Source organism: Lycium barbarum, chromosome 11 (assembly GCF_019175385.1).
Source record: "Lycium barbarum isolate Lr01 chromosome 11, ASM1917538v2, whole genome shotgun sequence".
In the NCBI taxonomy this organism is placed as follows: Eukaryota; Viridiplantae; Streptophyta; class Magnoliopsida; order Solanales; family Solanaceae; genus Lycium; species Lycium barbarum.
The window spans coordinates 81,051,616-81,123,704 of NC_083347.1; positions in this window are offsets into that span (position 1 = coordinate 81,051,616).

Consider the following 72,089-nt stretch of genomic DNA (forward strand, 5'->3'; position numbering starts at 1 on the left):
AGCTTTACATACCTATTTAACGACTATTCGCAAATTCGTTCGCTTTATCGCCCACTTTAGCCTATTTAACGTCAAAGTAACGTTATCGTTAGTAACTATACTTTCTAGTTCATAAATCCATAGCCCATCGCTTATAGAACTTATTCTTTAACTTATACTTTCTCGTTAAGGGTTTTTCATTAGTTAAGGGCTTAACGAAAATCGGGCAGCATTTCCCCTATATATTCGCCTAACCCGAATTTCCAATTATTCTCCTGTTAACACAGAAATACCAACAACAGAGATATACATAGAAAATTCCCACAGTTCGGCCCATAATAATTCTAACTCCATTTCAACCCACGATTTCACATAACAACAATTTCATGTATTTTCTTACTTCCAATTTCGTCCAATTCAATTTTAATAATTTCATTACAACTTTATTAACACAAATACACCATAGGCTAGGGGAATCTTACCACAATTTTCTCGGGAGAAATTTCTACTCTTAATTGTTCCAATTTCGCAATTTCTTCTTCTCCAACTTAAAATCCAATGTTGCTATCACCTCCTTGAACTTGTATTGCACTTGAAACTTGGTTAAAATAGGCAAGGATCAAATTTTGTTTCAACTCCATGGCTGGCCGAGAGCAGCCATGGATGAATTAAATCTTTTTTTTCTTTGATTTCTTTGGAAAATAAATGAAAGAAAGTGAAATCAATTCATCAAACTCTATATATATATATATATATATATATATATATATATATATATATATATATATGGTGGCCTATAGGAGGACACGTGTCCTCCTCCTTTGTGACTCACCAAATTATTTCTTGAGTCATTTTTGTACTTTTTTTATTTAATTCGGGTGGGGCTCACACATAGTAATTAAGCTTAATTAATTTAATTAATCACTAATTATTATTTAGTAATCTAATCACAATTAATTAATCCCCAATATCCAATAATATTTTTATACTAAATAAAATTTATAAACAATTTATGTTTTAATTAAAATTGAAAATTAAAGATTTCTATTTCGTGTCCGAAAATAATTCTGCCTTTAACTTGAATCGATTTGTTTGCGGATAATTCGACGTATAAATATACGGGGTATAACAACTTCAGTCTTTGATGTTCATGTACCCCATTTATGAGTAATCCTTTTGTTCATGGGTCCAGTCTTATGTAGCCAGTTCTGTTCAGACAGTTTATTCATGCATACATTCATTATATATATTTATGTTCATTGACCCGTGACTAGAAGGCGTTATATACGCAGTACTACTATGATGATGATATTGATTATGGCCACAGAGGAGCCAATATGATATGACGAGAGGCCATAGAGGCTTGCAGGCGTTATATACTCACATACATCAGGCGTTATATACACACATACATATCAGGCGTTATATACGCACACATATAGATGCACGACTATCATTGATATGTATGAGCATGCATATTATGTGCCCACAGAGGCGTTGTCAGTTACGCAGACTTATGCAGATTTAGGCAGATACTAGTTCATACAAGTTCATTTAGTCAGTCATTTCAGTTATGTGTTCAGATCTTATCCATGATTCTTATGTTTATATGTTGTTCTTATGCCTTACATACTCGGTACATTATCCGTACAAACTTACCGTTGCTTGGGGGGCTGCGTTCATGCCCGCAGGTATAAAGAGACAGACAGGTGGTACAGCTCAATAGGACCTCTAGATCTAGCAGTGGTTAGTATGCTCCATTTGATCCGGAGCTACAGTCAGTTTTGGTATGCCCTTTTTTGGATTGGTACATATGGGTACGACGGGGCCCTGTCCCGTCCCTTCTACAGCTTTTATTCCAGTAGAGGTCTGTACACAATTGTATGTAGTAGTCAGATAATGTAGCCTTGTCGGCTTCTATTCTTTTGGGTACAGTTTATGTAGCAGCCTAGCTGGCTTGCATTGTTCTTCCGCATGTTGTGTATGTATATGCTGATTGTACAAAGTTCTGATGTCTCCTTCTTATGAGATTAGTTTATGCCATTTATGGGCCTTTGATGTTCAGTATGTTTCAGATAAGTGTTTAGGGGTGTTTGGTCGCTAGAGGTCAGACTCCCGTCATGGCTCATCGGTTTGGGTCGTGACAAAAGGAATGAGTATTTTTTAAATAAGTATCACCCTCAATTCTTCAAAGAACAGTTTGACCCTATTCTCAGCCTTCTTCTACTTATTTTTAATGATCTATGTGAAGCTGGGGTTTCAAACACGCTATCTCCCTATATTAGTATAAAAGCATGAGTTATAAATCGCAGGTTTCATGGACACCACAAGTAAGTAGGACACAAGGAAATCTCAGCAATATAAACAATCAACTTATAGACCTATCTCCAGTTTTCTATTTCAAATTTTATGCAAGAGCCTAGGTTCTTTGTAAACTTCTTACCCTTATTCTTTTTCCAGTTCCCAGGAATGAAGCCAATAAATGCACACAAAATCCAGGCTACTTGAATTCTTCTATGATAAAAAATAGACTACAAATCTCACAGTTTTCATGTCTTAACCAATTCTTCCCCTAGGCAGTCTCAAATTCATTAAACATGTTTAGGACAGGTCATTTTTTACCTTCTTATGCCTAGCAAAGTTCAAAAACTGACTAGACAAGGCAAACAGGCAAACAAACAAGTGACTAGTCTAGTCTCAATCAAAGCATGTAATGTTAAATGGTGTCTATGAATTCATCTTTTAGATCATTCTTAAGTTAACTAATGGCAAAAATCATTTTTTAGCTTCATTTATGTCAAAATAAAGGGTCATAGAATCAAGTAGCAGGTCTAAATTGGTTTCTTCTAAACCAATGTTAACTGAAGCAGGTCTGGGTCATATCACAGATTTGTGCTATTTGTTTTAGGCTCCTAAGTTCTGGTTTTAATCCCTTCTTAAGTTGCAAAGGTCACAAATCACTTAGGACCACTTTATCATATATCCAGTCTTATAGGAAACTTTGCAGAGCTTTAACATGACAATTTTAACTTAGTTTCAATCCCAGAATTAAACATATAGGTCCAAACACCAATGTAGGATCAAGCAGGATCTTTATTGGACACACAGGGTAATCAACACAGGATCAACAACAAAGTTTTGAGCCATTTTAAACTAGTTGTAACTTTAAACAAATTCAAACATTAGGTAAACAGGTCTACAAGTTTAACAAGCATTCCAGGTTTTTTGTCAAGGTCTGTGATGATCAACTTCTAACCATTTCAAGCCCCTAAAATCACCCTAGCACATAGCAAGTATAACAAGCTATCAACAGAGTCTCTAGGACCCTATAAGCTTGTTCTATTTCCTGAGATTTCACAGAAAGAACCACATGTACAAGTGGGAGTCTTTGAGGATTCACCATAGGTGCATGAATGCTATCCTAGGCTGGAAGTGAGATACTAGATATAGCATGGTTCATCAGTTGGCAAAGAGGTACAAACATAGGTAAAGACAAGTGTGTGGACAGTATCCTATGAATAACACAACAAAGACAGGATCCACAAGGGTATTTAGAACTCTCAAAAATCATGTCAAAGGGGTATGAAACTATCCTATGTCTTTGACAGTATCAGACATGGCTCAAGCAAATAGGGGAGAAGAACACATATGAGGCAACCTTAGATTTCTCAAGAAAATAACAAGAGGAAGGTATGTTACAAAATCAAGTATCACACTCAGTCCTTTAAAATAGCTTTAGTCCTAGTTTAGAATCCCTATACTTAGTCTATTAGGTGATAATGTTAGGCAAAGAGAACCAAGCAAACTGTGAGCAATACAACTATAAAATGCAAGACACAAGCAAGTCAAGACTACCAACATGCTAGCCACCCCCAGACCCTATTATCCCAGTTGCAAGACAAGGAAATAACCTTCTCACACCTCCTATTCCTTATTCCTCTTAACAAGTTCCCAGAAAGAGCAGGATCAACAATCATACAATGTTCAGACCTCTAGATTCTCCAAAAAGAAAAACTAACAAAACAAGTTACAAGTCTTTTAAGTCCTTATTTGAAACATCCGGCTTATCAGTCTCATAATCCAACTAGGCAAGTACAGAAGAGTCACTTTTAGATTTCAAATAACTAACAGGGTTCAAAAGGGAAATTCACTGTACAAGCAAAACAAATAGTAGACACAAGACAATAAATTTCTCTTCTAAATCTCTTAAAGTCGCAGAGTCAAGTACAAGGAAGTCAAAACACATTTTAAAGATTCTCAGAACTAGCAAAGTTCTCATATCAACACCCAAAGTCCAAACAAACAGCTTTTAGGAAAAAATCTTCAACATACTAGTTTTAAAAGAGTTTGAAAGCCATTTTTTACAGGTTCATATGAAAAATATTGAAAGCAACAACCTCAGATTATTAAGATGGGCCAATAATGAACCTGACAAGCAGAGGTTTAGATTTCTTCAAGTTCAATATTGACAAGACAACAAAAAATCAAACAGACCTCGGCACATATTACTTATATTTTGAAATCCATTTTTCTATCTAGTTGCTTCCTAATTATTCTTAAACATTTTCAAAAAAAAAAAAAAAATCTCATGCCATTTCTTAAACCTAATTTCACTAAACCCTAAACCCCAACTCCTCTCCCTCCCTTAGGCGACGGCTCCCATGGAGCTTTGAGCTCAATTTGCCTTTCATGGCTTCTCAAGCCAATGGACAACCTCCTCCTGAGGTTATCCAGCCCTCCCAAACCATCACTCCACCATAAAACATCCTTTATTATTCTCAAATACTCAAACAACACACTAACAATCTAACATCGTCTAAACAACCTACTCAATTATTCCTTTTCTTCCTTTAAAGTATCATCATGGATAACCAATGTTGCAATTTGATATAAAGGAGATTGAGATGATGATTATACGTGAGAATCTTCAATATGCAATTGTTGGAAAATTTACCAATGGATGGAATGATCTTAACATTTTACGTACGACCATTCCGAAGCAATGTGAACTTAAGGGAGAACCTATTATTGGTTTTCTTTGTAATCGGCACGTTCTTATTAGGTCTAACGTGTTGGAAGATTACATTACGCCCATGTCCAAGCCTTCGTTTTATATTAAAGATAAGAATGTGTTTTATCCGATGCGAACTTTGAAGTGGGATATGTGGTTTACTCCAGAGCAAGAAACAAGCATTGCCATTGCATGGATATCTTTTCCTACCTTAGCGCCAAATTTTTTTGTTGAAGAAGTAATGTTTTCTTTGGCTGCAGCAGTAGGCAGGCCATTAACAGTCGACTTAGCAACAAAAAACAAGACTAGGCCGAGTTGTGGTCGTGTAAAGGTGGAAATAGATTTGTTAGAGGATCATCCTTCGTGAGTGAAAATTGATGTTGTAGTTGGTAAGGATGAAGATGGCAAAGATGAAATTAAATCGCGTTGGGGTAAAATTCAATAAGATTATATGCCGAAGTATTGTATTGAGTGTTGTATTCAAGGGCACGATGTTGATCAATGTTGGAAGATGCATCCTGAACTTTTTCCAGCCAAAGAAAATACGGGAGATGAGTGACAAGGCAAAGGAAAGGCAACTGCTAGCAAGAACAATGAAAAAAGCAAGGTAAAGTCGACAATAATGAAAAGAAGGAAAATTCTAACCCTAACAGTGGCCAAAAAGCTAATGACGAAGTTCTTAAGGTTCTATCTAGTGGTTTAACTGTTACTACCGTTAAGGATGATGGTCAATGGCATACACAACAGGGGAAGAAGAATACAAAAGGCAATGGAGATACTCAAAAGCAATTAACAGAGAAAGGGAATAATAAAACTACTGCTGCTACAGTGAAATCGAATGAAAATCCTATTGCTAATTCCGCTAATCCTTATGCAGCGTTGGTAGAGGATGGGGATGATGTGGTAGTGTTAAATGATGAGAATATAGGTGCAGTAGTATTTCATGAAGATTATATGGTGATTAAGGATGTTAGGATTGAGAATAAGGGTGGAAACTTACATGCAGTAACTGGTGAAGTACAGCACCAGTTGCCATGTACACAAGATAAAATTTCTGATGGAAATAATGTGAATAATGGGAAAAATTATATTGATGCAGTATAGTCTACAGGTTTTCCTGATGCAGAGGGAATTTTGCAAGTTAATGCAGGTGGGGAATCTGGAAATTTGCAGGTTGGAGAATTAGAGAATGTTGATGCTGCAGTGGTACCAGTGGTGGAGGACAGTCTTGGGAAGAAGTTGAATGATAATTTAGCTGGTTCTTTCTCTGGGAAAACTGTTAAGCAACTGGTTAGTGCACCAGCTGTTGAGAAGATTGAAAAACCACTGGAGAATGCTACGGCTCAAGTGCAGAAAAATCAAAAAGAGGCATCAGCAGTTGGGGAAGGAAATATGCAGCTAGTTGCTAATCTGCATGCTGATGGTAATCATATGGAGGTGGTAGAAAGTACTGCTTGTTTGCAGCTTGCTGGTGTTAGTGTACAACAACAGCTGCTGGCAACATTTGATGCTACGGGGATTCAAAAAGAAGTGACTAATGGTGCTGGGGTTACATTTTGAATCCTAATGCATCTGTGTTCACTCCTGCAAGGCAGAAGCGTTCTCCTGGTAAGACTAAGCAGTGGATTGAAGCCTCTTTTCCAATTCCAAATGTGCAGAAGGTCACTTTGATTAAGGCTTGCCATAAGGTTCCTTCCACCACTTTTAATTGTTTTAGTGGTGAGAGGAATTTGTGGAGTGATCAGTTTGAAGAAAATGTGGAAGAAGGCGAGATCTCGGGAGATAAAGCAGTTGGTGAGCAGTCTCTTCATTCAGTCGACTCCTTAGAAGAAAAAGTTGACTCATTAGAAGGAATGAAAGCCATGTTTACCGAGGCTGCAGATGATTCTGAACATGGTCACGAAACCAGTCAAGTAGAGGGATATTTGGCTATCACAGATCCATCAATAAGAATTTCAAGTCAAGAGGTGTGCAAACACATAAACACACCAGCTGAACTTAAACAAGCTGATAGTAGCAGTGTCAAGAAGCAGCAACCAAGCAAAGCAGTAGCAGCAGCAGGAGGTAATCCTACGGCAACTACACTACACCAACAACAAGGTATTCTTGCAAAGCCTCAAAGTAATTTACAAGTAGAAATACCAACTAGTGAAGGTCGTAGGGTTGACATGGATGAGGAGTCGATTGCACAAAACTTTCACAATGCCGCAAGGGATGGGGACTTGTCTCCTAGACAGGTGGAAAGTGTAAAAAGACACAAAACTCATGCAAGGAAGGGCAGCTGGGATGGGAAAATGACTAAAGAATTTGTCCCAAGGCAGATACCAATGAGACAAGCAAAGAAGACTGTGGCAGCTCCTGCCACTTCAACAAAATCCACAAGATCCAAGAAGAAATGATAAAGTTTCAAGATTTTTTGGAAAGGCATGAAGAACAAGACAAGGTGGAAATTTCAATGAATATAGAAGATCTTACAAGTTCAGAGATTAAGGATTCTGTCTTTATTCTTGTATTATTTTCTCATTATTTAGCATTATCATGTGTAATACCATCATAGAGTGTGTTATAAACTCTATGGTGATCATAGCTTATTTGATCACTTCGAGTTCATTTTTTCTACATTCCTGTTATTTTAGAGGTTCTTTGCCTCATAGGATTAGTAAGGTAACGCCTAGTCCCCCTTACTTGTACTCTCCCTTTGGGTATTTTTTTTGCTTTCTAGAAAATTAATAAAACTAGCCCTAGGCCCAAAAAGCCTAGTGGACTTTGCTTAAAAAAAAAAAAACTAATTTCAATTATCTACAACAAACAAAAACAGAAGGGTGGGGGTTTGAGGAAGATGAAGTGCGGGGTGGAATGTTTATTTTAATAAACTTCCACCCCTTTATTTTTTATATAAATCCCCCTCCTTAGTTTAAAACATTTAAATTAACAACCTCCACCCCCCTTTTATTTAATAAACTACATACTACAAATGTATATATAGCTAAATATATTAATTATTTAGGCTAAATAAAAGTTAAAACTAGTGAATTTAAAATATTATCTTTAAAACAAAAAAAGATCTCCAGAAATTAGATGCCCCCCTCGTTATCCACCAAGGAGAAAAAAGCTCTCTTCTCTCTCCTATTCCCATGCAAACCCTAACCCTATTCAAAACCTTCATGGCGGTGCTGGCCAAAGTTGGTTGGCCAGCCTTTGGCAATCTCCTATACACTACAATTCCCTCCTTTGACCATCCCTTCTTCATCCACGAACCCTCACATGGCTGCATCTTTCTCCATAAACACTATAAACCCTAAGAACCCTAACCCTAACATCCATGAAAACCATGAAGAAATGATGACAATAACTAAGAAATTTGCAACAACAGTGAATAAAGATGGTAATGACACTATGCAGATGATGGAAAATGTCATTGATCCTATTCCAATCAACTCAGTTGAGATAGTTGAAGGAGAACACGTGGTGGAGTGGACGGAAGCAGAAGTTGATCGTATGAACATAATTGAGAAGCTCCAATATGCTGCAGTTGGTAAGTTCTCATATGGCTGGCCGAAACTTAAAGAATTGAGAACTCAGATCCCATTATAGTGTGGGATTAAAGGAGATTGTCGTATTGGATTGTTTAGAAATAGACATATTCTTATGAGGTTTGAAAGGTTTGAAGATTACCTGCAGATAATGGCAAAGACGGATCATTACATTAAGTCGAGAGATGGAGGAATGTACCAGATGAGGCCCTTGTTATATGATACTAGATTCAAAATTGATGAGGAAACTACAATGGCGATGGCTTGGATATCCTTTCCAAATCTATTGCCAACTTTCTTTGTGCAGAACTTTTTATTCTCTCTAGCATCAGCAGTTGGTAAACCATTGCATCTGGATATGGCCACTATTAATAAAACTCGACCAAACTGTGTTAGAGTTAACATTATAATAGATCTTGTTGCTAATCTCCCAAATGTAGTTAACATGAAGATCACATAGGAGAAATCTGGAGTTTCTAGGATTGTCAAGGTACAAATTCAGTATGATGTATTGCCCAAATACTGCACAAGGTGTAAGTTGCAGGGTCATAATGAACAAAGTTGTAGGATCTTACATCCAGAACTGAGAGTGGTACATGTAGAAAAAGAAGACAAGGGCAAGACAGCAGAGACTCAAGATTCTCAGCCAAATAAGGGTCATTATAGATGGGAGACCTATAAATGGGAATCTAGAGAAGTTCAAACTCAAATTCTTTTGAAGCTCTGCAGTATGAAGGTGTTATGGAAAAAGGAGTAGATCCTGTGAAGGATGAACTAATACTACAAGTTGAGGAGGTGGAAGCTAACACTGTGGGGTCAAATGCTAATATAGTAGAAGATAGTTTTCCTGCAACTGAAGTCAAGGAGAAGGAGGACAAGGTTGAAAAGTTTGATATAGTGCAACAACTTATTATAGCAGATCAAGTTCAAGAAGTTGTGCCACCTTTAGGTACATCCAATGTAGAAGAAGAAGTAGACAAGGAGGGGGAGATCATAGTACATAAAGAGGAAGCTGAGAACAAAAGGGAAACTGGAAAAGTTCTCAGTAATCTAGAGGAGGTGGTAGTAGATCATGATGGTATATTAGAAGTTAGTAATCAGTCTCCTTTTAATAAATAGGGGGACAGGGTAGATGAGGAAAATACTATGGGAGGAGATGTGGTGAATGAAGATAGTGTTGTCATAGATGATCCAGGTTGAGGTGGATTCTATTCACCTCAACCAAATGCTAAAAATGCTATTGTTCTCAGCAGTCCATTGGCTCAGCCTTTACATCTATTGAAGACTGATTCCCCTATGCAGAGATTACATGATATTGTTTCCCATAATGTTGGAAAAGTTGAAAGTCAACTGGAGGATAAAGAGAATTGTCACATTAATGAGGATGATCTGGAGGAGTCTATAGGTATGCAAACAAGTAGATGTTTCTCTAACATTAAAGGTCAAAGGTGGAAGGAAAGGCAAGAAACAAATAGAAGGAAGGAACCCATTAGGTGTAGAGCCATAACAACCTACCAGGGTTGTACCAAAGAGATCTACCAGTATTAAATCAAAGTTGTAAATGATGATTAAAACATTCATTTGGAATACTAGATCAGTGCAGACACTACAAGCTTTTCACAGACTTCAAAAACTACATAGACATCATAGGTTTATGTTAGTTGCCTTAATGGAGCCTTTTCAACATTTTAGACAGATACAAACATTCAAAAGGGGGTTAGGCATACATCAGGTTGGTGCAAACTGTAGTAGAAAGACTTGGTTCTTTGTAGAGGAGAATGTAGATTTGGAAATTCTATCTGATACTGCACATCAGATCTCCTTAAAACTGTTTCTTCAGGAGCACTGATAACGTCCAAATCCACCCTATTAATTAGAATGGGAACGGTCGTATGCAAATATAATTTACCCAACTATGAGTCGGGGTCGAATCCCACAGAGAACAATATGTAGGCGATTAGGAAAAGTAGGAATTTTCACCAATGATAGCTAAAGCCAAACGATGGATAATATTTTGGTTTTGTTTGAGAGAAAATTATAACTAATGCAAAAATGTAAACTAACCTAGAAAGCAAGTAAAATGATCAATGACCACAAGCATGGATACAAGGGAAACTACGCTCAAGTAACGATCCAATGTATTTCATGATTTACAAATAATGGGGAGTTTATATTACTTAGCCTCGAATAATGACTCTAAATTAGCTTCTTCCGAAGACTAACTAGACTACCTAATTGAATATCCCTAAAGCAATTAGGAGCATTAAGAACACCCGAATATGGCTACAAGTGGTGTCGCCTATTCCTAGGTCGATTTCCATTAGATGAGGGTTAACGCCCCAAATTCTTGTTAATTAATCTTTCCCAATCCCGAGTTTGCCTCTTCCAAGTTTAAACCGAAATAAATGGGAAAGTCTTAGGGTTAGCTACTCCCTTAAGAATCATTCAACATGAGATTAATTAAAGAAACAATAACTCACTTCATTAGGAATAAAATCATTCAACACATAAGCAAAACAAGAGATTCAATCCAAACTTTAATCAAGAATACTTCCATAAACGAGATTCAAGTATTGAAATAAATACTACACACATAAATATTCAATACAAAACAAAAGTAGAAGAAAGGATTAAGAATATCTCATTAAAGTGCTTCCAATCTTCTCCTCCAATGTGTTGGTGTGAAACCCTAGCCTCCAAGGACTTTTGTTGAGCCAAATATGATCCTGTTTTGTTGCCCTAAGCCTCTCTTTATGCCCAGATTTTTCCAAGTCAAAACAATGACAAAATATGCCCCAACTTTCAGTTTTTGCAGTTCTGCCCGGTTTTTGCAGTTCTGTCCCGTTTTTGCAAAACTGTCCAGTTTGGACAGTTTTGCAAAACTGTCCCATTTGGCCTCTTTCTGACTAAATTTTCACCTGGTTTCTTCCGATCACTTCTAAATCAAATAAAACTTGTAAAATAGATGTAAAGGATACTAAATGCACAATTTTATCAAGCAAATATAGCAAAAATATAAGATTAAAGAAGAGATAAATTGGTAAAATACCAACTTATCAAACCCCCAAACTTAAACTATTGCTTGTCCTCAAGCAATTCCAAACATAAAATCTCTTTCTAAGGAATTTACTCACTAGTGCACCAACATCATACCAAGTTAAGAAGTCTACTTTAAGCACAAAAACATGACTTTGATTGGTACCAACAATTAATTCAAAACATATGAATCACCAACTTCTTCTTAAAAACTTCATTTTCTTTTCTAGTGCTCAAACACCAAGTTAATCAAAGTAGCAATCAAGTCATGACAATAAAGCTTCAAAATTTGCCTCCTTATCACAAAACAACTTTCTTTTGTTCATTCCTCTCAATTGGAAAATGGAACAATTTCACAACTTAAATTCTCATGTGCCCTCACACTCAAGAGAGAATCCCACACTTAGAAAACGTAATTCAAAACACAAATGGGATATTTAAATAGAAAGAATTAACTCCCTTCTCTCACAAAGATGTTCAATTGCACAAGTAGTACCATAAGCTTTCCCTTCATGTATTTCTCCACTAATATAGACACACTTGGTTCAAAATCAATTAGGACTTAAAGGGTTGTAATGTAGGCTTTTGGTTAAGGTAGGAACATAATTTGGAAATAGTGACTCAAAAACCTCCCTAAGCACTACAATTTTCAACAATCAAAGCACACTTCCTTTGAATTTCTTCCACCCCTTTCTTCATTTTTTCTTTCACCACTTAGTCTTCCCATTATTCACACACTAGTTTTTTTTTTTTCATTGCACCGTAACACCGTCGACGGACCGTCGATCGTGTTACGGGCCGTATCTCCAACCGTAACTCAAGTTATTCATTTATAGCACAGGAACCGTAACTCATTCGACGGACCGTCACACGTGTTACGGTCCGTAACACCTCACCGTAACACCACCCAAATTTCCAGAAAGTTTACATGGAAATCAATGGTGTTACGATGGGTGTTACGGTCCGTAACACACGTTACGGTCCGTAACACCTCACCGTAACGTCATCCAAATTTCCAGAAAGTTTACTTGGAAATTTAATGATGTTACGATGGGTGTTACGGTCCGTAACACACGTTACGGTCCGTAACACTGAACGACGGAACCATTTAACAGTTCAAATTATTTTTTTCTGCCTTTAAAGTAACTCCCACATAACAACTTTTTCCAACCATCACCCCCAAACTTAGGCTTTTCGCCTATGTTTGCACTTTCAACGCACTTAAGGAGGTAGGGTACCAAAAGATGGATCAATGAAGAACAAAAGGTTAAAGCTTGTAACATGGTTGCCAAAGAAAAGGTTAAAGGCTCAAAAGGGGTTGACTAGGGAAAATATGCAAAGGTAGGATATTTAAGGCACAAAAGCGGTTCAAGGAAAGCCTAACATCATTTTTCAAACCAAGTGTAGTCTAGGATTTCGCCTTGAAACTCATTCCTGGCAAGTTCTAGACCACAAATAATGCAAAAGAACTCACAAATAAACCTCATCACACATGGCACATGAAAACTCAAGTAGAATATGTATCCAAGAAACAATTGAAACAAATGAACTCAAAAAGTCACTTATAGCCTAAAGAGACTAATTAGTGAAAGTAAGAGCCAAAAATTAAATCTAAAAGTCACAACAAGAAACCTTACTTGAATCATTTTTCTTTTTCAACAATCAAGAGTTCATATGTTAAGGTTTAAATAAGTTGGTACCAAGCAAGCCAAAAATTAGCCAAGGGGTAAAAAATCACATCCCAACACCATTTTTACTCCTAAACTACCTAACTAAGAACAGAAATAAAATAACAAAAGTGACTAATTCAAAACATGCAAAACGAACGAAGTTTTCAAGAATTTGAGCAAGTTCCATATGTAACGTTTATCCACAGCCACACCAACAGTCACAAAATAAGCCCGACAAGGGCACACAATCAAGCATAACCAAAATATAGCGTGCTACCACATGCCACCCCCAACTAAAAACATTGCAGTGTCCTCACTGCCTAAGCAAAAACTGGACAGTTTTGCAAAAATTGGACAGTTTTGCAAAAACTGAACAGTTTCTGCAATTTTCAGCAGCTACTGGTTTGGGGCTGTCCGAAAATTCGACCTGCTCAAAACAACTCCAAAAATTCTGAAACTTTGCAGATTAGTCAAAAACCATAAACAAAACTATTCTAAAGAATCAAATTTCAAAAATAATTTAAATTTTTTAAAACGATGGGTTGCCTCCCACCAAGCGCTTAAGTTAACGTCGCGGCACGACGGTTACCTTTTACCACTTTTCCCTCCATTTGGAAGATATGAATTTGCGCCCCAACTTTGAATCAAGATTCCGGTGATGCTCATGAGGCGGTGGTAGGAAAGCAAAGAGGCCAACTCTCGGGTGTCGCATTTTGCACTCTTAAGTGAGGCATGCCATTTTGTCTTCTTGGCATAGAAAACTTCAAAATAAAAACGTTTTCTTCTTCATATCCAAAATTCTCCATTGGCTTGTTTGGTTCAACTTCAATATCATCAACCAAGCACAATGTTGAAAAATGTTTCGAATGTGGTCCAACGCGCTCAAATTTCAAATTTGCATGAATTTTGACATCCTTACCCATAAATGAACTAGAGTCTTCAAAAACGATTTCATGAACTTTTTTATGCAACTCTAGTATCATTTCTTCAATCTCGGCATCATTCACTATTTTTGGATTTGTTGGTTGGTAATTGATCATTAGCTCCTGAAAATCAATAGTGACCACTTCTTCATTGGAAATCAACTTAAAACTACTATCCATGACCTTTTGATGTTGAGCGTCACATGCCTCAATCTTTGCATTCAATTCGGCCTCCAATTTTTTGATAGCAATTTCAAGTAACTCTACTTCTTGACTTTGCTCAACATGCATTTTTAGATATTCTTTCATCATCCGTGAAAAGCCTTCACGGTGATCCCCATAGATTTCAAGTTTTTGAGCTTGATTCATTAGCCAATCTTGGCTCACAATATCCACTTTGTCAAGTTTGTCTTCATGGTGAGAATCGTCCAAAGCTTGTAAAAATCCTAACGTGGTGAAATCCATGTTTTGGATAGTTTCATCATCTCCATATTGAACTACTTCCCACCATTTGGCCACAATTTTTCCATATTTTTCATTTCTCCCCATAATGCCACTCAACATTTCCTCAATTTCCTCTTTTCGAGTATTGGAGATTTCTTCTTTATGACTTGGCTCATTTTCTTCAAGTTGAACCACTTCTTCAATTTCACAACTCTTGTTGGGGTCACAAGAATTTTCGGGCTCATCTTGTAAATTTGAAATCTCTTCTTTAACTACTTCATTTTGAGGAATAGGCACATTCATGGAAATTGAAAAATTTTCATCCTCAAGTGATTTGTTCATTTCTAAAATGGATTGCCCGACGAGTTCTCGCTCCTCCTCCCTTTCCCGGTCAAAGTATGCTTGGAGCAATTCCATGATACCTTCATATCCGGTACTTTGCCCTTCGTTTGCCATATCATTGTTCCTATCAAACTCAAAAGCACAACTAATATTTCCATTAGAACAACTTGGGGGAGGGGAAGGAAAATAATTAGGACAATCACTCCAATGTCCATTTTGACCACCACATATATTACAAATATTCCCATCATAGGATTGAGACGGTGCACACATCTCTCTCCCGGGAGCATTTACACAATCTTGCCAAAAGTGAGGTCCTCCACAATATGGACATGGGTCATCAAAGTATGAACAACTACCATCCAACCAATTTTCATTATATGATGCCATTTTGTTTTTAGCAAAAGCAAAAACTGGACAGTTTTGTAGAAACAAAAACTGGACAGTTTTTCAGAAACTGGACAGTTTTGCAGAAGCAAAAACTGGACAGTTTTTCAGAACTGGACAGTTTCTGCAAATGCAAAAACTGGACAGTTTCTGCAGATGCAAAAACTGAACAGTTTTTCAGAACTGGACAGTTTCTGTAGAAGCAAAAACTGGACAGTTTTTTTTTTTTTTTAAAGATAAAATAAAGCAAAGAACGTTTGGACCAAAGCAAGTTAGCGTAAATCCCAAACTAACCCAAATACGCCAAATTGTTCCCCGGCAGCGGCGCCATTTTTGATAACGTCCAAATCCACCCTATTAATTAGAATGGGCACGGTCGTATGCAAATATAATTTACCCAACTATGAGTCGGGGTCGAATCCCACAGAGAACAATATGTAGGCTATTAGGAAAAGTAGGTATTTTCACCAATGATAGCTAAAGCCAAACGATGGATAATATTTTGGTTTTGTTTGAGAGAAAATTATAACTAATGCAAAAATGTAAACTAACCTAGAAAGCAAGTAAAATGATCAATGGCCACAAGCATGGATACAAGGGAAACTACGCTCATGTAACGATCCAATGTATTTCATGATTTGCAAATAATGGGGAGTTTATATTACTTAGCCTCGGATAATGACTCTAAATTAGCTTCTTCCGAAGACTAACTAGACTACCTAATTGAATATCCCTAAAGCAATTAGGAGCATTAAGAACACCCGAATATGACTACAAGTGGTGTCGCCTATTCCTAGGTCGATTTCCATTAGATGAGGGTTAACGCCCCAAATTCTTGTTAATTAATCTTTCCCAATCCCGAGTTTGCCTCTTCCAAGTTTAAACCGAAATAAATGGGCAAGTCTTAGGGTTAGCTACTCCCTTAAGAATCATTCAACATGAGATTAATTAAAGAAACAATAACTCACTTCATTAGGAATAAAATCATTCAACACATAAGCAAAACAAGAGATTCAATCCAAAATTTAATCAAGAATACTTCCATAAACGAGATTCAAGTATTGAAATAAATACTACACACATAAATATTCAATACAAAACAAAAGTAGAAGAAAGGATTAAGAATATCTCATTAAAGTGCTTCCAATCTTCTCCTCCAATGTGTTGGTGTGAAACCCTAGCCTCCAAGGACTTGTGTTGAGCCAAAGATGATCCTGTTTTGTTGCCCTAAGCCTCTCTTTATGCCCAGATTTTTCCAAGTCAAAACAATGACAAAATATGCCCCAACTTTCAGTTTTTGCAGTTCTGCCCGTTTTTTGCAGTTCTGTCCCGTTTTTCCAAAACTGTCCCATTTGGCCTCTTTTTGACTAAATTTTCACTTGGTTTCTTCCGATCACTTCTAAATCAAATAAAACCTGTAAAATAGATGTAAAGGATACTAAATGCACAATTTTATCAAGCAAATATAGCAAAAATATAAGATTAAAGAAGAGATAAATTGGTAAAATACCAACTTATCAAGCACAATAGATTTCTTATAACTTTGGTCTATGCTAAATGTGATGAAGTAGAAAGAATGCCTCTTTGGGATAGTATTTATCAGTTAGCTAGCTCCTATGACATGCCTTGGCTTGTAGGGGGAGATTTTAATGTAGTGATGAATGAAAAGGAGAAAATAGGTGGAGTTATTTTAATCCCTTAGGATTATGAGGATTTTGCCTTTTGTATCAACTCATGTGATTTATTTGAAATAGGTTTTAAAGGCAGCCCTTTTACACAGTGGAATGGCAGGGCTGGAGATGATTGCATATTTGAAAGATTGGACAGAATCTTCTTGAACTCACAGTTTCAACAATGGTTTGTTCACATTGAAGTGGACCATTTATCCAGGACTGGATCTGATCATGCCCCACTTCTTATCACTTTGGGTGAGGAAGTTCAGACTTTCATAAAACCATTCAGGTTTTTGCAATTTTGGACTGAGCATAAAGATTTCTTGGACATAGTAAGGCTAAATTGGTCTGAGGAGAGTGTTGGCAATCCTTTTTTGGTTTTTAAACAGAAGATCAAGATAGTAAAATGGCCTCTATCTGCTTGGAGTAGACTGGATTTTGGAGATATCTTCAAACAACTTATCATCAGGGAAGATATAGTGAGAATTAAGGAACAACTGTTTGGAAATAATCCTTTTGCAAAAACTAGAATAGTCTTACAGCTTGCTCAGGCTAAAATGAAGAAGTATTTACATTTTGAGGAAGAGTTTTGGAGACAAAAAGTAGGATACACTTGGTTCTCTGAAGGGGATAGAAACACCAGGTTTTTTCACAATTTAGTAAATGGAAGGAAAAAAAGGTTACAGGTGAATAGAATTCAAAAATCTGATGGTGAGTGGATAGAAGATAAGAAGCAGCTTGCATCAGAAGTAGTTAATTTCTTCCAACAACAATTCTCTCAAGAGGAGAAGGCTCTAGATTTTGGCATGCTGAAGCATATTCCACAGATGGTCTCTTCTGAAAGCAATAATTTGCTTTGTGCACTTCCGTCCCCAGAAGAAGTAAAGAATGCTTTTTTTGAACTTAAAGGAGAGAGTGCTTGTGGTCCTGATGGATTATCAGGAGCTTTCTTCATTCATGTTGGGACATTGTAGGAATGGATGTATTCAAAATGGTTCAGGCTTTCTATGAAGGTAATACTCTCCCAAACTCAGTAACTCATACTAATTTGGTGCTGATCCCTAAGAAATCAGAAGTTCACACTTTTCGGGATCTCACCAATTAGTATAAGTAACTTCATAAACAAGGTCATTTCAAGAGTGGTTCATGGAAGCAAGGTTTTTCCACTCTATAAGAGGTATGAAGCAAGGTGATCCATTGTCACCTGCTTTATTTATACTTTCAGTAGAAGTGCTATCTAGAGCACTTAATTCTTTATTTGAGCATGATCAGTATAGGTGTTTTGGTATGCCTAAATGGAGTGCAAACCTGAATCGTCTTGCTTATGCAGATGATACCATCATCATTGCATCAGCTGATAAACCATCATTGGAACTGACTATGAATGTTTTGAGAGATTCTGAAAAGATGTTAGGTCAATTGATAAATAGAGAGAAAAGTTTCTTTTACATGCATCAAAAATCAGTAGTGTAGTTATGTCAAGAAGTTGAGCAGGTAACTGGTTTTACAAGAGGCATGTTTCCCTTCAAATATCTTGGTTGTCCTATCTTCCACTCTAGAAAAAGGAAATTTTATTATAGTGATCTAATTAAGAGGGTGAAAGATAGGCTGCAGAACTGGAAAGCAAGGTTTTTATCATTTGGAGGGAAGGCAGTTCTTATCAACAGTGTTTTATAAAGTATGCCAATGTACCTTCTATTTGCAATAGCACCTACTAAGTACACACTAAATGAATTGCATAAAATCTTTGCAAGATTTTGTTGGAGTAACAAGGAAAAAGGCAAGAGTAGTCACAGGTCAGCTTGGTTGAAAGTGTGTGTTCCTAAACATGAGGGAGGATTGGGATTCAAGTCCCTTTTTGATATATCAAAATCTTTATTCACTAACCTATGATGGAGATTCAGAACTTTTGGTACCCTCTGGTCAACATTCATGTGGAATAAGTACTGTAAGAAACATATTCCAACCAGGGTTCAATGGAAAGGAGGCTCACAATTATGGAAGAAGTTGCTAGAATCAAGAGATGCTATAAAAGGGGATATCTATTGGGAACTAAGAGATAGTTCTGCTAACATTTGGTTTGACAACTTGACTAAACTTGGTCCTCTTGCTCGGCTTATGCCAGCTAATTTCCCTATGGATGAAAGTATTCAGAAGGTTGCAGATGTTGGAGAATGTGACTTGGAATTATCAGACATTGCAACAAACTATGCCAGAAGATATTGCTGATCATATAACAAAGGAGATGCACATTGACACTCCCTCAGAAAATATGGATAAGGCCTGGTGGATGCTCACTAGTAGTGGTAAATACACTGTTAGTAGTGCATGGGAAGTAATAAGAAAAAGAGATGCCTCAAACTGGTGTTATAAGCTATTCTGGACAAAAGGTTTGCCTTTCAAGATTGCTTTCTTCTTGTGGAGAGTGTGGAAACAGAAGTTACCTGTTGATGATGTACTTGCATAGATGGGGATATCTATTGTGTCTATATGCAGGTGTTGTGCTCAGTCCCACCAAGAAACAATGAACCATATGTTTGTGACAGGTCAATATGCTGCAGATATATGGAAGATGTTCTCAGCTGCAGCAGGTGCGCAAGGACCTTTTATTCAAGCTAATCAAACTATCAAGAAATGTTGGGATACAAAGTGCTCTTCAAAGCTGAAACCATTATATCAAGCAGCTCCTGTAATCATACTTGTTGACACCTATTTTTCACCTCATAAAACGTATGTTTCAATTTTCATATTTCTCGAGTCCAAGGAGGGGTAAGTATGTCCTTAAAAAATAAAAATTTAAAAATCCCGAGAAAATTGCAAAGTTGATGTTTAATTATTATTCTGTGAAAATTTACAATTACAAGAAATTATGAGTGATTGGTTTTCATAAATATAAGTCAAAAAATAAATAATGCACATCCCGTTCAATCTAACTGGGGAAATTGTTAATTAAGACAGCGTATGAATTACGATTTACTTTTGACCGCATTTTTCACATTCTTAAATATTATCCGGAACTATGTCAATATTAGGCTCGTTTCGAAGCTTATATTTTAAATTTGCGAGTTTTAAATTTTAATTAGCCTAAATAATTATTTTATTTAGTTATAACACTTAGTTTCTATTTAATTCAAATTGGATGGAGAGGGGGTCTTTTAATTTTTTAAATAAAAAAGGGGTGTTATTTGATTTTTCCCTTTTAACTAGGTGGGGGGAGGGGGAGGGGGGGAGGGGTTAATGAAATAAACTTTAACCCCCTCCAGATTTTATTTTGTGACCCCTCTCCTTTTCTTCGTCTAAGGAGATTTAGGGTTGGAGTTTCCTTTCTTTAGCCACCACGACATGGTGGTTTCTGACCAAAATTAAAAGGGCTTTATGTCCTTTCACTCGTTCATGGTGGTTCCAGGTTCAATTGCGTTAAATTTTTTATAAGTTACAACAGTTATACCCTTTTTTATGGATGTTGCTCGGGTCACCCAAGCGTGTGGTTGCTATAGGAAGGACCTCGAGTCCTTTGCCAGCTTGTGCACCACACGTGATTCTATAGGGCCTAGGGTAATTTCTATGAGGGTCTGCTGGTTTGGGTACGAATTTGAGGGTTTTATTACCTTGGTACAATTATGTCGTTATATTTGTTGTTTGTTTGTCCTATATGTTACTAGGTGTACTGTGCAGTTATTTGTTCCTAAATTTTAGCGATTTTGAATGAGAATTTGGTACGAATGGGTTGGATTTTTTTTGTTTGCTTGTGTGATGTGTACAAAATCTGAATTGAGGATAGTACTAATTGCACAATTTTACAAGATTCTTTTCCTATTTTGCCTAAAATTCGAAATGTTTGAGGTTTTGGGGGGAAAATCTATTTTGGGAATATTCCTTCCCATTGTTTACCCTAATCTTGTGGGATTTCCTATAAATAGAAGGTTTCTATTCGTTTTTAGGGGGTCAGATTGTGACATCCGAAGAGGATACTAGGTTTACTATCTTATACACCACAATATTCCTACAATATATCACATATATAATACTTTACATAACATATAAACACAATACTATAGAGACTACTAGGATACACTACTTTATAAACATATACCCCTTAAAGAATACGAAGCTACTTTTCTATTAAAAAAAAGGGAAGAAAGGTATTAAGATCTTGTTTGGTGTTGAAACTTTGGATTTCAACCGCTCCTTTTATCTTTAGGTTGCCCCCAAGAAATGTAACCACCCATCCTAACTCTATTTACTTCATTTTAGCTTGATAAAATGCCATTTTCTGTGCTATACATGTTAAAAACTATTTAAAATGCTTTCTTGCATTGATTATTTTTTATATGGCCTGTCTGTGTTGTTATGATATTGTTAATATGGTTTTGTGTTAGTTCAAGTTAAGAATAGTGTTAAAAAGGTTTAAAAATAAAGAGTAATGCATTTTTTTTAACTACATGTCTACTGTTCCATTGAATATTGTTTGGTTTTCAAGGCTTTGTTCGGTTTAAGCCTTAAAATTCTATATAAATTAGGTTGTGAGACTGTTCTATTAGTTCTAGGTTCTGGATGGTTTAAGATGTGATTTAAATGCTCATTTTAGCCTAAGATTTATTGTTTTTACAGAGTTTTGAAGTTTGTGTAAGCTTATCCTTTGAAAATAAGAAATCTATCTAGTATTAGTTTGATAACATCTCTGAAAATGTGATGTTTTAAACAAGTAAAAATGGCAAGAAAGGGGTTGTTTGGCTACTGTTTGTTGATTTTTGACTTCTATGGCCTTGTTTAAGGATGAAATCTATCTAAAAAAGAAGCAGGACACTCTAAAACTGATTAAATTTATTAATAAAGTGTTAAGACAACTTTAATAGTAAGAAATACAGAAAAGAAATACAGAAAAACTTGCCTACTTGTTTTAATCCTTGTTGGAATTCTTTAAGTTAAAAATTAATAGAAATGGAGAGATTGACATGTGATTTAGCAGTAGACTATCCCTGCTTGTTGTTCTTGTGAGAAATTGTAATGGTGCTACCTAAATTTTGTGACTTCTATGCAATTTTGCTCCAAAGTTGCAATGTGTTCATGTCCCTATATAGCTATATTATGCATATCTTGACCTGCTTGCTTAGTATAAGGTGATCTAGGTCCATTCTTGTCTGATTTGACTAAAACTAGATGTATTAGGGATGAATCTTTGAAAATCGTCTGCTACTGTGAGTTGACCCACCTACTTGAATACTTTAAGAGGTAGAATCAACACTGTTTATTTGATTATGATCCCTGGAATGCCTAGAAATGTAGAGGACAACACTCTGAGTAGAAAACAATGGGTTTAAAATGACATTTAATTGTCCTTAGGACTCTCTGAGTTGATTCATTAGGACAATTTAGACTACAAATAACCTTGACTATGTGTGATATTGTTTGGATTAGCTTCTAAGGTTTTTTTTTTTCTGGCTTACAACTACTTGATTTCTACCTGTCCTGCTATTTTTTCTATCTGCCTAAGCCGTAATTGTGCTTGCCTTGATCACTCATCTTAATCAATAGACTTACCCAAGCCCCAGCATCTTTGTACATGTGCTTGGAACTTGTATAACTTGCCTTTGTCTCACTTGTTTTGTGCTAAGATTATCTAAAACATGATTTAGCAAGCTTGTCCAGCCCATTTGCCTAGTTCATCTTTGCATAACTACCCTCTCTCTATCTGTATAGGCCATGCCCTATAGATGATCAACTGAACTTGATTGACATTTATTTTTCTTATATGTGACACACTGTTTACTTTGGCTGCTTCATTACATGTGACTCTTCTAGTTTTCTTCTTCACTCTACAGTCATTCTAGGAACCTCTACATTGATGTAGGTCTATTTGCATACTTTGATTTTCATTAAAAACTCTATTCATCTTTGAACTTGAGTTGACTTCCTAAACATGTATGGTTTGTTTTATGAGAAACTAGGATAAACTAAATGCCACCTTTTAACTCTGAGAAACTTACTTTTAAAGATTGTTTATGCATGACTGATATTTCTGACTATCACGGCTCATTATGAAAACCAAAGTAGAACCGTTTACTGCTCTGAAATTGGAAGCCTTAGTTGACTTGACATTAAACTCCTGGATACTAAACTTAGGAAAATGGCCTGTGGAAACTGGTTCTGGACACCTTGCTTTGTAATTTATTGAAACTGTCTGTGTGCAAATGAACTTAGTGCAATGATGCAAGTAAAACTAAGTGATAATTGTGTGTCCACTATGGATTCTGTTCTTGTTTTTTTGGAGGTCCTGCATGTCACTTTCCTACTTCTATTCGTCATTTTATTCTAGCACACCTCATGCCTTGTGTTCTCATAGTTGACTCACCATTGAATCCTTGAGACTTTGCATCTTCAAAATACTGCTATGATGCCTTAACTTGTTCTTTACATATTGATTGCCATGTGCTATGTGTATTGTCCTTCTTGGCTTTGCTAAGTTTCAGTGGTTTCTTTTGCTTGATTGTTGATTTGTGGCATTGGCTTGGCTGTTTTATTAAGTTTAGAGGTTAAAATTAGAATGATGTGCATTACACATGTGAGATTGGCTGGATATAGAAGGGTATGCCCGTTCTAGGGGGCTTTCCCCTCTATATCCAGGTATATCAGTTCTTGGAAAATCGGCATACATGAGTATATTCATGTACATATTGACTTTTACACTTAGAAAATTTAAAGAAAAGAGGTTGGGAAGAGGTACATTGGACTGTATGTCGTGTATATCTGTTTTCCATAATTAGAAAAATTAAGGGAAGGCCTCTGGGCCCTGATATTGGGCCTCTGGTCAATTGATCTTCTATTTCGCTATTTATGGGCATAATTAGTCGATTAGGTTGTTGTTTATATGATATTATTTAGTTAGTTGTTGATGGCCTATGGCCCAATCTGGTTGTAGTTCATATTTTTGGCTTTGTAATAATTAACTTAGTTTAATTTTTGGCATTTGGATTTAATTATTGAATGAATACTAATGTCGAGTATACCCTTTTGCATCTTATACCCCTTCAAAACCCATTGGTGGGCTTCCACGAGGCCTATCAATGTGTATAGATCGAGTTAAATCCAAAAAATGGTGCGCATTTGGAGCTTACGTTGGATTTGAGGACCCGTTGCATAATACCTCTGTATTTGGGCTTGGTCGGCCCAATTCTCAACTATTTACTTTAAGTCTTTTAAATTTATTATGTGTGTTTTAATTATTGTAATCCATATGATTAGATTAAGGATTAGAGTCGCTAAAAATGGCTTTTACAAATAATTAACGATAAAGGATAAAAAAATAGACTGTTTGGACTTTAAGGACTAAATCTGCCGATTTCCAGATAATTATGGACTGAAATTGACATTTCTAAAACTTGAGGACTTGGACCGTTTTGGACCGCTCTAGAACTTATGGATTGATTTTGAATATTCGAACTTGTGAAAAGACGTATGAAAACGGATTAAAATTTGGTTAAGTAATTGATAAAAAATGAATAACATATCATGATCAATTATGATATATATGTTAAAACAATTTTCATAACTTAAAATCCTTTTTTCAAAATTATTTTTGGGCGGACTTACGTGGAGTCCTACCTAGGCTAAGAGCCTTCGGGTATTAGCTTAGGTGTTCAAGTCCGACACCCATGCTCGATTTTGAGCAGAACTATACTTTGATGATTTCTTAAAAGCGAACTTTTGCACGTAGATGACACCCCTTTTATTGCGGAAATCTAGACTTAAGCAATTTTGTCCAAAACAATTTATAATCATAAGGTAAACCATTAGAACACATAGGTAAATCGCAATTGAGCGGATCCTTAATACCAGAGTGCCTAACACTTTCCTCGGGGGATTACCAGAACCCTTACCCAGACTTTGGTAGATTAGGTTTCTTTTAAACAATTTTAAAGGAACCCTTTTCGAATTGATTTTCCTAATTTCCTAAAAATTAGGTGGTGACTCTAAAACATATCCTTTAGAGCACCATTAAGTGGTTGGCGGATTTTTTCGACTTTCCCGGTACGATTCACAACCGTACTTCCTTGGGACACCTCCCTCCTTTTATGAGGTATGTGCGAGTCGGTTAAACTTAGAATTTCCCAACGCCCACTAAAATACTTTGGCAACTTTGGACAAGAAGAAACACAGTTTTGCATGGTGGTAACCTGTCTAGCCATAGGGTCATATATGAGATTAACCTTAATCTCATTCCACTGGCCAAAGCTAGATATCCATGGATGACAAATTTGCCAAACTCTTGGCCTCAGCTGGTACAACATTTGGAAGAATATAGGCCTCAGATACAGTACGTACTGGTTCAATGGATTAGCCCTCATGCAGGATGGTTCAAATGTAATAGTGATGGTGTCTCTAGGGAAATCCTGGTCCTAGTGCATCTACATTTTCTGTGAGAAATTATGAAGGAGAGTTCATTCATGCTACTGCTAGAAGGATTACAGATACAACTTATCTGTGTGCAGAGGCAAAAGCCATGCATGATGGCATCATATTTTGTGTAACACAGTAGCATCCACCACTGATATTGGAGACTGATTCACTTGGTTTAATTAAGATAGTAGAAGGGGACTGGGATGTTCCATGGAGTATTAGTATGGAGGTGCAGAAGATTAGAGAATAGAGGAAGAAGGGACTGATACAAGTTAGACATGTGCTGAGAGAGGGCAACCAGCTTGTTGATTTTTTAACTAACTATGTTTTTGATTTTGCAGGTACTCTTAACTTTGAGCTATTTACTGAACTACCAACTGCAGCTAGGAGACTTGTAAACATGGATAAAATGCATTTGCCAAGCTTCAGATTTAAAACAGTAATTCCTAGGGAGCCAGATTAAAGAAAGCAATTCATAAGATCAAATCCAGCAACACTGAAAGCTGCAGATCATTGTTGATAGGAATATCAAGGTGGAGGTATTTCAAGATTAATGTTATTGGCTCTTCAGTCTGTTGCTAAGCGAATTCTATCCAATGTGTGGTATTAACTTCATGTTCAGCCTGTTAGAAGAATCTCCTTAGTGGTAGAGGATAAGTACAGATAAACTATCCTATTCAAATATTTTCATATCAAAGTTCAAAAGACTCAGATTATATACAACTTTGGCTAGCATAAAATGCCTGATTTTGCACAGTTGCAAGTTGGAAGGATACTTCTTTTGGCATTTGATTACATAGCACCTGGTGAGAGCTTGAGGTGACTGAAATGGAATCAAGCCAAGGCTTGGAATGGTCATGCATACATTAGGCTAGATATAGCTACTTATGTTGTTTTCCCTTTGATTTTAGGCACTTTTGGCGTTGTAATCTTTCTTGCTTGTTGCTTTTTTGCTTTTATTACAATTTCTGTACAGAACTTTATCTTTGTAAAACTCACAACTATACCTAGTGCGAGTTGTTTTATTAAAAAAAAAGAAGCTAGAAAACAAGCCTAATATTGATATAGTTCCGGAGAATATTTAAAAATGTGAAAAATGCGGTCAAAATGAGCCGTAATTCATATGTCATCTTAATTAACAATTTTTTCGGGTTAGACGGAGCGGGATACATATTTTCTTTTCAAATAATATTTGTGAAAGTAAATAACTTGTAATTTTCTTGCAATTGTCAAATTTTATGAAATAATAATTAAATGTCAATTTTTCCAATTTTCTCGGGATTTTTGAAATTTTAATCCTTAAAGGGTGTATCTTTACTCCGTCTTTGACTCGGGAAACTTGAAAACTAAAATATGCATCTTATGAGGTTAAAATTAAGTGTCAACAGGGCTTTATATAGTAAAACATGAGAATTTGAAAGGCTTAAAGTTCTGACAAGGGTTGGATTCTCAAGAATGATTAGACGGCTATAATAATGAAGAATCTGCATCGGGCAGAGTGCAGAAGCAACTGGATGTCTTTTCAAAGGCCGCTAAGTATGTTTTGCTCGACTTTATTCGGGTCCATTACGCAGAGTTAATACTTTTCCTCCGGAAAATTGAGGGACTATCTGTACACGGTAAAAATCGAGATCTGTGATCCCAACCCAACGACCAGCTGCTCGAACATAAAGCGAGAAGCAGTGGATAATAGAGCTCGACTAACCGGACAGGAACATTTTGGACTTATGCATTCAGACCCAGTAATTCCCGAAGGATTTATTTCCAGTTGATGATAGTGCGAGAAATTCGGTCGTTGCGGATTTCACTCCAAAGGGAGCGACAACTAGCTGTCAAGCCCGAGATTTTGGGGATCCTTATCCTTGATTGATTTAGTTACCATGTTGAATGTATTCTTGTATTATAAATATGGGGGGATGATTTTTCACCATCTTTTACACGATTGTACCAGTAACTTGTTCTGAAAATTCTGTCAAACATCAAAATAATAAGAATTCTCAGAGTTAGATTCGATTAGCTCAGGCTTCAGTCCGAGTTGTTCATTGCAATCAGCAATTAAGCTAGTCCTTACCTTTCTATTTCACAATCTTAATTTAGTTACTATTATCTTTTTGTTCTACAAACAAATCAAACAACATATCCTTTAAACCACATACAAATTCAATTGTTACCTTCTTAAGGGGTAAACAGACTGGTCGAAAGTGAGCTTCGTGATAAATTAGCACCTAGTTTGGACCGAAACAGCTGCTGCATTTTCTTTACTACACTTGTTCGGGATTTAGTTATTTTTCTTACAAGTTTGGGAGCTCAGATTGGGGTGATTTTTGCGGTGTTGTTCTCATCTCAATGAGGGAGTAAGTATCTCACCTTTATTTTCGTGTTTCCCCATGATTATTTTTGTTGGTTATCAATTTTATCCGAGTTTGATTGGGGAAAATTGGGGTTTTGAACCCAAAAGTTGAAAAGTGAAAAATCATGATTTTGAAGATCAAGATGATGGATTTTTGAACGGGTTTTCTTCATCTAGATTAATTAATCTATGGTTACACTAATTTTAAAATAAATTTCAAGTTTTTCCCTTGCGGGCTAAGGGTTACCTTTTTGGGTTCGTTTTGGGGTTTCGAATTAAAGCATAGCAGTATGGGTATTGTTGGACTCGTTTAGACACGTAGGGTACTGTTTTGACTATATTGAACTCAATTTTTCATTAAAATTATAGTTTTGCCCTTGTGGCTCGGGTTTGGCTATTTTGGGTCCATTTTGAGTTTTGGGTAAAACTATGGCAATATGGGTATCCTTAGATTCGTATTCTAACATAGAATTCATATTTAATAGAAGTTAATTGTTCTGAGGCTCTCCAAAGAGGAAAGTTAAGGCTCAACTGGAGTTATTCGTGGCTCCAGCTCGGCAGCGAGGGAGGTTACGACTAACCTTTCGATTAGACTTCAATTAGCAAAGCATATGTAGAAGTTAGTTATTGACATAAAAAGCATGTTAAGCCTTCGGGTATGAATTTGGGATCGACATTCTTAGGTTGCTGTTATTGATTGACTATGTGGGCTCGTCTCCATGATTGTTGAGATTGGGCATGTCGCCCTACTAGCTATGTATGATATTCGTGTGACTGACATACTTTGCCCCTTTTCCTCTTGTTATTCCACTGTCATATGAAAGAGGAATGTTGTTTTTGAGAATTGAAATGCTGATCTGCGTATTATATGTTATGTTCCGTGTTTTCGTATAATTGGAAATCGAGAAATAATTAAGACTTGTGTGTTATGAGGAAATATTTTGATTTTAGTGGATATGACTATGTTGGTTATGAAATTATTGGTGCTAAGACATTGGGGAAGGCCGAGGGTAAATTTGGAATTTCGGAAATTAGTTTCGGGAATTACAAAACGGGACTTTTAATGAATTGGGCCAAGAATTGGACAACAAAAATTGAGGCCCAAGATTGTGGGGTGGCCGGCCATAATGGCATGGTCCAAGCCCATTTTAGCAAGTCATGTGCTAGGCACATGACTTTAATTGGATATATATCATCCTTAGCCTTAGAATGTTCAAGAAAAATCATCAAAACAAACAAAACAAATAAGAAAGCACCTCAAAATACCTCTCGGCCGAACCATAGAGAAGGGAAAGAAAACAATTTTGCAAGCTTGATTCTAGCCTTAAAAATCTTAGTTTTCCCATATTTGTAAAGTACTCAAGACCCTCTTCAACGGGGTACAATTAGTTTGGCGAAAGGTGCGCGTTTGCGGCAAGTCGGAAATTTAAGAAAAGGTAAGAATTTTGCTATTCTTTTGTTATGGAATTTGTATGAATGTGATAAGGATTGAGAATAGACGAGAATTCCGTAACTTTGATGTGTGTGCAAAACCGTGGGTGTGTGTGTGTTGGGTGTTGTGGCCGTGACTTGAGTGGAGTAGAAGACAATGTGAAATTGATTTGTTTAGTTGGTTTGTGGCGTCGTTGTGACCTTTATAACGTAAATGAATGATTAACGAATTGAAATGGCATTGGAAATGGTTGTGGAGTATTATGGGAAAGTGTATACCTTTTGTATAATTGTGTATATTGTTGTATAATTATGATGCTAAAGACTTTAAAATATGACTTATGGTTGATGTTAATGAATTTGGAGCGAAACAATGAGAGTTAGAACGTTCGTCGTAATTTTTGATGTTTTGAATGAAATATGGAAAGGAATGAATTTCGGGAAACTTTGTATATGATTTGGAATATATGTGGGGTGTGATTGAATAATCTTGTATGAGTGAATGAATACAATAATGTGGATATAAGTTTGGAATTGTGAAGTTTGAATGAAAGATTGTCAACTTGTGTAGTAAGGTAGGACTTTGAAGCTAGAATGACTTGATTATGGTTTGTGTTGTTTGATGATGTTTGGGTTGTTGTTGTTGATGTATTTTGAGCCGAGCTAAGTCTCGGGGGTGTTAGATTTATAGGGGAAATGCTGCCGAAATTTCGGTAGACAAAAATCAAGTTAATGGAAATCTTAAGCCTAAGAATCTCTAATTGGTAACTTTGACCATTTGCAGATTCTGGACGAAACGGGATTTGATTTTGGGGAAAGCATAAGACGTCTATCAGGTATGTAAAGCTTCCCACTTCTTCGTTTGGCATGTCTTAGTATGTTAGGCGAATATTGGAACCTCCGGAGCATTTCTGCTCCTCGAAACCCGATCTACAAAACGACTACTATTCATTCAATTCAATTGAAGCCTAAAGGCTCTATTTTGGCTAGAATGCAACCAAATGTTCGAAACTTATCGAAATGTGATCGGGTCACTTTGAAATCATTATGTATGATCTTTTGGCCTTTAAATGTTCGTAAATTATGTTCGCCACCTCAATTTGACTCGAGGTGGGCCCGCTAACCCCGAGACGCCCTATTTGTCCTATTGGGCTCCCTTTTTGGATGAACTTCGATATGAGATCTTCGACCTTGAAACTTCCCTCTATGAAATATGTTTTGACTATCATGATATGTTAAGTTTCGTTTGAGCCATACGTACCACTTTGGAAACAATTTGTGAGATAAACTTTCGTATGAACTAATCATTCGACTATTTTGGTTTATGAAATGACTTATGAGATTATTAAGTTTTGAAAGGCTATTTTGAAATATAAATTGCATTTGTTTGCTCACGACTCCGCTCGTGCCTTATTTTGACTTCGTTCACCGGTTTCCGGGCCGGTTAGGATTCGTGCACCCTATGACAATTCGGCCGTATGCTGTGTTACGGTTCCCAAGGCCTCGCCATAGGGCCGGGTTCCGTTTGGAGTTATGCTGTGATATGGCTAGTGATGCGGTACGCTCACTTACGTTTGTGTTCGGGGATGTACGGAGATTCGAAACCTTCTGGTGTTATGCTGTGTGTGGCGCCAGCGTTGGAGTGGCGACCACGTTCTTGAGCGTTTGCATGATTTCGTTTGCATTATGTATATGTATATGATTTGATACGGATTTTGACATACTGATTGGTACTTCCCTTTGATATCCGGTTTGCTTTCAGTTTTGACTCATATTTCTGTACTCCGTGCTTTACATACTTAGTACATATTTCGTACTGACCCCCTTTCTTCGGGGGCTGCGTTTCATGCCCGCAGGTACAGACATTGGTGATCCTCCACTGTAGGCTTCACTCTTTGCTATTTCGGAGTACTCCTTCTTGACTCGGAGTCCACTTTTGGTACAGACTTCTTTTGCTATGTATATATTCTGTACATTTGACTATTTGGGTACGGCGGGGCCCTGTCTCGCCATATGTCTTTGTTTTGAATTCGTAGAGGCCTGTAGTCATATATGTGGGGCGAGGGTCCTATATATGTTTGTTTGATTTTGTTTTCTGGTCTTAAAGCGGTCCGTTTGTTATGATGGCCCTAAATGACCCTTATGCTTATATTTGCACTTGTGACCGGCGATGTCTATTCCGCCGCTCCGTTTGGATTCGATATGACATTTTTATTTGTGCGACCGCTTAGGACATATTTTTGATATAAATTATGTTTGATATGACTTTTATCAAATTCTGAAATAAGTTTGGATTTGGTAACGAATATGCGATTTGGTCTGGGTACCCAGGTAGGGTGCCAGTCGCGGCCCACGGGGCTGGGTCGTGACAAAAGTGGTATCAGAGCAGTTTGTCCTCGGAATGTCTACAGGCCGTGTCTCGTAGAGTCTTGTTTATCGATGTGTTGTGCACCACATCTATACACAGGGAACTACAGGGCATTTAGGATGTTACTTTCTTTGGAATCTTAGATCGTGCGATAGAGCTATGCTATTAGGACGATTCTGATTTGACCCGTTCTTGTGTTTGCAGTGATGCCTCCGAAGAAGGCAACGGCGGCCCAGAAGGGCAAGGCGAGGATGGGAGAGACTAGTCAGGCACAGCGAGCGACCCGGGCTCGTGTTTATGATTTGCCTGAGGTTGCGCCTCATTTTGAGGGGTCTGCTACACCCCCACTAGTACAGCCTGGAGCAGGACCTTCAGCAGCTCCAGAGGTCCGTGTACCCGCTCCCGAGACTCCAGCTCCTCAGCCAGGGGCGGAGGATAGGACCCTGAGGGAGGTTGTACAGTTGTTGACTACACTGGTGGCAGGACAGGCTCGCAGACGCGGGCGGAGGGACGATGATGATGATGACAGGCGGGACAGCCTGAGAGTTCGGGTGTTTTTATTATGTGGCCCTCCAGATTTTTTCGGGTCTAAGCCCGACGAGGACCCCCATGACTTTATTCGGGGGATGCAGCGCTCACTGGACTTGGTCAGGGCTTCAGAGACTGAGTCGGTCGAGCTGGCTTCGCACAGGCTTCGAGATGTTGCCACTCACTGGTATGAGACTTGGGAGTTATCCAGGGGTGAGGGTGCTCCCCCAGCTACGTGGGACCAGTTTGTGACTGCTTTCACCCGCCACTTTCTACCCCCAGAGTTGCGGCGGGCACGGGCCGACCGATTCTTACATTTGCAGCAAAGAGGTCGGAGTGTTCGCGAGTATAATCTTGAGTTTGATTCTCTGGCCCGATATGCACCGACCGTGGTAGCAGATATGTCCGATCGGATGCACAAATATGTTATGGGATTGGATCGGTATTTGATCGACGGCTGTATGGCAGTGTCATTGCAGACAGATATGGACATTGCCCGACTTCAGGCCTATGCGATGGGTATGGAGGATCGTCACAGGTCTGATCATTCTGGTAGAGATCGGGATAGGAGGCCGCCCAAGAGGGCTAGGTCCGCAGGTTATTCTGGAGATTTTCGGGGCGGACAGCCTCAGCAGCAGCAGTCAGGTAGATAGGTTCCTCCTTCCGGCCGGAGTACTCAGTCAGGCAGCCGGAGATTTGACAGTGCGGGACCGTCTGGGGCCGGTCAGAGCTCCAGAGCGGCAGGTTCACAGATGACTAGAGGTCCTAGCCAGACCAGACCACCCAGGCCCCATTGTTCTCATTGCGGGAAGTCTCATCCTGGGGAGTGTTATCGAGCTACTGGAGCTTGTTTTTCGTGCGGTGGTCAGGGCCATTTTATGAGAGATTGTCCGTTGGCCAGCGGTTCTGGTAGTGTGGCTCAGCCGACAGGGTCAGCCGCCGGTTCATCATCTGCTCCATCTGTTGCACGCCCTGCAGGGCGAGGTGCGCCCACACCGGCGGGATGCGGTCGAGGCCGCGGTGGCGTTTCAGGTTCTAGCGGTCCCTCGAACCGCATATATGCTTTGGCCAGCCGCCAGGATCAGGAGGCTTCGCTAAACGTCGTCACAGGTACATTACTGGTTTTCTCCAGATCTGTATATGCATTGATTGACCCTGGTTCTACTTTATCATATATTTCCCCGCTCATTGCTAGTAAAATTGGGATAGTGTCTGAGCGTATAGAGCCATTTGAGGTAGCTACGCCAGTTGGGGATTTTGTTATAGCGAGACAGATCTATAGGGATTGTTCTGTGACTATTTATGATCGTTGCACTAGGGCTGATCTGATAGAGTTAGACATGCTTGAGTTTGACGTCATTATGGGTATAGACTGGTTGTCTTCTTGTTATGCTAATGTTGACTGCTAGAAAAAGGTAGTCCGTTTTCAGTTTCCAGGGGAACCAGTTATAGAGTGGTTCGGATCCACAGCATCGCCGAGGGGTAAGTTTATTTCATACCTCAAGGCTAAGAAGATGATCCAGAAGGGTTATATCTATCATTTGGTTCGTGTGCACGATACTGCAGCGGAGATACCTACCCTTCAGTCTGTTCCGGTCGTCAGTGAGTTTCCAGATGTATTTCCTGACGAGCTTCCTGGCCTTCCGCCTGAGCGGGAGATTGATTTTACTATAGAGTTGATGCCGGATACGCAGCCTATATCTATTCCCCCGTACAGGATGGCACCGACTGAGTTGAAAGAGTTGAAGGAGCAGCTGAAAGATTTGTTGGATAAGGGCTTTATCAGACCCAGCACATCACCCTGGGGAGCGCCGGTATTGTCTGTTAGGAAGAAAGATGGGTCACTGCGGATGTGTATCGACTACCGACAGCTGAATAAGGTGACTATTAAGAATAAATATCCCCTCCCCCGGATTGATGACTTGTTTGATCTGCGCTCAGGTTATCATCAGGTGCGAGTGCGGGAGTCAGAAATCCCGAAGACTGCTTTCAGGACCCGGTACGGGCACTATGAGTTCAGAGTTATGTCTTTCGGGCTGACTAATGCTCCAGCGGTATTTATGGATCTGATGAATCGGGTATTTCGGCCTTTTCTGGACATGTTTGTTATTGTGTTTATTGATGATATTCTGATTTACTCGCGATCAGCCGAGGCGCATTCAGATCATTTGAGGACGGTACTTGGCATTCTCCGTCAGCAGAAGTTATATGCTAAATTGTCCAAATGTGAATTCTCGTTGACTTCTGTGGCATTCTTGGGCCATATTGTCTGTGCAGACGGTATTCGGGTCGATACGCAGAAGATTGAGGCTGTACAGAATTGGCCCAGGCCTACTACACCGACAGAGGTGCGCAACTTTCTGGGATTGGCCAGATATTATCGCAGGTTCGTGGAGGATTTTTCTTCTATTGCAGCACCACTGACGAGGCTTACTCAGAAAGCAGCGAAATTCCAGTGGACAGATGCCTGCGAGCGCAGCTTTCAGATGCTGAAAGAGAGATTGGTTACAACACCAGTTTTGGCTCTTCCAGAGGTTCCTGACGGGTATGTTGTCTATTGTGACGCCTCTGGTATTGGGATAGGTTGTGTATTGATGCAGCACGGTCGAGTCATAGCCTATGCTTCCCGGCAGCTCAGACCGCACGAGAAGAATTATCCCACTCATGATCTTGAGTTGGCCGCAGTAATTCATGCTTTGAAGATTTGGCGGCATTATTTATATGGGGTCCATGTTGATATTTATACGGACCATAAGAGTCTCCAGTATATTTTTAAGCAGAAGGAGCTAAATTTGCAGCAGCGGAGATGGCTTGAGTTACTAAAGGATTACGACGTTGATATTCTGTACGATCCGGGGAAAGCCAATGTGGTAGCTGATGCGCTTAGCCGCAAGTCCGTAGGCAGTCTGGCTGGTGTACCATCTGATAAGAGAGATTTGGTTCGTGATATTCATCAGCTGGCCAGCCTCGGAGTTCGTTTGGCAGATTCTGGAGATTCTGGGATTTCTGTTCGTGCAGTTGCTGAATCATCTATTATTCAGGAGGTAAAGCAGCGCCAGTTTGATGATCCTCTTTTGATTCAGTACAGAGATGTGGCTCTTAATAAAGCAAAGACTCAGTTTGAGATCTCGCCTGAAGGATTATTATTATATGACGGCAGATTCTATGTACCGGACGTTGCGGGATTACGGCGGCAGATTATGGGCGAGGCCCATAATGCATGGTATTCTGTTCATCCTGGTTCCACTAAAATGTATCGGGATCTCAGGTGTTTGTATTGGTGGGACGGCATGAAGAAAGATATTGCTGAGTTTGCTAGTCAGTGCCCGAACTGCCAGCAAGTTAAGATCGAGCATCAGAAGCCCGGTGGATTATTACAGGAGATGGAAATTCCATCCTGGAAATGGGAGATGATTAATATGGATTTCGTTGTTGGGTTACCGTGCACTCCACGCAGGTATGATTCTATTTGGGTTATTGTTGACAGATTGACGAAATCAGCCCATTTCCTTCCGGTTCGGACTACTTATTTGGCTGAGGACTACGCTAGATTGTACATCAGAGAGATAGTCAGACTTCACGGAGTCCCTATATCTATTATTACTGACCGAGGTGCCCAGTTTACAGCTAATTTCTGGAGGTCATTTCAGGAGGGATTAGGGACTCAGGTGAGCCTTAGTACAGCTTTTCACCCTCAGTCCGACGGGCAGGCCGAGCGCACTATTCAGACGCTCGAAGATATGTTACGGGCCTGCGTTATTGATTTCAGAGGCAGCTGGGATGATCATTTGCCGCTTATTGAGTTTGCCTATAATAATAGTTATCACTCCAGCATTCAGATGGCACCGTATGAAGCCCTTTATGGCAGAAAATGCAGATCTCCTATTGGTTGGTTTGACGTGGGCGAGACTAAGCTGATTGGGCCAGATGTGATCCAGGAAGCTTATTCGAGAACGATTATTGGCTGCTCAGAGTCGACAGAAAGCTTATGCAGATAGACGACGTCGACCGTTAGAGTTCCAGATTGGCGACTGGGTATTCCTGAAGGTGTCGCCCATGAAGGGTGTCATGAGATTCGGTAGAAAGGGTAAGTTGAGCCCCCGGTACATTGGGTCGTATCAGATCGTTCGAAAGATAGGCGAGGTCGCCTATGAGCTAGACTTACCATCCGACTTGGAGGCCGTACACCCGGTGTTTCATGTGTCTATGTTGCGGAAATGTATTGGTGATCCTTCCAGGATATTCCCAGTTGATGACATTCAGGTGACGGAGCAGTTATCTTATGACGAGCAGCCTGTATCTATTCTGGATCGACAGGTGCGGAGACTACGCACTAAAGAAGTGCCCTCCGTCAAAGTCCTGTGGCGCAACAATAATCGGGAGGAGATGACTTGGGAGGCGGAGGACGAGATGAAGAAGAAATACCCCCATTTGTTCCTGACGTCCACAGGTAATCTAAACCTTTCAGTTTGTTATGTTGGTTGATAAAAATAATTTTGTATGTCACTAATAATAAAGAACTCCCCCGCCTTGGTCATAAGACTTTATAAGGTTAATTTAACATTCGGGGACGAATGTTCTTAAGGGGGGGGGGGGGGGGAGAATGTTATGTTCCGTGTTTTCGTATAATTGGAAATCGAGAAATAATTAAGAATTGTGTGTTATGAGGAAATATTTTGATTTTAGTGGATATGACTATGTTGGTAATGAAATTATTGGTGCTAAGACATTGGGGAAGGCCGAGGGTAAATTTGGAATTTCGGAAATTAGTTTCGAGAATTACAAAACAGGACTTTTAATGAATTGGGCCAAGAATTGGACAACAAAAATTGAGGCCCAAGATTGTGGGGTGGCCGGCCATAATGGCATGGTCCAAGCCCATTTTAGCAAGTCATGTGCTAGGCACATGACTTTAATTGGATATATATCATCCTTAGCCTTAGAATGTTCAAGAAAAATCATCAAAACAAACAAAACAAATAAGAAAGCACCTCAAAATACCTCTCGGCCGAACCATAGAGAAGGGAAAGAAAAAAAATTTGCAAGCTTGATTCTAGCCTTAAAAATCTTAGTTTTCCCATATTTGTAAAGTACTCAAGACCCTCTTCAACGGGGTACAATTAGTTTGGCGAAAGGTGCGCGTTTGCGGCAAGTCGGAAATTTAAGAAAAGGTAAGAATTTTGCTATTCTTTTGTTATGGAATTTGTATGAATGTGATAAGGATTGAGAATAGACGAGAATTCCGTAACTTTGATGTGTGTGCAAAACCGTGGGTGTGTGTGTGTTGGGTGTTGTGGCCGTGACTTGAGTGGAGTAGAAGACAATGTGAAATTGATTTGTTTAGTTGGTTTGTGGCGTCGTTGTGAACTTTATAACGTAAATGAATGATTAACGAATTGAAATGGCATTGGAAATGGTTGTGGAGTATTATGGGAAAGTGTATACCTTTTGTATAATTGTGTATATTGTTGTATAATTATGATGCTAAAGACTTTAAATTATGACTTATGGTTGATGTTAATGAATTTGGAGTGAAACAATGAGAGTTAGAACGTTCGTCGTAATTTTTGATGTTTTGAATGAAATATGGAAAGGAATGAATTTCGGGAAACTTTGTATATGATTTGGAATATATGTGGGGTGTGATTGAATAATCTTGTATGAGTGAATGAATACAATAATGTGGATATAAGTTTGGAATTGTGAAGTTTGAATGAAAGATTGTCAACTTGTGTAGTAAGGTAGGACTTTGAAGCTAGAATGACTTGATTATGGTTTGTGTTGTTTGATGATGTTTGGGTTGTTGTTGTTGATGTATTTTGAGCCGAGCTAAGTCTCGGGGGTGTTAGATTTATAGGGGAAATGCTGCCGAAATTTCGGTAGACAAAAATCAAGTTAATGGAAATCTTAAGCCTAAGAATCTCTAATTGGTAACTTTGACCATTTGCAGATTCTGGACGAAACGGGATTTGATTTTGGGGAAAGCATAAGACGTCTATAAGGTATGTAAAGCTTCCCACTTCTTCGTTTGGCATGTCTTAGTATGTTAGGCGAATATTGGAACCTCCGGAGCATTTCTGCTCCTCGAAACCCGATCTACAAAACGACTACTATTCATTCAATTCAATTGAAGCCTAAAGGCTCTATTTTGGCTAGAATGCAACCAAATGTTCGAAACTTATCGAAATGTGATCGGGTCACTTTGAAATCATTATGTATGATCTTTTGGCCTTTAAATGTTCGTAAATTATGTTCGCCACCTCAATTTGACTCGAGGTCGGCCCGCTAACCCCGAGACGCCCTATTTGTCCTATTGGGCTCCCTTTTTGGATGAACTTCGATATGAGATCTTCGACCTTGAAACTTCCCTCTATGAAATATGTTTTGACTATCATGATATGTTAAGTTTTGTTTGAGCCATACGTACCACTTTGGAAACAATTTGTGAGATAAACTTTCGTATGAACTAATCATTCGACTATTTTGGTTTATGAAATGACTTATGAGATTATTAAGTTTTGAAAGGCTATTTTGAAATATAAATTGCATTTGTTTGCTCACGACTCCGCTCGTGCCTTATTTTGACTTCGTTCACCGGTTCCCGGGCCGGTTATGATTCGTGCGCCCTATGATAATTCGGTCGTATGCTGTGTTACGATTCCCGAGGCCTCGCCATAGGGCCGGGTTCCGTTTGGAGTTATGCTGTGATATGGCTAGTGATGTGATACGCTCACTTACGTTTGTGTTCGGGGATGTACGGAGATTCGAAACCTTCTGGTGTTATGCTGTGTGTGGCGCCAGCGTCGGAGTGGCGACCACATTCTTGAGCGTTTGCATGATTTCGTTTGCATTATGTATATGTATATGATTTGATACGGATTTTGACATATTGATTGGTACTTCCCTTTGATATCCGGTTTGCTTTCAGTTTTGACTCATATTTCTGAACTCCGTGCTTTACATACTCAATACATATTTCGTACTGACCCCCTTTCTTCGGGGGCTGCGTTTCATGCCCGCAGGTACAGACATTGGTGATCCTCCACTGTAGGCTTCACTCTTTGCTATTTCGGAGTACTCCTTCTTGACTCAGAGTCCACTTTTGGTACAGACTTCTTTTGCTATGTATATATTCTGTACATTTGACTATTTGGGTACGACGGGGCCCTGTCTCGCCATATGTCTTTGTTTTGAATTCGTAGAGGCCTGTAGTCATATATGTGGGGCGAGGGTCCTATATATATTTGTTTGATTTTGTTTTCTGGTCTTAAAGCGGTCCGTTTGTTATGATGACCCTAAATGGCCCTTATGCTTATATTTGCACTTGTGACCGACGATGTCTATTCCGCCGCTCCGTTTGGATTCGATATGACATTTTTATTTGTGCGACCGCTTAGGACATATTTTTGATATAAATTATGTTTGATATGACTTTTATCAAATTCTGAAATAAGTTTGGATTTGGTAACGAATATGCGATTTGGTCTGGGTACCCAGGTAGGGTGCCAGTCGCGGCCCACGGGGCTGGGTCGTGACATTATAATATAAATTTGAGGACTTTTGTGATTGATGTATCTAATTGAGGCTGAGGAAGTGTACGACATGCATTTCATATTTCATATGTGATCATTTCCTCTTGTTTCCATATGTGTGATATTGGACTCATTATTTTGTTACCATATTGTGATTGTGAAACTGTTATCTCTCATTTGTTGTGTTTTATCTTGTATAGAGGAAAGGTTGGCTATTGATACGTTGAGTTGTGATTCGGATCTCAACATACCGTTTAAGGCTGGAATTGATAAGTTGTGTTATGGAATAGTTAATTTAGTCCTGAAGTGTACTTTACTCATTTGTGAGCTTATTTTTGTCATTCATGCATTCATACTCATGCATTTGGATCGGGTTGCACGCCGCAACATATATATTGGGATCGGGTTGCATGCCGCAACATATATTGGATCGGGTAGCATGCCGCAACTTATATATTTGGAGCGGGTTGCAAGCCGCAACATATATTTGGATCGGGTTGCACGCCGCAACATATAAAGGGATTGGGTTACACACCTCGGTAGCTACATGCACTTCGCGGGTCCCCTATAGGTCTTGACTATCGAGACGAGAAGGCATTCCATCCGTAGCATGTGTGTACGATATGAGATAGTTACCAGTGCATTGCATTGCACGTGCATTCATATTTCATCCATTCACATCTCTGATTTTGGTTGTTGTATTTATTTTATGGCATGGTATAGTTCTGCATTGATACCTTGGTGATTATTGACTAGAGTGATGTGATTTTTTGGGTTAACAAAGAATCAATTGACCAAGATCTTGTTCTTGAAGCGATTTGATAGGCGGATTCAAGAAACAGACGTATCTCAAGTTATAGGCCTCAGATTAAATTGATTCAAAAACTATGTGAAGGATGATGATTTGGTCTATAAAAATAACTATTGAATTGTTACAATCAAGTAAGTATTGAGGGCGGAATGATGGAAAAAAAATTAAGCTTCTGGGGATGAACTAGAACAAATTGTAAATCAAAAAACGTGTTCTTGAATGATCAAGAACCTATAAAGTTCCTAAGTCACCACTTGAAATCAATAAACGTGATAAAGAAACACCACATGCAACAAAAAACAAGATAAATACTATCACCACGTTGTTTGGAACTAAAAACAAGTATAAAGAACACCAAATAGAGAAAATAACACTATTGTAAAATAGGGTTTAAGCTCAAAAATGTGGATCTCATATTACATGTCATGACAACCCTTTATATAGACCTAGGGTCTCTTCTTTTACGACTACAAATCTGTATTCTACTCCAAAAAGGAAATAGCTAAAAACAAGAAAAGTTAAATCCCTATTCTATAAGGAAAAGAATAAAGAAAACTAGAATCCTACTACAACTAGGATAAATATCCTACTAATGATAGGAAATTAAATCCCTATTATAATATATATCAAGAAACAAGAAACCTATTTAGAAAAGGATTCAAGAAACAAGAATTCCCATTCTTGAAAGAAATTGATCTTCAAACTTGAGTTACTTGGACTTTCTTGCTCTTGAATTTCAATCTTGTTCTTCTTGGTTGTCTTGGATTTCTTGTTCTTCTTGCTCTGATACCAAATTGATGTGATTCTTTTAGCTAACAAAGAATCAATCAACCAGGATCTTGTTCTTGAAGCGATTTGATAGACAGATTCAAGAAACGGACGTATCTCAAGTTATAGGCCTCGGATTAAAGTGATTCAAAAACTATGTGAAAGATGACAATTTAATATATAAAAATAACTATTCAATCATTTAAATCAAGTAAGTATTGAGGGCAGAATGATTGAATGAAAATTAAGGTTCTGCGTATAAACTAGAACGAATTGTAAATCAAGAAACATGTTCTTAAATAATCAAGAACCTATAAAGTTCCTAAGTCACCACTTGAAATCAATAAACGTGATAAATAAATGCCACACGCAACAAAAATAAGGTAAAGACTATCAACACCTCGCTTGGAACCAAAAACAAGGATAAAGAACACCAAATAGAGAAAATAACTCTGCTGCAAACTAGGGTTTAAGCTCAAAAATGTGGATCTCCTATTACATATCATGACAAACCTTTATATAGGCCCAGGGTCTCTTCTTTTATGACTAAAAATACCTATTCTACTCCAGAAAGGAAATAGCTAAAAATGAGGAAAGTAAAATTCCTATTCTAGAAGGAATAGAATAAAGAAAACTAGAATCCTACTAGAACTAGGATAAAGATCCTACTAATGATATGAAATTAAATCCCTACTCTAATATAAATCAAGAAACAAGAAACCTATTTAAAAAAGGATTCAAGAAACAAAAATTCCCATTCTTGAAAGAAATTGATCTTCAAACTTGAGTTTCTTGGACTTTCTTGCTCTTGAACTTCAATCTTGTTCTTCTTCGTTTTCTTGTATTTCTTGGTCTTCTTTCTCTTTCATCATTCTCCCCTTGTTGAGAAAGACTCGTCCTCCAGTCGAAAGGCTCCATAAGTGGTCAATGATTAGCATAAGAAAAAAAATGGGAACAACCCATACTCACTAGGCTCTAAGTTGCATTTTTCTTGCTTGTCATAGACTTCATGATATTGCAACAAAGCTATGGCCGAACTAAATCCCACTTTCATAGTAGTAACTTTGTATTTTGATTTCTCAAATATATCATCTTAAAGTTATGTTCAAATTTCATGCCAGAATCATGAATCTTGAACATCTGCATATCCTCTTTGTGCTTACATGAAAAACCAGTGTTAGTGCAACCAACATCTTTAAATAAATGAAACTCATATACCTTTGGATCAAGGTTGGAGATCAACTCATGTTTTCTTAAGAACTACTCGATGATTTTGTTTTCTCCCATATTTGACATGATTATAGCCATTAACCTCACTGAAATTGAAAGATCTTAAGTTAACACATTTTTCCAAAGATTCAAGCTTTTTAGGCATAATTCTTGCTGCATAACCTTTTGGTACTTACATTAAAAACCAGTGTTAGTGCAACCAAAATCTTTAAATAAATGAAACTCATATACCTTTGGATCAAGGTTGGAAATCAAATCATGTCTTCTTAAGAATTCCTCGATGGTTTTTTTGCTCCCACATTTGACATGATTATAGCCATTAACCTCACCGAAATTGATAGATCTTAAGTTTACACATTCTTGCAAAGATTCAACATTTTTAGTAATAATTCTTGCTCGATCTAGATCATAAATTAAACTCGCATTCATAGACTCTTTTTTCAACAACTTAATCTCTTTTTCTACCTAATCTTCATAGACTATTGTCCCATGCAACACGCTGCTTTGGTTGGTGTGGAGTACAAAACAAAATCTATATTCTTTTTGAAATCCCTTAATGGTCGAAACTCAATCTCACAAATAGTTGGATACTCCAATTGATCCTCATCAAACTTTGGAGGCAACTCCTCAACTTGTGGATCTAATGCATTATCCTCCTCCTATTGCTGTTCCATATTTATGGGACCAATGGTTTGTAATTTGGTTACAAAAGAATCATCAACATACTTGGAGTTTTTAGCAACATCTTCTGGATTCAAGGAAAACATATTTATTTTTCTCCCATCCTTTCTAAAAGAATACGTATTATGGTATTCATCATATTTAGCACCCCTATCATACACCCATGGTCTTCCAAGTAATAAGTGGCAAGAATCCATCTTTGTTACATCACACCAAACAAGATCTTTATATGGTTTGCCAATAGAAAAAGAAACCAGGCATTGACGAGTTACCTCTAATCCATCACCATTCTCAAATTCGATGTTGTAAGGATATGGATGAGGTTTGGTTGACAAGCCAAGTTCAGAAACCATCTCTTCAGAAACAACGTTAACATGACTCTCATTATCAATGATCACCAAACATACCTTGCCATATGAGGTACATCTATAGCGGAAAAGAGATTCCTTTTTCTTTTCATCTTCTTGAACCCAACGTCCTCTTCTTTCTTACATATAATCCATAATATTCCTCAACTGTGCTCTGATACCAAATTGATATGATTGTGAGATTAAATAGGCTGTGATACCAAATTGATGTGAATCTTCGAGTTAACAAAGAATCAATACATCAGGATCTTGTTCTTGAAGCGATTTGATAGGCAAATTCAAGAAACAGACGTATCTCAAGTTATAGGCCTCAGATTAAAGTGATTCAAAAAGAATGTGAAAGATGATGATTTGATCTATAAAAACAACTATTGAATCATTTAAATCAGGTAAGTATTGAGGGCGAAATGATGGAAAGAAAATTAAGGTTCTGGGTATGAACTAGAATGAATTGTAAATCAAGAAACGTGTTCTTGAATGGTCAAGAACCTATAAAGTTCCTAAGTCACCACTTGAAATAAATAAACATAATAAAGAAACACCACAAGCAACCGAAAACAAGGTAAAGTCGATCACCACCTCGCTTGAAAAAAAAACAAGGATAAAGAACCCCAAATAGAGAAAATAACCTTATTGCAAACAAGGGTTTAAGCTCAAAAACGTGGATATCCTATTACATGTCATGGGAAACCTTTATATAGGCCTAGGGTCTCTTCTTTTATGACTACAAATCCTATTCTACGCCAGAAAAGGAAATAGTTAAAAACAAGAAATGTAAAATCCCTATTATACAAGGAAAAGTATAAAGAAAACTAGAATCCTACTAGAACTAGAACAAAGATCCTACTAATGATAGGAAATTAAATCCCTACTATAACATAAATCAAGAAACAAGAAACCTATTTAGAAAAGGCTTCAAGGAACAAGAATTCCCATTATTGAAAGAAATTGATCTTCAAACTTGAGTTTCTTGGACATTCTTGCACTTGAATTTAGATCTTGTTCTTCTTGGTTTTCTTGGATTTCTTGGTCTTCTTGCTCTTTCATCACATCTGGCGCAAATTTTATTGAACTTACGAACTTAACTTGCGACAACCTTTGCCGACTTTTGCTTCACTTCAAAACTTAAGATATGACTATTATAAGATTCTAATACCTCTTGTATGACCTTATTAGCATGTTAATCACTCTTAGTCTTACCCTAAAAGCACAGGTTATAACATTATCCCTCCCCCCAGGACCATTCGTCCTCGAATGAAAAGTATCGCTCGAAGGGGAAACTAACTCTAAAGGTCTTCCAAAATTTATGACAGCGCCTCCCCTATAAACAGGACTATCCAAAACCTTCTAAGCAGTAATAAAAAACAACTATATGCCATACAAGGAAAAACCATACATCACAACACATACAAAAGCTATAATATCACTACATTGACCTCAAACGGCTATCTGACATCAAATAATGCTATGGGTCATAACTTACCTTAAATACTTATATCTCTAGCTCTGTTGGATATATAGCACCTCAATTTTGGTCCATCATTTAGCTGAAAGATTCATGACGGGTCAGTCTTGAAGATTCACATAACTCGTTGAGTAATATCACAAAGAGAAAACAAAGGAATGCTTAGGAGACCACACTTTCATGAGAACGTTACAAGCGTCAATATCGATGAAATTCAATTAGGGTAGCAACCTAAATCACATTCTTTTAAAAGCTTAAGGTTTTCATTATATATCAAACCTTATTTCGCATTTTGCATCTCATCTTAGCATCTCGCATAACAATCTATAAGGTGTTATTTCCTTAACAACTTCCGATAGCCATTCACATCGCTCACTTTTCGTATCAATTTATCATCTTTTAGCAACTATCCTTAAAATGAGGTATGCCATGAAAATTAAAGCAATTTACACCTCAATACTCATATCATAGACACTCACTAACATAATTCAACCTATTGGTTTCAAACACTTCTAATTCTTTTAACCAACTTCCCATCTGCACACGCTAAACGGGATATACTGAAGCTAGTAACTTGCAGATGCAATCCCTTTTACATGAAAAGTACAGCAAATATGAGAGGGATTTTGACATTATTAATGACACACGGGAATTTCGTATTATTATATGAAAATTTGACACGATATTGATCATATCAATAGAGCTCTATAACTAGTACTCATAGGATGACTTGCTATGATTATCATACTTTGAAATCTGTGCGCTATCTATGGTTTCAATCACACAATTCATTTTAGGGAGGGTATCGTAACCTGTTCAGGACAATCTTGGGGACTATCAATATCATTGACCTTAAATAAGAACTTTAATCCTTCAACAATCACTTGAAATCTATTAATACAATTCCTCTCCTGCTACTTCCTATAATCCATGTGTTACAAATGTGATTAACTACTATACCTCGTACTTTTGTACGTTGAGTTTTGTTGTAAGCTGATTGACATAGATTTTGAGAATGAGGTTATCTTTGAGGTTATAAGTACTTAAATGATGTTTAACAAAAGTTTCTTAAGGGTCGTAAAGATTAGAGGTTAAACGAATCGAAGAACCCAGTATGCCTCGCGTTTTGGGGCGATAGGAGGCCAAGAAATTTTGGGCATTTCTATTTAGAAATGCATTGGGATCCGCGTCCACAAATGGCCATCTGCAATGCAAACCTGAACATAGATCCAGGTTGGTTTTAGTAGGTCATGTTGTATTTAACTCGTGGCTCTTCCTTATTATGTCATTTTCATCCTAACACAGACCCTATAAGATCTCAAACCCTCCTCCCGATTCCTTATATCAAACTAGATCAAATCCAAAGATAATTAAGGAAATTCAAGTACTAACAAGCTAGAGGTAATTGTTAGAAGTAATATTGTTCTCCTTGTGTTGATAATTGGAACTGCCTTGGTGGTGAAGTAATCTGAAGTTGAAATTGTTCTTGCTTGTTTGAGGTAATATTCCATTATTTCTAGATGTATTTGACCTTGTTTAACCCTTTTCCAACTTGTTTGATAAGAAAACACGAAAGATATACCGTATATCACATTCTTGTTATTGTTGGAGTATAGACTGTTCTTGATGGCTATTCTAATGTTGTTAAAGTGGCTGGATTAACATGAGGAATAGGTTTTATAGTTGTTGATGTTGCTGTTGCTACACCACATAAATAATAAAGGGAAGAGGTGTATAAAAATATTTGTAAATTGTTGTATATCGGGCTAGTTTGGATATGTTCTTGGGTTGTGACTTCTTATTGATGTTGTTGATTTTGGTGTGTGAAATAGTGGAAATGCTACCCATTTCCTTATAGAAACAAGTTATCATTTGATATACATCGTATACTAGCGTGCCCTGATTTGATGAATGTATTATATTTGCTATAGGATTGAAGTACTAGTTGAGACGATTTCATTATTGGGTTTGTATTGGCGACACGACGTATGTAATGGCTATCCATTCTATCATTGGCATGATCCCATAATTGGAGAGAGTTAGACAAAACGTATGAAAGGGACACATATCGTAGGTACCTTGTCTCTAGAGATATTATAGTTTCTTGTGTGTTTACACTGTACCTCTTTGAGGGATTCCTATTCGCTCCATGCCTTTCCTTGATGCTAGAAAGAGATAGCGAGATATTCTAGTGCCTTTATGAATTTTACTATATACATGATATACAACATCATATACATATATATTTTGTGTAGCCTGGCAACTTGGTCAGTGAGATATTGTTATTGCCTAGCCTCATGGTCAGTGTGAGTTGTTATTGCCTAGCCACTTGATCAGTGAGATGATACTATGGCCTGGTCTATGGTCAGCAAGAATTTATATTTGCCTGGCTTACGATCAGTGAGATTTTACAGTTACCAGACCACTTAGTCAGTGGGAGATACACCGAGCCCTATATGTGGCCGGCTAGCCATGATATTATTATATTGCATTGTATTGAGTCAGAACAGGTGAGTATATATGAGGTCATTCTTTGGTTTCCAGATTACTATGATTTTCATTTCAGTTTTATCTTTTAGTTATTCTATTACCTTGCATACTCAGTACATTATCTCGTACTAACGTCCCTTTTGTCGGGGGGTACAATATTTCATGCCTACAAGTTTTGATAGACAGCCGGATAGACATTTCCAGCAAATAGAGCTAGATATAAGCTTATTGGTAAGATCCACTCATCTGGAGTTACCACGTCTGGAGTTTGTAGCCCTTTTGTGTGTATAGACTTGATGGGTTGATAGGGGACCTATCCCGACTATGGTACAGTTCTGCTATCTCTAAAGTCTTGTAGATGAGTCCTGTATGTTTTGTATGCCAGTACTTTTTGTACATGTTCATTTTGATATAGTTAGTTGTAGACATTCACGGCAGCCTCGTCAACCTGCACAGTTATATATATATATGATTTAGATATGCGTGCCCTTCAAATGGATAGCTACTACTACTTACAAAGGATTCAAAATACGGCCTTGTCGGCCTTGGCTAGTGTTGTCTGCTTGCAGGTAGGCCCCGTCGGCCTAAATTAAGGGTTACCCCCTATGGGATTATAGTTACAGAGTAGTATGCTCGGGTCCAGTATGGCGCCAGGTGCCGGCCACGCCTTTCAAGAGTTGGGGCGTGACAAACTTGGTATCAGAGCAGGTTTGTCCTAGGGAGTCTGCAAGCCATGTCGAGTAGGGTTTTGTTTATAGATATGTTGTGCAACACAATATATAAATAGGAAGCAACAGGGCATCTAGAAGTTGGTTACCCTTCTTTCTGATCTAAATCATGTTGTAGAGCTGAGTCTTAGGAAATCTGGGTTAAAACTTAAGTATTGATATTTGTATAGAGAGATGGTGGTGACTAAGAGGACTATGGTTATTCAGAGTGGTATTGCAGCAGCAGGTGAGGGGATCAGCAGGGCACCCCCAGTAGCTGGGGCCCAGTTTAAGGCCCAAGTCGAGACCCCTTCTCAGCTAACACCGACTCCTCCACCACTATACGAGCTTTTGAGGGAGACAGAACCTCCAATACCTCCTCTTACGCCATCTGATCAGGATATCAGGAGTACGGTGCAGTTACTGGCATAGATAATGGCCACCCAGAGGTAGCCGAGAGCACCGGCTAGTTTAGGACCTTCAGAAGGGACCAGCAGTTCGAGGGTTTGTGAGTTTCTAGCATTAGAGTCTCTAGAGCATATGGGGACTAGGCGGGATAAAGACCCGCATAACTTTATTGATCAGCTCAATCGAATTTTCAGGGTGATGCATGCTTTGGAGACCAAGGCATTGGAGTTAGCGGCCTTCAGATTACGAGATATAGCCGTCGTGTAGTATGAGGGATGAGAGCATCCCAAAGAATCTGACACACCTCCAGTAGATTGGCCTGAGTTTTAAGCGGCCTTTCTAGACACTATTGCTGCTGGAGATACGGGGGGCTCTGGTTGATCATATTCTAGGTATGCAGTAGGGTAATTCGCGTGTCTGTGATTATTGTCTTTGGTTTGATTACCTAGCCAGATATTCTCTATCTCTGGTTGATATGATGAGGGCCAAGATCCATAGGTTCATACCAGGATTGCACCTGGATTATGTTGAGGCTTGTTCTACTGCTGCACTGAATGATAATACGTAGATTTTTTAAATTCAGTCATTTCCACAGAATTTGGAGGATCTTAGATGCCAGTAGTGGGTTACCGAGAGGATAGAGAGGGAGCAGCATAAGATGGTGAGGTCTGCTGGTCATCAAAGTGATTCTTGGGGAGGGGGGAGGGGCATTTTCAGACCCCAGTATTATGGTAAGCCACCCAGACCACCGCTACCTCAGTCCCAAGGGTATAGATCTAATTGTTATATTCTATCTGGACTAGGTGAGAGCTGTCGAGTATCAAGGTCTCAGCAACAGAGAAGTTCAGGGAAGACGAGACCATTGCAACCGCCTTGCGGTAATTGTGGTAGGACACACTATGGGCGATATCAGTAAGGTTCGCATGCTTGTTAAACATGTGGTAGTCCAGTCCATTTTATGAAAAATTTCCCACAAAGGGGACAGGGTGGTATGGCACAGCCGACTAATTCCATAGCAGGATCATCCATATCAGTGTGTCCCTCAAGGTACATGTCTCAGTCGTTAGCTAGTAGAGGTTGAGGCAGAGGTGGAGTTTCTTGTTCAGGCGTTGCTCAAAACCGCATCTATGCCTTGACAGGTCGTCAGGATTTAGAATCCTAACCAGATGTTGTGACAGGTACATTAACAGTTTGTTCAGATAATGTTTATGCATATTTAGATCCGCGGGCCAATTTGTCGTATGTCGCTCCGTTCATTGCTAGGAAATTTGGCATAATACCTGAGTTGTTGAGTGAGCCATTTTTTTGTCCACACAACAAAGCAACACATATCTATATACATAAGCCCTCACGGCTACAAAAATCTATCGAGGTTGTACAATAGTAGTTTGTAATTGTCAAACCTGAGTAGATCTTATAGAGATAGAGATAGTTAATTTTGATGTCATTATGAGTATGGGTTGGTTAGCATCTTGTTATGCTAACGTTGGGTGTTGGACAAAGATTGTCTCCTTCCATTTTCTAGAGGAACCAGTTCTAGAACAGAAAGGCAATACGGCTTCGCCGAGGAATAGGTTTATTTCCTATCTCAAGGCCATGAAGATGATCACGAAAGGTTGTATCTATCATATCATTCGAGTTCGAAATGCAAAGGAAAAACTACCGAATCTTCAATCCATTCTAGTGGTTAATGAGTTCCCAGATGTATTTGTCACGACCCGACTAAGGGGCCATGATGGGTACCCAGAGCTGAGTACCGAGCACCTCTCATTAGGCTAATCGTCATACTCAACGTGAACATCTATATATATATAACCTCCAAAGCAACACATATCTATATACATAAGCCCTCACGGCTACAAAAATGATATACAAAAGTACAATGTAGTCATCATGGGACATCTGCTACCCACACGTACGTATCTACGAGTCTCTACTAGAGTACTAGACATAAGGACGGGACAGGACCCCGTCGTTCTCAAATATATACACAAAATAATATATCAAAAATTGCACCACCGGAATAATGGAGTGCTCCTGTAAGTCCGCTGATCAGCTCCTATGAATCTGGATCACCTCCGTGTCTACCTGTGGGCATGAACACAGCGTCCAGAAAAGAAAGGGCGTCAGTACGATAAATGTACTGAGTATGTAAGGCATGAATAATACTAACATAATAAAGGAATCATAAAAAAGAGATGAGGATATAACCTGCTTAACCTTAAAAGAAAACACATGTCATACATATCACATACACTGTCATCGTTAACCCGCGTCCGGGTAACCATCGCACGCCGCCAACTAGTGCTGTCATGTCCGGCCTTCAAGGCATGGTGTAATCATATGCAGCCTACCTTCGCGGTGACATGTCCAGCCATCTAGGCACGGTGTGATCGTATGCAGCCCGCCTTCGCGGTGACATGTCCGGCCATCTAGGCGCAGTCTAATCTCATCATTATTTACTTATCATAAAGCATACATAAGAACCCAAGACCACTACAACTCTATCGGGGTGACGTAAGGTCGAGAACCCCCGATTCCATTATGGAGTAATCATAATCATCATACCAAACCTTGAAGGAACTAGCATAATTAGGTGGGTTTAGGAACCATAAATAACATCAAAGAATCGTATAGGGGTCATTAGCTTCATGGAAATATCATATCATAAGCTTTTGGCTTATACTCATCATCATCATTATCATACCCATGACATATCTCGTATCTTTTTCTAATAAGAAGCTCTTTATAAACATTGACTCATATTTTCCGGAATGTAAGAAGGTCATGAAATAATAAAGGAAGTCATGTCATAGGAATCATGCCTTGGAAAAGAAGGGACTAGCCTTACATATCTTCACGTTTCGCTAACTTTATCACGTGAACGCTTCCCTCCAATTTTCATGTTTCTACATTCAAGAGAGATTCGTACTAAAATTAGATAATTTGAGACATACTTGGGTTTAAGCTAAAGCTAACGAAAATTGGGTAACATCTCCTTTATTTCGGTGGCTTCCTCCACATTATAAAAAACTCCCATAATATCTTAATCAACAACTTCATCAAGCTAGACATTATTAAATTCTCAACATTCACTATCAAACTCCTTCATAATCCTAGCTATGGCACCATACGGTGTCCAGCCTCATACAATTCCCCTACAACATCTTTATTACTATTCATAACAAGATTATACTCATTACATATCAAGAGCTATGGTTCAAGAATATTATTATTTTCATAATTGCACTCCATATTCTCCTTCCTTCCATAATCCAAGTCTTTGAACCTCTCAATGCTTTTAATAACATGGGATAAACATAAAACTCACCTTAATCACTTGGGAATATGCCTTGAGTCAATCTACTCCATTAGAATGAAATCCCCCACTTGGGTACCAAAGAAATTCTTACTCTTCACAAACCCTAATAGGCTTCTTAGTATATGAATCTCTTAATCTTGGCTTTTGATCTTGGTTTCTTTGTATAGATTTGTTGTAGAAATAAAGGGAGGGTATTCAGAGAGTTCTAGAGAGATATAAAATCTATTTTTTTGGGAGAATAATAGAATAAAAACGTGGAATCTTATATTTGTAACCAAGTCTAGAAAGTTCCAGATCCGCAGGTCGATGAGCAGGGTCGACGGTCGTCGACTTGTCGACGATCCGTTGACATGACCCGTCGAACTACCGCCTGCGATGTCTGATTGTAGAACCCTATCGATGGTGCGAGATGACGGCTCGTCGACGTGTCCACGGCCGTCCTTTGGGCCGTCGACGCTGACTGGTTATAGCAGTTTTCTGAACTGCTCCGATTCGATTCGTTTGACATCTAATTCCCTCGTAATATCAAGAATGCATACTTATACTCCTGTACATATTCAAGGTAAAATATCTCGTGTCCTAAAACTCTGGTGCGGATTGCCAAAATCGAAGGTACACACCACCAATAAGCCAAAATCTCCTTGCAATAAAATGGAAGGTGTAACATTTTCCCCCCTTTAAAAACATTCGTCCTCGAATGTTAAGTTCTCGGGAAACCTACAGAAATTTTGCCTGAGTTTCCCCTGTAATATAATGCTACCATCCTGTTACAATAGCCCACAATAACATTGCCTCACAGGTCCACAACACAATAGCAATAATTTATGGCCACACACGACCCAAAAGCATAAAGAGAAAGCATACATACCTCATAATATTGAGGTCTCATCTTGGATCTCTTCCGGGGGTTGAAATAAGTGGGGGTACTTGGACTTCATGTTTTCTTCTGCTTCCCAAGTCATTTCCTCTCGATTATTGTTCCGCCACAAGACCTTAACTGAGGCTACCTCTTTATTTCTAAGTTTCCACACTTGCCTATCTAGTATGGCAATGGGTACCTCCTCATGAGTCAACCTTTCCGTCACTTGAACATCATCTAGCGACACGATCCTAGTAGGATCTCTGACACACTTACGGAGCATTGATACATGAAAAACTGGATCCACTGATTCAAGTTCTGAAGGTAAGTCCGGTTCATAAGCTACTCGACCCACCTTGCAGGGAATCTTATAAGGTCCAATGTATCAAGGACTTAACTTTCCCTTCTTGCCGAATCTCATCACGCCTTTCATCGGTGATACCTTTAAGAATACCCAATCATCAACTTGGAATTCTAAGTCTCGCCGACGGTTGTTCGCATAAGATTTCTGGCAACTTTGGGCTGTCAATAGTCGATCTCGAATAACCTTGACCTTTTCCACAGCTTGTTGAATCAGCTCAGGGTCTATTAGCTTTACCTCTCCTACTTCAAACCACCCAATTTGGGATCTACACTTCTTTCCATATAGAGCTTCATACGGGGCCATTTGAATACTGGAATGATAGTTGTTGTATGCGAACTCAATGAGAGGTAAGTGGTCATCCCAGCTACCACCAAATTCTAGCACACATGCTCGTAACATATCTTCCAAGGTATGAATAGTGCATTCGGCTTACCCATCAGTTTGTGGATGAAACGCTGTGCTAAGCCTTACCTGATTACCCAAACCTTCTTGGAAAGACTTCCAAAATTTAGCTGTAAATTGTACTCCTCTGTCAGTAATAGTGGACACCGGGACGCCATGAAGTCGCACAATCTCTTTAAGATACAACCTTGCATAATCTTCCACCGAATATGTGGTTCTGACAGGAGGAAAATGGCCTGATTTCGTGAGTCTATCCACAATCACCCATACGGGGTCATACTTGCTTCGGGAACGAGGCAACCCTACAATAAAATCCATGTTGATCACTTCCCATTTCCAGTTTGGGATTTCCATGGCTAGTAACAATCCTCCTGGCTTTTGATGCTCAATTTTCACTTGTTGGCAATTCGGACATTGAGCTACAAATTCTGCTATGTCTTTCTTCATTCCATCCCACCAATACATTAGTTTGAGATCGTGACACATCTTTGTCGCTCCTGGGTGAATAGAATGCCGAGAGTAATGAGCTTCTTCTAGAATCTGACGACGTAGTCGCACAACATTTGGAACACATAGCCTGTCTCGGTATCTAAGAACTCCATCCGTAGAAACTTCAAATGGCGACTTCTCTTTCTTATGAAATGTATCTCTATAGTGACTCAACTGAAGGTCTTCATATTGGCGCTCTCTCACCTCCATATCTAAGGATGAAATAGTTAGGTTGTGGATACCAAGTCCTGCATTACCTGAATCAATTAGGTGAACCCCTAGGCTAGCTAGCGGGTGCAGCTCACGGATTAATTCTTTCTTCCACGGAGGAACCTCACATAGACTACCAATTGATTTGCGGCTAAGTGCATCAGCCACTACATTCGGAGGTTTTATATATATATATAACCTCCAAAGCAACACATATCTATATACATAAGCCCTCACGGCTACAAAAATGATATACAAAAGTACAATGTAGTCATCATGGGACATCTGCTACCCACACATACGTATCTACAAGCCTCTACTAGAGTACTAGACATAAGGACGGGACAGTACCCCGTCGTGCCCAAATATATACAAAAAATAATATATCAAAAATAGCACCTCCGGAATAATGGAGAGCTCCTGTAAGTCCGCTAATTAGCTCATATGAATCTGGGTCACCTCCCTGTCTACCTATGGGCATGAACACAGCGTCCGGAAAAGAAAGGACGTCAGTACGATAAATGTACTGAGTATGTAAGGCATTAATAATACTAACATAATAAAGGAATCATAAAAAAGAAATGAGGATATAACCTGCTTAACCTTAAAACAAAACACATGCCATACATATCACATATACCGTCATCGTTAACTTGCATCCGGGTAACCATCGCACGCCGCCCACTAGTGGTGTTATGTCCGGCCTTCTAGGAATGGTGTAATCATATGCAACCTACCTTCCAGTGACATGTCCGGCCATCTAAGCACGGTGTGATCGTATGCAGCCCGCCTTCGCGGTGACATGTCCGGTCATTTAGGCGCGATGTAATCTCATCATTATTTACTTATCATAAAGCATACATAAGAACCCAAGACAACTATAACTCTATCGGGGTGACGTAAGGTCGAGAACCCCCGATTCCATTATGGACTAATCATAATCATCATACCTCACCTTGAAGGAACTAGCATAATAAGGTGGGTTTAGCAACAATAAATAACATCAAAGAATCGTATAGGGGTCATTAGCTTCATGTAAATATCATATCATAAGCTTTTGGCTTAGACTCATCATCATCATTATCATACCCATGACATATCTAGTATCTTTTTCTCATAAGAATCTCTTTATAAACATTGACTCATATTTTCCAAAATGTAAGAAGGTCATGGAATAATAAAGGAAGTCATGTCATAGGAATCATGCCTTGGAAAAGAAGGGCCTTACATACCTTCATGTTTCGCTAACTTTATCACTTGAACACTTCCCTCCAATATTCACGTTTCTACATTCAAGAGAGAGATTCATACTAAAATTAGATAATTGGAGACATACCTGGGTTTAAGCTAGAGATAATGAAAATTGGGTAACATCTCCTTTATTTCGATGGCTTCCTCCACATAATAAACAACTCCCATAATATCTTAATCAATAACTTCATCAAGCTAGACATTATTAAATTCTCAACGTTTGTTAGACCCCGTATTTTATACGTCGAGTTATTCGCGAAGGAATCGACGTGAGATAGAAACCTCGGATTCTTAATTTCTAAACTAGAACTAATCGGTTATAAATTTCACTTAGTACAAAAATATTATTGGAGATTAGGAATTACTTAATTATGGTGTTAAGTAAAAATTTGTGACAACAATGAACCAAGAAGGATCATCAACGTGCAAGGACAAAAGATGACTCAAAGTCATCTAAAATAAAGCTATTATGGAAGACATACAAATATGCATTCAAATGTGGAATCATTCACTACACTTTCAATATTTTGTAGACAACTAAAATAGACTTCATAATCAATGGAGGGTTCGGCCAAGGAGCTGAAATTTGGAGGAGGAAAAGGTTAGTCATGCAATTGAATATTGAAGCATGCATTACTTTATAAAAGCATACATTATTTTATGAAGACATAACATGGTGGAGGAATCATTTCACATTAAAAATTGATCATTCATCTTTGTATGATCACAATGGAAAAATGATGGTGTATGAATCATCCACCACACATGCAATTGTCTTGTAAACAATTGAAAAGAAAGAAGAATAAAGGAAACAACAAGGAGGCAATTCGGCCATCTAGCCGAAAGTTGAAGGAAAAAATGAAATAAATTTTTTGTGTAAAGTTAATGGAGTGATTCATGCCATAAGTGGAGCATGTGAACAACTTGTAGGCATCAAAGTTGAACCAAATAATGACTAAGACATCAGCCTTCACAATTCATTTCAACTACACAACACAAAGAAAGAAAACATAGAAAACCTAAAGACAGAGGGAGCAACTCTCGGCCAACTAGGGCTGATTTTGAGCTCTTTGAGTCTTGATCCAAAAATTATTTTCCAAGGTGTTTCAACCCTTTAGAAGGTCCCTAGAATGTGAAGATATTCTTTGGAGCAACAAGAACCATTTTCATCTCAAGTCACCAACTCTAGCCAAGTAGAGAAGTCAAGTTGTCAAAGTAAGATCTAACTTTCTTTTCCATGCATTAAGGGTGATGTAGATGAGTAGATATAAGTTGTATGCATGAAATAAGGTGTGTTGATGTTGGAACATGATAGTAACCATGAGGTCATATGTGTTGATGTTGAAGTATGGTTGTAACCTGAAGAACATGAATCGCATGCATAAAATCATGAATGTTGGTGTTGGAATGACAATGTGGCCGAGGGGACTGTTTTGGTGGAAGTAATGAACTAAATTTTTTTAATAAATATGGTTGTTACTATCATAGATCTCATGGTAAAAATAATGAAAAGAATTGGAAGGTTAAAGGTGAAGTTGTGTTAGTATGAAAATAATTGAATCTATGATTTTATGTGAGTGATGTTGAAGCATGTTGAAACCATGTATGGACTGTTTTGTGTGGAAGTTAGAGAACTGATTTTACTTGATATTTTGATTTTTATTGTCATGAATTTTATGATGTAAATAAAGGTGTTTAATGGGTGGATTTGGAACTAAAGTCGTTTGTGAGTTGTTGTAAGGATTATAGAAATGATGATATAGCTTAGTTGCGTATGAATTGATGTTGTACTTGTCGTGTGGATAACTGGTCATAACTTACTGAAATTATATGAAAATAAGACATGAAATGATGTGTAAAAATCGTATGTGGTTTGCTTAGTATGTTCGTAAACGTTTGCAAGAATTCCGAACATTTTTATGTTGTCGGTTAGGGACTGTTTTGGACATGTTGTTGGTTAGGGACTGTTTTGGACGTGTTGTTTTGGCTAAGTTGGAAAAATTAATTATAGTTAAGAATATACATCATGTTGCCATAGTGGTTGGGATGTTATAGAATCGTTTTGACGAAATGTTATGACTATAGACTAACAAGAATAAATTGGACGTGTCGTAATCGCATGTAGACTATTATTGGGTGTTGTAATGTGCGGACTGTTTTGACACGTTGTTGTTATTCTTATTGAGCTTGTAAGATTAATGATAATTTATATTATACATTGTGTTGTATGTTGGATGGTCTGTTATAAGTTATTACATGCAAACGTTAAGGCTACGAACTATTAGAAGTAACTTGAGAATGTAGTAGCCGTATGTGAATCGTTATTGCATGTTGTGAATGTGGGCTGTTTGGGATATTGTGTGGGCTGTCCAGATTGGTATTGAACACATAATTATTGATGTTGGATTGGTTGTATGTGGTTGGTTTGGATACAAGAGAAAACGTCGTCTAAACATCTAGAAAGGAGTTACTAACGTTAGAATACGTTTTGAATCTCCCCGTAACTTAAACCTAGTTGTTGGCATCTTAATATAGGTTGAAGTATTATTGGGCAGCGTATACATATTGTGTGACGAATAAGCGCTAAAGGTATGTGAAGCTAACCCTTCTTTCTTTTTGGCATGATCGTTGTGAAATGAATATACGATATATATATACGATTCAAAAGGAAATTCCTATTCTTAGAGCCACTAGGATGGCTATTGATCTTGATTCCCATAACGTATGTTTTGTTTTATATATATTGATATGTACACATGATTTCAAAGTTCCATTTTGATATGATCCACAGGGACATCCGAAAGGTATATGGTATGACTATTATTTGAAATTGCGAACGATGGTTCGTGTTGACTATCCTATTGAGTCCGTAAAATGTTTTGAATTGCATATAGTTTCTCACTACTCTGCTCGTGCATACCTCAATATATCTTTTACCGAGTCTCGAGCTGGGTATGTTATCGTGCACACTTCCACTGTAATGTTCGCCGAGTCCCTCATTAAAGGGCCGGGTACAATATATATATATATATATATGGGTAGTTTGGTAGATGTACAACCAGAGCAGAAGGAGATAGTCCTTAAGATTCGCCAATTAGCTAATTTGGGAGTCCGTTTGGCTGATTCTGAAAATGGCAGGGTTTCTGTTCGGGGAGTTGCTGAGTCCTCTACCATAGAAGAGATAAATAGACACCAGTACGAGGACCCTATCCTTGTACATCATAGGGATGCAGCTCTTCAAAAGGAAGAGACCCCATTTAAGGTTGCACCTGACGGGGTACTACGATACAAAGATAGATTATATGTACCTGAGGTTGTAGGGTTACGACAACAAGTGATGGGAGAGGCACACTGTGCCCGTTATTCTATTCATCTAGGGTCAACGAAGATGTATCATGACCTCAGAATCTTGTATTGGTGGGATGGCATAAAGAAGTATATAGCAGAGTTTGTTGCCCAGTGTCCGAATTGTCAGCAGGTTAAGGTCGAGCACCAGAAGCCCGGAGGACTATTACAAGAGATGGAGATTCTGACCTGGAAGTGGGAGGTGATTAACATGGACTTCTTCACAGGTTTACCTCGCACTCTGCGAAAATATGACTTTGTTTGGGTCATCGTTGATAGGTTGACAAAGTCAGCTCATTTCCTTCCAGTCAGGACTACATATTCAGCTGAGGATTATGCCAGGTTGTACCTTAAGGAGATAGTGAGACTTCACGGGGTTCCCACAACTATTATCTCTGATAGAGGAGCCCAGTTCACAGCTAACTTCTGGAGATCCTTCCAGGAGTGATTGGGGACACAAATGAGTCTCAGTACGGCGTTTCACCCTCAGACTGAAGGACAGGCTGAGCGTACCATTCAGACACTACAAGATATGTTACGGGCCTGTGTTATGGATTTCCGGGGTAGCTGGGACAATCATTTGCCACTTATTGAGTTCGCCTATAATAACAGCTACCATTCGAGTATTCAGATGGCACCGTATGAGGCCTTGTATGGGAGGAAGTGCAGATCACCTATTGGCTGGTTTGATGTTGGTGGGACCAAGCTGATAGGCCCAGATATGATTCAACAGGCTGTTGATAAGGTGAAGCTCATTCAGGAGAGATTACTAGCGGCCCAGAGTCGGCAGAAATCATATGCAGATAATCAACGTCGACACTTGGAATTTCAGGTTGGTGACTAGGTGTTCCTGAAGGTGTCGCCCATGAAAGGTGTCATGAGATTTGGCAGGAAAGGGAAGCTAAGCCCGAGATATGTTGGACCTTATAAGATTGTCTGTAGAGTAGGCCAGGTTGCCTACTAGTTAGACCTACCAGCTGATTTGGAAGCACTGCATCCAGTCTTTCACGTGTCAATGCTTCGCAAATTTATAGGCGATCCTTCCAGGGTATTTCCCGTAGATGATGTCCAAGTGACAGAGGAATTATCCTATGAGGAGCATCCTATAGCCATACTTGATCGGCAGGTTAGAAGGTTACGAACTAAGGACGTGGCTTCAGTTAAAGTATTTTGGCGAAACAACAATAGGGAAGAGATGACATGGGAAGCCGAGGAGGAGATGAAAGACAAGTATCCTTACTTGTTCTCTACGCCTATAGGTAACTTCAACTCCTCACTTGATTATATTAATTGCCTGATGAAACGATATGTTATAACGATAAGGGAGACTTCCCCAAAATTCTTATAGGACCGTACGGGACCAATTCAACATTCGAGAACGAATGTCCTAAAGGGGGGGGGGGGAGAATGTTAGACCCCGTATTTTATACGTCGAGTTATTCGCGAAGGAATCGACGTGAGATAGAAACCTCGGATTCTTAATTTCTAAACTAGAACTAATCGGTTATAAATTTTACTTAGTACAAAAATATTATTGGAGATTAGGAATTACTTAATTATGGTGTTAAGTAAAAATTTGTGACAACAATGAACCAAGAAGGATCATCAACATGCAAGGACAAAAGATGACTCAAAGTCATCTAAAATAAAGCTATTATGGAAGACATACAAATATGCATTCAAATGTGGAATCATTCACTACACTTTCAATATTTTGTAGACAACTAAAATATACTTCATAATCAAAGGGAGGGTTCGGCCAAGGAGCTGAAATTTGGAGGAGGAAAAGGTTAGTCATGCAATTGAATATTGAAGCATGCATTACTTTATAAAAGCATACATTATTTTATGAAGACATAACATGGTGGAGGAATCATTTCACATTAAAAATTGATCATTCATCTTTGTATGATTACAATGGACAAATGATGGTGTATGAATCATCCACCACACATGCAATTGTCTTGTAAACAATTTAAAAGAAAGAAGAAGAAAGGAAACAACAAGGAGGCAATTCGGCCATCTAGCCGAAAGTTGAAGGAAAAAATGAAATAAAATTTTTGTGTAAAGTTAATGGAGTGATTCATGCCATAAGTGGAGCATGTGACCAACTTGTAGGCATCAATTTGAACCAAATAATGACTAAGACATCAGCCTTCACAATTCATTTCAACTACACAACACAAAGAAAGAAAACATAGAAAACCTAAAGACAGAGGGAGCAACTCTCGGCCAACTAGGGCTGATTTTGAGCTCTTTGAGTCTTGATCCAAAAATTATTTTCCAAGGTGTTTCAACCCTTTAGAAGGTCCCTAGAATGTGAAGATATTCTTTGGAGCAACAAGAACCATTTTCATCTCAAGTCACCAACTCTAGCCAAGTAGAGAAGTCAAGTTGTCAAGGTAAGATCTAACTTTCTTTTCCATGCATTAAGGGTGATGTAGATGAGTAGATATAAGTTGTATGCATGAAATAAGGTGTGTTGATGTTGGAACATGATAGTAACCATGAGGTTATATGTGTTGATGTTGAAGTATGGTTGTAACTTGAAGAACATGAATCGCATGCATAAAATCATGAATGTTGGTGTTGGAATGACTATGTGGCCGAGGGGACTGTTTTGGTGGAAGTAATGAACTTAATTTTCTTTAATAAATATGGTTGTTACTATCATAGATCTCATGGTAAAAAGAATGAAAAGAATTGGAAGGTTAAAGGTGAAGTTGTGTTAGTATGAAAATAATTGAATCTATGATTTTATGTGAGTGATGTTGAAGCATGTTGAAACCATGTATGGACTGTTTTGTGTGGAAGTTAGAGAACTGATTTTACTTGATATTTTGATTGTTATTGTCATGAATTTTACGATGTAAATAAAGGTGTTTAATGGGTGGAGTTGGAACTAAAGTCGTTTGTGAGTTGTTTAAGGATTATAGAAATGACTATATAGCTTAGTTGCGTATGAATTGATGTTGTACTTGTCGTGTGGATAGCTGGTCATAACTTACTGAAATTATATGAAAAGAAGACATTAAATGATGTGTAAAAATCGTATGTGGTTTGCTTAGTATGTTCGTAAACGTTTGCAAGAATTCCGAACATTTTTATGTTGTCGGTTAGGGACTGTTTTGGACATGTTGTTGGTTAGGGACTGTTTTGGACGTGTTGTTTTGGCTAAGTTGGAAAAATTAATTATAGTTAAGAATATACATCATGTTTCCATAGTGGTTGGGATGTTATAGAATCGTTTTGACGAAATGTTATGACTATAGACTAACAAGAATAAATTGGACGTGTCATAATCGCATGTAGACTATTATTGGGTGTTGTAATGTGTGGACTGTTTTGACACGTTGTTGTTATTCTTATTGAGCTTGGAATATTATTGATAATTAAGATTATACATTGTGTTGTATGTTGGATGGGCTGTTATAAGTTGTTACATGCAAACGTTAAGGCTACGAACTATTAGAAGTAACTTGAGAATGTAGTAGCCGTATGTGAATCGTTATTGCATGTTGTGAATGTGGGCTGTTTGGGATATTGTGTGGGCTGTCCGGATTGGTATTGAACACATAATTATTGATGTTGGATTGGTTGTATGTGGTTGGTTTGGATACAAGAGAAAACGTCGTCTAAACATCTAGAAAGGAGTTACTAACGTTAGAATACGTTTTGAATCTCCCCGTAACTTAAACATAGTTGTTGGCATCTTAATATAGGTTGAAGTATTATTGGGCAGCGTATACATATTGTGTGACGAATAAGCGCTAAAGGTATGTGAAGCTAACCCTTCTTTCATTTTGGCATGATCGTTGTGAAATGAATATACGATATATATACGATTCCAAAGGAAATTCCTATTCTTAGAGCCACTAGGATGGCTATTGATCTTGATTCCCATAACGTATGTTTTGTTTTATATATATTGATATGTACACATGATTTCAAAGTTCCAGTTTGATATGATCCACAGGGACATCCGAAAGGTATATGGTAGGACTATTATTTGAAATTGCGAACGATGGTTCGTGTTGACTATCCTATTGAGTCCTTAAAAATGTTTTGAATTGCATATAGTTTCTCACTACTCTGCTCGTGCATACCTCAATATATCTATCACCGAGTCCTGAGCCGGGTATGTTATCGTGCACACTTCCACTGTATTGTTCGCCGAGTCCCTCATTAAAGGGTCGGGTACAATATATATATATATATATATATATATATATATATATATATTCTGGAGTTATGCTGTGTTATGGAGTTATGTTGTGTTACGGAGTTATGCTGTGTTACGGAATTATATTATATTCTGGAGTATGCTGTGTTATGGCGCCAGAGACGGGGTGGCGACCATGTTCACCGAGTCCCATAATGGGGCCGGATATGATATATGATATTGACATACATGATTTATGTTTCGAAAGCAAGTACTTGGTATTCTAGTTATTGTACTCATTTTCTGTACTTCTTATTTAAATTATGATCCCGTTTACTGTGTTTCATGCTTTACATGCTCGGTACATATTCCGTACTAACCCCCTTTCTTCGGGGGGCTGCGTTTCATGCCCGCAGGTGCAGATACTCGTTTTGGTGATCCGACAGCTTAAGATTCCCCGTCTGATATTTTGGAGAGTTCCGTTGTTCCGGAGCCCAGATTTGGTATATATCCTTTCTAATCTAAATATATGCATATGTTGACTAAGGGTACGACGGGGCCCTGTCCCGTCATATTTACTGTTGAAACTCTTAGAGGTCTGTGGACATATGTGTGGGTTGTGTATAGGTTCTGTTTAGCCGTGTCTATACGATGTGCTGTGGTATGATGTTCGTCTATAATGGCAGCCTTGTTGGCTTGCATATGATATTGATATGTGGTGGCAGCCTTGTCGGCTTACTTTTATATGTATAATTATGCGACAAATCTGAGACCATGGTTGGTCGTTATAAGATCCATAATGAGTTTGTTGTGAAAAGAACATATAGCTAAAGAATATGTATACGGGTGTCCAGGTCGGGCACTAGTCACGGCCTACGGGGTTGGGTCGTGACAACGTTCCCTATCAAACTCCTTCACACTCCTAGCTATGGCACTATACCGTATCCAACCTCATACAATGCCCCTACAATATCTTTATTACTATTCATAACAAGATTATACTCATTACATATCAAGAGCTATGATTCAAGAATATTATTATTTTCATAATTGCGCTCCATATTCTCCTCCCTTCCATAATCTAAGTCTTTCAACCTCTCAAAACTTTTAATAACATGGAATAAACATAAAACTCACCTTAATCACTTAGGAATAAGCCTTGAGTCAATCTACTCCATTAGAATGAAATCCCCCACTTGGGTACCAAAGAAATTCTTACTCTTCACAAACCCTAATAGGCATCTTAGTATATGAATCTCTTAATCTTGGCTTTTGATCTTGGTTTCTTAGTGTAGATTTGTTGTAGAAATAGAGGGAGGGTTTTTGGAGAGTTCTAGAGAGATATAGAATCTATTTTTTTTGGGGAGAATAATAGAATAAAACGTAGAATCTTATATTTAAAACCAGGGCTGGAAAGTTCCAAATCCGCGGGTCGACGAGCAGGGTCGATGGTCATTGACGTGTCGACGGTCCATCGACATGCCCCGTCAAATTACCGCCTGAGATGTCTGATTCCAGAACCCTATCGACGGTGCCAGACGACAGCTCGTCGACGTGTCGATGGTCGTCTTTTAGGCCGTCGACGCTGACTAGTTTCAGCAGTTTTCTGAACTGCTCCCTTTTGCTCTGATTCGATTCGTTTCACATCTAATTCCCTCATAATGTCAAGAATGCATACTTAAACTCCTGTACATATACAGGGTAAAATATCTCGTGTCCTAAAAATCTCGTGTGGATTACCAAACAGAAGGTACACACCACCAATAAACCAAAATCTCCTTGCAATAAAACGAATGGTGTAAGAGTATTCCTAGATGAGCTTCTAGGTATTCCTCCACAGCAAGATATTGATTTTGCTACAGACGTGCTATCGGATACTCGACCGATATTGATTCCTCCTTATAGAAGTGCTCCAGCTGAGTTGAACGAATTAAAGGAGCAGCTAAAAGTCTTGCTCAAGATAGGATTAATTAGGCCTAGTACTTCACTGTGGCGTGCGCTAGTATTGTTTGTATGAAAGAAAGATAGCTCGCTGCGGATGTGTATCGATTATCGGCAGCTAAATAAGGTGACGATAAAGAACAAGAACCACTCCCGAGGATCGATGATTTATTTGATCAATTACAATGTGCTAGATGTTTCTCGCAGATTGATTTGAGATCGGGTAATCATTAGGTTAGGGTTCGGGGGAAAGATATTCCGAAGATGGCTTTTAGGACCTGGTATGGTCATTTTGAGTTTCTCGTAATGTCTTTTGGGTTGACTAATGCTCTAGCAGTATTCATGGATCTGATGAATAGTATATTCAGGCCCTTTCAATATTTGTTCGTGATTGTACTTATCAATGACATCCTGGTTGACTCCCAATAAAAGCAGAGTAGCGGATCATTTGAGAGCAGTACTCAAGGTCCTTCAGGATCAGAAGCTGTACGTGAAATTTTCCAAATGTGAGTTTTGGCTAGACTCCGTGGCATTTCTGGGTCATATTGTATCAGATGAGGGCATTAGAGTTAATACTCAGAACATAGAGGCTGTAAAGACTTGGCCTAGGCTTATACTCCGATAGAGGTTCGTAGCTTTTTTGCTTTGGCAGGATATTGTAGGAGATTTAGGGAAGGCTTTTCTTCTGTTTCAGCCTCACTGATGAAGCTAACTTAGAAGGTAGCTAACTTTTAGCAGACAGATGCTTCTGAGTAAAGTTTCCCAGAGTTGAAAGACAGATTGACTTCAGCGCCAGTTCTGACACTTCCAAAGGGATCAGAGGGTTATGTTGTCTATTGTGAGACTTCGGGCGTCGGGTTGGGTTGTGTTTGGATGCATCATGATAAGGTAATTTCCTATGCTTCGAGGCAGATAAGGAAGCATGAGAAGAATTATTTGACCCACGATATAGAGTTGGCAGCAGTGATTCATGCACTTAAGATTTGGAGGCATTATTTATATGGTGTGCATGTTGATATCTATACAGATCATAAGAGTCTTCAATATATCTTCAAGCAGAAAGAGTTGACTTTGTGTCAGAGGTGATGCTTAGAGTTATTGAAAGACTATGAAGTTAATATTTTGTACCATCTAGGGAAGGCGAATGTTGTAATCGATGCCCTTAGCCGCAGTACTATATGTAGCTTATCGTATCTACGGGCTGATAAGAGAGGATTAGCTCTTGAGCTTTATCAGTTGGCTAGTCTTGCAGGCCGATTACTTAACTCATGTAACACTGGAGTTACGATTCAGGATACAACGACATCATCCTTGGTAGCAGAGGTAAAGGATGGCCAGTACGAGGATCCTATGTTATCACAATTTAGAGATAAGGCCCCACAGAAAGAGAAGTCACCTTTTGAGGTAAAAGGAGACGTAGTCCTAAGGTATTGAGGCAGATTGTGTGTTCCTAGTGTTGTAGGGCTGCGTCAGCAGATTATGGCAGCAGCTCATTATTCCCGCTATTCTATACATCCGGGGTCAACAAAGATGTGCCATGATATTTTTCACACCCCGAACCATGGACTTGGCGAAAAAACGCACTCGGTGCCTTACTGCATGTGACCGAGCGAACCACATGACTTGCTGAATCATCATAAGGCATACATGACCGGAATATAGCATGAAACATAATGGGATTTACGAAAACACATGAAGTCATAATAATTAATAAAGTACACGTTTAAGACATGAATGCGGAAATACAATGAATCGAGCCAAAGATGGCTAAACAACTCTTAACACCCGACATAACATAACTGCCTAGTCTATGAAACCTCTAACATGAACATGAGTCTGGTAAACATAATTGTTAGGGCAAGGCCTCCAGCATACCTTTAATGCATAGCTAATAGGACATAGATAAATGACTAAACCCCAAAGGAGATAGGTCTCACCAACAAGATGATACGTGAAAAATACTATTGAGCAGATGAGTCGTCCTATAAATTTGTACCTGCATCGTGAAATACAGGCCCCCGGGCAATAGAAAGGGGATGTTAGCACATTGAATGTACTGGTACGTAAAGTGACTGAATGAAATAACATAGGACATGAAATAACATGATAAAAAGTGAAACTGAAACTGAAACCTGGTCATGAACATGAATACATATCTATATATGACATGAGTAAAACATTTTAAGTAGGGAGAGAGTAAATATAACCGACAACATGAAGTCTAGTACTTGTGCCTTACCATCAAAGCCTCTCATACCTTACTAGGGTATAAGATGTAATATGACATTAAATGATCCAATCAATATTAAGTAATAGTCCTACTGGGCAGAGCGATCCTTATCCTACGGTGGCTAACGTAGTTTCAGGCTACTCGAAGCCTTCTCGGTTATTAGTGCAACTCTAAAAAACATGAACATGATATAGTTGGCTAAGAAGCCCATGATTTATATAACTTACTTGTAAACATGGTTCTTGCTTGTATTAAAACATGAAGATAATACATAACATAACTTGTATGGAAATATGGAAGCATGTAGAAGTTCATGAAAATAAACATAAAAGTTCATATCTTGCATTTATGAACCCTTGGAATGCAAAGTATGTGTTTTCATGGATTACAGACAGATTCTTAAAAACCAAAAGGGAATATTCAGAACATAATAACAAACTATTAAAGCAAACATGGTATATCATGATACATGAACTTAGGGTTATCATGAACATGGCTAAAACCCTAGTTTTGGTAAACATCCGCATGATCATGCAGGAACGTGGTGTGGGGAAGAACAATGATGTGCCCACATGTAGATACATCCCACATGTAGATAGAAACTCTACATACCTGGTAATACTCCAAACTCGTAATAAAAATCTGAACGTTGTAGAAGAATCCCAAAGCTTTGGTCTTGAATCCCTTAAATGGGTTTTCATGAAAACCCTAAGTTAAAAAGGATGAATTCTGGTTTAGGAATCATGGATACATGTTAGAATTAACTTAGGATGGCTTGGAATAACTTACCTTGGCGAATTTCAATGGATGGAGGAGAAGATTTCATCCCAGGGCTGGAGGGAATGTGAAAGGTGAAAAATAGAACTGAACCCTCGTATTTATGGCTTCTGGCCGACGCGGGAGAAGGACGGCATCAATGTATGTCCCGTACTTTAAAGTACGTCTCGTACATCATGGCCGTACATTAGGTCAACTTTCCTGTGATAAATCAGTTTTGAGGGGGGAAGTATGGGCTCAAGGTACGTCCCGTACTTCAAAGTACGACCCATACTTTTCTACCCATACTTGGGTTAAAAGGTCTCAGTGCTCTCTGTCAGTTTCCCTATGTGTACACCCACCTTTGTACGACCCGTACATCAATGTACAGCCCGTACTTTGGTAGTAAAAGGAACAATTGACATTCTGAGGCCAAATTTTCCAATTCAAACACTTTTTTCTTAATTTCTAAATACTGAATCATGAACGTAGCCTAGTTAGGGTATGAGGTGTTACTATATCTCCCCTTGATATCATTCGTCCTCGAATGATGGTTCATGGTTAAAAATAGAACTGGACATAGCCTGAATACACGAACGTGAAGGAAACATGACATGGAACATGGGTGAATGAATTAATGTGACATGGAAACATTGATACTGAGACATAGAACACGAGAACTGGATACATGATATGAGCGTGAAACATGAGACATATGAAGACATAAGGGACATGACATGGATACGGAGGTCAGTTACCTAGGATGTTCTCCTCTGGTTCGTCAAACAAGTATGGATACTTGGATTTTATATCTTTTTTGGCTTCCCATGTAGCTTCTTCAACTTTCTGACTCCTCCATAAGACTTTAACTGAGGCAACTTCCTTAGTTCTCAACTTGCGAACCTGATGATCTAGAATGGCTTCAGAGATCTCCTCATAGGTTAGGCCATCCTTAACCGTTATGGTATCAGCAGGAACAACCAACGATGGGTCTCCTATACACTTTCTCAACATGGATACATGAATCACTGGGTGAACACCGGCCAACTCTTGGGGCAACTCAAGTTCATAAACCGCTTGACCGACCTTTCACAAAATTCTGTAAGGTTCAATATATCTGGGACTGAGTTTCCCTTTCTTACCAAATCTCATAACGCCCTTCATAGGAGAAACCGTAAGGAACACCTAATCATTAACTTTAAATTGTAAGTCCCTTCGCCTCACATCTGTCTAAGATTTCTGGCGACTCTGAGCCGTTTTTCAAACATTCTTGAACAACTTGACTTTCTGAACAATTCTGCTTCACCAACTTCGAACCAACAAATTGGTGATCAACACCTTCGCCCATACGGAACTTTAAATATGCCATCCCAATGCTAGCATTATAACTGTTATTATAAGTAAACTCAGTGAGAGGTAATTCATCATCTTAATTACCTTTGAAATCTAAGACACATGCTCTCAACATGTCCTCAAAAGTCTGAATAGTACGCTGTGCCTGACCATCTGTCTGCGGATGAAAAGCTGTGCTGAGGTTCACCTTGGTACCCAATCCTTTCTGAAAGGATTTCCACTGTGAACTGTGAACTGAGAACCACGATCTAAAATAATAGACACTGGGGTCCCATGCAATCTGTCAATTTTGTTAACATACAACTTGGCGTAGTCTTCTGCTGAATCTGTTGTATTGACAGGCAAAAAGTGCGCCGACTTAGTGAGTCGATCAACGATTACCCAAATAGTGTCATGCCTCCTAGATGAGCGAGGTAAACATGATATAAAGTCAACATTGATTATTTTTCATTTCCAGACAGGAATATCAATATTTTGAGCCAAGCCACCGGGCCTCCAAGAGTTCGGCTTTCACTTGCTGACAATTCGGACATTTTGCTATAAAATCTTCCACATTCTTCTTCATATTATTCCACCAGTAAATATCTTTAAGATCATGATACATCTTAGTGGAGCCTGGGTGAATGGAATACCTAGGTTGTGAGCCTCTGACATGATTCTCTCTCTGAGCACATCTACATCTGGAACACATAATTTGCCTTGGTACCTCAAGGTACCATCATCTCCCCCTTGTCCAAAAGCCATCGTCTTATGCTTGTGAATCCCCTCTTTCAGCTGCAACAAGTAGGGATTCTTATATTGCTTCTCTTTAACTTCAATGACTAAGGAGGAAAGAGCTCTATTCTGATCAACCACACCGCCATCCTTGGTGTTATATCCCGTGTTTCCGCATATTCGGAAATTTTGAAATAATTGTGACTTGTAGGTCATAAGTCAATATTTTGATTGTTGTTAATGTGTTATGTTGTTCGTGGAAAAAAATATTGACGTGGAGACATCGGGGAAGGTTAAGGGCGAGATTGGAATTTTGGAAATTAGTTTTGGGAATTATACAATGTGGTCTATAAGTTATTGGGCCAAATAATTGAATGAAAAATGAGGCCCAATAATGAAGGGGGGTGTCCGGCCAAGTGAGGCCCAAACCCACCAAACTTAACAAATTTACCATGTGTTAAATTAATAAGGGACCATGTTATATAGGCATCATTATCCTTTAGAAGAGTCAAGAAAACAAACACAAAGAAGAGCAAGAAAATTGAAGGGCATTCGGCCCTAGTCCCTCAAAAATCACCTTCAAAAATCTTGTCCCAAAAATTGTTATCTTGTGATTTTCCTACTAAATTAAGTGTCCTCTACAACTTGGTGTAGTTGTTTTGGAAGAAGGAACACTTGGTACCTCAAGTTGATCATATGTTCAAGTGAAGAAGATTGGAGAGGAAGGTAAGAATTCATTCCTTTTTATTATGTTATGAAGGTTTATTTGTGTTGTAGTATATGGAAATGAGTAGAAACTATGGAAATATGGAAGTTTACAAAGTGGGTATATATATATGCATGTAGCCGTGTGTATATATGTGTGTACCTATAGTGTGTTGAATTTTATGTTGTATTCTAGTTGTGGATATGATGGAAATTATATTGGAAATGAAAGTTGAAAGAATTTGGTTGAAGTTGGAAATATAGGGTATGGTCGTGTGGTACATTGAAGTTGGAATGGAAATGGATTAATGTTGTTTAATATGTTAGTTGTGTTGTTGTGATCCTTGCAATGTAAATGAAGGTAAAATGAGGTAAGTTTGCATTGAAATGGAATATAGGAGCTTATGTCGTCTTAGTATGATTTTATGTCACTATGGAAATTAAGTTGCTAAGGTACTAATTATGATGATTGTTGATGAACTTGGAAGATGGAAACATGTTATGAATAAATATGCTAAAGATTAGAAGCTTCGGATGAAATATGGCTTGGAGGAAAGTTTGTATATTTGGTATATCTTATGAATATTTTGTGGAAATAATATGAAATGCTTACGAATTGTGTTGTAATGATCTTGATTAGTAATGAATACGAGAATGTCAATGTTGATTTGAAAATACGAAGTCGGAATGAAGGTTATGACATTATGTTGGAAAGATGACTAGTTATGTTATATTGTGCTTTATAGTGATTCTTGATTGTTGTTGGTGTTGTTGTTGGGTTGTTGTTGATTGTTGTGGCCGAGTTGAATTCTCGGGGGTGCTATATGTATAGGGGAGGTGCTGCCGAAATTTCGATAGACAAATATGAATTTAAGTTGAATTCGTAGAATCTATAACTCACAGTTGGTAGATGTGACCATTTGTAGATTCTGGGTGAAACGGGATTGGAGATTGGACGAGCGTGATACGCATATAAGGTATGTAAAGCTTTCCCGATTCTTCTTTTGGCATGTCGTAGGTGTACTAGGATCGGATTTGAGCCTCGGAATATATTCTGTCCATCGGAATCCGCGTTTGAAATTGTCACTTTTTCATTCAATAGAATTGAACCCTTTAGGAATGCTTTGTTGGAAGAATTAGGCAAACTTTCACAAATTGTTTAGAATGTTATTAAATGTCCCTAGTACCTCTATAGGTGACCCCATAAGCTTAAAATATGTAATTTGAGCCCACCGCTTCGGTTGTCTCGAGGTGGGCCCACTATTTCTGATTTTACCCTTTTGTGTTTATGACATGTCTTTGAGCGGCTTTAAAGGAAAGGTTTTAACTACTAAATAAAAGTCATTTTTAATACTCCATTACGTCTTATAAATCGTTTTGGATCTTGGAAACGATCTCGGAAAGATTATGCCTCCGTAACCCATTATGACATCCGAAATTCACTTACTATGATT